Source organism: Pecten maximus, chromosome 8 (genome assembly GCF_902652985.1).
Source record: "Pecten maximus chromosome 8, xPecMax1.1, whole genome shotgun sequence".
Classification (NCBI taxonomy): Eukaryota; Metazoa; Mollusca; class Bivalvia; order Pectinida; family Pectinidae; genus Pecten; species Pecten maximus.
In genome coordinates this window covers 394339-466427 of record NC_047022.1, presented here as the reverse complement: position 1 = coordinate 466427, position 72089 = coordinate 394339, and the positions used below count along the sequence as shown (strand labels likewise).

At 36.1% G+C, this 72089-nt stretch overlaps 2 protein-coding genes across 2 annotated transcripts; one reads left to right on the top strand and one right to left on the bottom strand.

The window, feature by feature from the left end:
- Positions 1-22716: 22716 nt before the first annotated feature.
- LOC117332083 (BTB/POZ domain-containing protein KCTD7-like) lies at positions 22717-30782 on the bottom strand. Its single transcript, XM_033890969.1, has 2 exons — positions 30463-30782; positions 22717-23533 (listed from the first exon to the last, which is right to left on the bottom strand). The coding sequence occupies exons 1-2, from the start codon at positions 30658-30660 to the stop codon at positions 22805-22807; spliced, it is 927 nt and encodes a 308-aa protein (XP_033746860.1). The 5' UTR covers positions 30661-30782; the 3' UTR covers positions 22717-22804.
- Positions 30783-30908: 126 nt separating this feature from the next.
- On the top strand, positions 30909-41434 carry LOC117332382. The gene is made up of 4 exons (XM_033891269.1): positions 30909-31527; positions 34871-35019; positions 37376-37500; positions 40857-41434. The coding sequence occupies exons 1-4, from the start codon at positions 30909-30911 to the stop codon at positions 40969-40971; spliced, it is 1008 nt and encodes a 335-aa protein (XP_033747160.1). The 3' UTR covers positions 40972-41434.
- The last annotated feature ends 30655 nt before the right edge of the window (positions 41435-72089 follow it).

The window sequence follows — 72089 nt, the reverse complement described above, 5'->3', positions numbered from 1 at the left end:
AACATCTCTGACAAGGCTTGGATAAGTGAAGACATAAAGTTTTTACCTCGATCTGATATTAAGGTCCGTGGTGCACCATAGCGTGTAAAAATCTCTTTGAACAAAACATTTGCAATTTCAGTTGCAGCCTGTGTTTTCAATGGAAATGCCTCGCACCATTTTGAAGCGCTATCTACTACCAGGAGTATGTATTTGTACTTTTCTGTAGTTGTAGGTAGTCCTCCTAGTATGTCCATATGCCATCTACTGAAGACTTCTTCTACTGGCATTGGATTGAGTGGTGTAGGACGACCAGCTGAGTGTCGTTTAGTTTGTTGGCATATTTCACAACCCTGAACATAGTCTTTAATTTTTTGGTACATTCGAGGCCAATAATACTTGCTTCTGACTGCCTCATATGTCCGCTCATGTCCCTGGTGACCAGCTACTTTACTGTCATGATAAGCCAGGAGAACTTCATGTCGAAGACATTGTGGTACCGCTACTTGAAAAACCAGCCTTTCTGTTGCTTCTTTATTCTTGAATCTTCTTTGGTAAATGTGACATAAAATTCCATCCCTGATTTCATAATTGAAAGCTTCAGCTACCACCTTCCTTGCAGTAATGTGGTTGTCAGGTACCAGTCCATCTTTCTTGTAACTAAAGATGCTGGCAAAATCTGGACATTGTTGCTGTAGCTGTGAAAGAACTGGATTTGTTTGGAATTCCTCATGAAAGTCTTTCAATTGGTCGTCATCTATGCTTGCTTCATCTTCTTCTTCTAGATCCTGTACATTGTCCAGGGTATTGGTTTGACATACACGAACAGCCTTTTCTGAATCAGCGAAATATTCAAAGGTTGCCGTTATGTAATCTTTCTGGTCCATCTCTTGCACATGTATTTCATCTACATGAATTGAATCTGATTTGATTTCATAGCCTGGAACATCAGGTGTCTGTTCTGTGGGTACTTTGGTCTGTAAATCTTTGTCTTGTTTATACTCCCTCCTTGAAAGTCCATCAGCATTTAGATTCCTCTGTCCTGCTTTGTGTTTTACCTCAAAGTTGTATCCCTGCAGCTGTAGTGCCCATCGTGCCACTTTGCTGTTTAACTTCTTGTTGTTCTGTATCCATTTGACTGTAGCACTATCGGTGTAAACTGTAAATTTTCCTCGTTCGAGATATGGTCTAAATGTATTGATAGCCTCTACTAAAGCAAGTCCCTCTTTTTCATTGATGTTCCATCGTCTCTCTCCTGCATGCAGTGATCTACCGCCATACGCTACAGCATGTTCTCGTTTTCCTTCGTCGTCTACTTGTCCTAGTACATACCCTATGGCAAAGTCTGACGCATCTGTGGAAACAACAAATGGTTTCCTGAAGTCTGGAAATGCTAGAATTGGAGCTGTTGTCAAACATGTCTTCAGAGCTTGAAATGCATTGTCACAGTGCTTTGTCCAAACAAACTTGAGGTCCTTTTTCATGAGTTCATTGAGAGGCTGAGCAATCTTTGCATAATCTTTTACAAATTTTCTGTAATAATTACACATGCCAAGAAAGCTTCTCAGTTGTTTGGAAGATTTTGGTAACGGAAATTCTGCAACTGCACTGGTTTTCTCTGGATCCACACTGACCCCATCCTTTGAGAGGATGTGGCCTAGGTACTTCACTTGCTTTGTAGCAAACTTGCATTTTGTAGGTTTTAGGGTGAGATTGGCTTGAGCTAATGTTGTGAATATCATATCTAAATGTTCTAAATGTTCTGGGAATGTTTTGCTGTATACCAAAATATTATCAATATAAACTAATGCTGATTTGAAGTTGAGGTTTCTTAACACTCTGTTCATCAAAGCCTGAAATGACATTGGTGCATTTTTGAGTCCAAATGGAAGTCTGTTGAAATGAAAAACACCCTGATGTGTCACAAAAGCAGACTTGTGTTTTGTTTCTGGGTCCAATGGTATTTGCCAGAATCCGCTTGCAAGATCCAGCGTGGAGAACATCCTAGCTTTTGAGTCCCCTATTGTGTCAAGGATGTCATCTAATCTTGGTAATGGGAAGTGCATATCTTCTGTGACAGCATTCAACTTCCTAAAGTCTACAGCGAATCTATATTCCTGTGGTTGGTCCGGTGAAAGTTTCTTTTTCTTTACTAAAACTACTGGTGAATGCCATAGACTTGTTGATTCCTCTATTATTCCCTTGTTTCATCATATCATCTGTCAGTTTTTCAGTTATCTCCCTTTGCTTTGGTGTTTTTCTATAGCAAGGTGATGACACTGGTCTGGAATGTCCTGTCTCTATACGGTGTTGTACAAGATTTGTTCTCCCTATTTCAGATAAGTCTTTAACAAAAGCTTTCCTATGTCTCCCAATAAGTGCTAGTAGATCTTGTTTCTGTTGTTCTGTTAGGTCAGCATCATCTTATGATATCCCAAGGTCCTGTGCATTATGTACATGTATTTCCTGATTTCTTTGATGGCTGTCCCTATTTCTCTGGGCATTTGTATTTGATACTGTTGTGATGGATTCGTCATCTATCTGAGATGCAACCAGGGCTACTGTTGTAAATTTTGGTAAATGCACCCCAGCATTGGTTGGATTTAAAAATTGATAGAACCCTTCCCTTTGATTAACAGTTGTCAAACACTTACTCCCAGCTAAATTATGATGCATTTGTAGTGTCTGACTTGGTTCTAACAAAACTGAAGATTTCTCTGGGACATTAAAAATATTTGCTTTCACAGTTGCCTCACAAAATGGTGGTATAGTGACACTATCTGTAAGTTTTACTAAATTTTCTGCTACTTTAGAAATTAGAGATATTTGAGCAAACCATTTTTCAGTACTAATATATTATTGTTGAAATCTAAGTTAGCTTGGTGGGTTTTCAGAAAGTCTACACCTAAAATGATAGTGGAATGTAACCTTTCCAGAACAAAACAATCTTGGTATAAAATCAACCCATCAATTTTTATTGGGATTTCCGCTTGACCAAGAACTGTGTGACGTTCGCCACAAACACCGGTAACCATTTTTAAATAGCAAGGCCTAATCTCTGTCCCTGGACATGACTGTTTTACAAATGAGTTTGTAACACAGGATATGTCAGCTCCTGTATCAACTAAAGCTTTAACCTTTTGGCTTCCTACTTTAATAAAAATTTTGTTTCCTACTATGGGCGTACTATGAATTTTGACGTCATTGTCCACTGAAATGTTTGAAATTGTACGGCTCATTTGTTTACACATATTTTTCCTACAAAGACTTTCTCTATACCTATTAGCCATACTGTTATTCTAGCCTAATTTGAAAAACAAATTATTATTACAAAAATTTTAATTTGTCACATGTGTCTATAAGGAAAGCACAAAGTGGCTGTACTCACTTTTGTTTCTTTTTGGCTTCTGTCCTCAAGGTTTATAGCTGCTGTTATCCTAGTTCCTTTGGTCTGGCTTGGCTTCTATTGAGAGGTCCGGTCTTTTAGATTCTGCACCATCTGTCACCACGAGGATTGTGGGGCGTGTGTGTTTCTTGTGTGGGGTGTGTCCGTCAGGATGTGGCTACAGCTATTGGTTTGGGGAATTAGCATTGGTAGAATAAGCCACACCCTGATGAAATATGGTTTTAAATACTTCACCCTTAAATTCAAATACTTTGGACATAACAAAATAAAATGGACTTCATCCTCAACTTCATGATTATCACACAAAGTACACAGTCTTTGGGGTCTAGGGATACCACTGTATCTACCAGTTTCAACATTCAACGAATGAGCATTTAATCTGTATTTGGATATAATTCGTTTTATTTTGAAAGTTAACGGTTTACTGAGATAGTCCTGTATGATAAACGTATCAACGATGTGTTTATATATATATGATGCACTTAGAAGAACTTTCTAAACTAGCTCTCATTTCTTGGATAAAAATATCTTGTAAACGTTGTTTATACAATAACAAAAATATGTTTTTATTTGGTACGTTCTGTGCATACCATACATCGCCAAAACCAAGTGAACATAAGTCATTTTTCAAATGATGAACCCAATTTGCTTTGCTATTAGGCTTTTTAATGTTAAGTTCAAATAATTCATTATAGCAAGCCCTCAATATACAGTTTTCAGTCTTCAATAGTTGCAGCCAATATTTAACAATAACAATCTTTCTCGTTATATAAAAAGGAAAACGTCCTAGTTCAAAATAAACCATAGAATTGTTAACAGATCTTTTAACGCCCGAAATCGACTTTAAAACCATCAAGTGTAGTTTTTCAACCTGTGGCGCAGTGTTATAGCCCCACACCTCACAAGCGTAATTCAAAATACATGATACGTATGTATCAAACAATGACAGTTTTGTATTTTCATTTAATATAAACTTTTTCATTTTACGATTAAGAAGATAATATGATTTTCTGCCTTGTATAGCAATATTATTTTGTGCTATTGTAAACTTACCATTGTAATTAAAAACTAAACCCAAATAACAAAACTGGTCTACTACTTCAATAACTTTACCATCATATTTCCATTGTTCATTCAGAAACAAACGCTTATTTTTTCTAAATACCACAATCTTTGTTTTATCTACATTGACGGACAAATTCCATCGATCAGAATATCGTTTCAAGAAGTCAAGCATATTTTGAAGGTCATCAATATCTTCAGAGAACAAAATAGTATCGTCTGCGTACATGATCTAGAAAAGCTTTAGCCATAAATTATCATGTGATATACTATCAAACGCTTTTCTGTAATCAACGAATACACAATACAATCTTTTATTGCTCTGTAAGGTTTTAGTAATTAAACTATTAAGGACAAAAATGGCGTCTCTGGTACCACTTCCTGGCTTAAACCCGAATTGAGCATCAGATATGACGCCCTCACTCTTACTCCACTCTAACAGACGCTTATTCAAAAGTGATGTAAATGGCTTTGCTATATGACTAATCAAAGTGATGCCCCTATAATTATTAACGTCATTTTTATCTCCTTTCTTGTACAAAGGGATGATAACTCCTTCAGACCAAGCTTTAGGAAAATAGCCAACATGTAAAATCGTATTAAATAGTTTCAATAAAACTGGTGCAAAAACATCACTGTACTCAATGAAATATTCATTAAGGATCCCGTCTAGCCATGGAGACTTACCTCTAGACAACCCCTTAATTGCAGCTAATAATTCTTCAAGGATAAAATAATTGTCAAGTTCAGGATATAGACACTCATAATCTCTTATTTGATCGAAATTTACTTCAGAATCCTCAACCGTATTATTAGCGATACTTTTAAAATAATCATAAAACTGGTCCAGGCATAAATTTCCTGCATTTCGACTCTTCCCTTTTGAAAAATGCTTATAAAACGATTTGGGGTCATTTGTCTTTAATATGTATAACATATCTCCTTCCATTTGGAGATAATTACGTTTTACCTTTGATTCGTAAACCTTATACTTTTTCTTTTGACGAACTAATATTTCTCTGTTGCCAGGGGATCTACAATTATTAAACGAATGCAATGAATTTTTATACTCATTATACAATCTTTTGCATTTCCTATCAAACCACGGCTTATTTGGCTCTTGAACCTTACGTTTAGTCATCTGGTGGCATGAACAATCACATTTACACACAAATTTGTCATTGACACAAAATTCATCAAAAACAGAATGTATATTGTTCGTCAACAATTCTAAGCATAAATCAATACTTTCTGCAGTATTCTCTAATTCATCTAATGAGGCGGTTATTAAAGATTTATTCTCATCAATTTTTCCAGCAGATTTATATTTTGCCTCTTCTGTCCATAATACTGAACTGACTTTACACCGTTCACTAGTGCCACAACAATTACAAGTATTACTTAAAGATGCCGACAAGTTGAAAAACAACGGGGCATGGTCAGAAAAGTCTCTGAAGTTTCCAACTTTAAAATCCCTCACATCATCCATATGATCACTATGAGAAAGTAAATAATCTATGGTCCTTTACCTAAAGCGTTATAGAATGTTATTTTACCCTTGCTGTCACCCGGTGTTCGACCATTCATTATTCTAAAATCAGTTGATCTGCACATCTCTAGTAAGCGACGCCCAAATTGATTGACAACTGCATCTTCAGAATTACGAATAAGACTGTAATGTCCATCGTCATATAACATAAAGCTCTCTAAATGTTATATATAGTATTCGGCAATACATCAAAGGAAATAAAATCTTTATCCCTACCAGTTCTACTGTTAAAATCCCCTGTAACCTAAACGTTACCTAACCCAGTAAACGTTGCAATGTCTGATTCCAATATTTCAAAAATATCAACGTCATAATTATCGTAAAAGGTCGCTCTTTCTGGCGGAATATAAACAAAACATATGTATGTGTCAATGTTATAACCCAATAATTTACCATCCAATTTAATCCACACGACACTATCAGCTTCAACGGAAACTAGTGAAATGTACTCTTTAATCCATGGTTTGAATAAGCAAATCATATCCCCTCCCTTACATCTACTTCTCTTGAACGGCGGGAAAAATTCAAACCCATTTACTGAGAAATCATCCTTTACCCAACACTCACTAAGGAAAACTATATCACATCCCTCAAAATTTCCCAAAAAATCCTTGTTTACGATTTTATTGCAAAAATCTCTGTTTTTATTCCAGGAGCATATCTTAACAGTGGATATGTTCTCCTGTATATCCTATCTGGTGACGACCTTTTCTAACGTCTCATCCTCATCTACACTTCTGCCACGCGATCTTGTGACGTTGTCATATTTGGCGCATTGAGATGGCGGCTGCCTTGAGGACACTCTCCCATAAGGCGTAGAAGGCTCACGTTGTCTTCTCCTACTGTATGATGCGCGATCCCTAGTTGCAGAAGATTGAAAAGATGTGTTATCATGGTCCTGCACTCCTGCAGTAACACTGCCGTCATAGAGTTTGCCATCGACAAACATTTTGTCCCTGACAAACTTCACACTATGTCTGCGCTGTCGCAATTCCTTTGCGATGGGATATAGTGTTTTACGTACCTCCTCGACGACTTTGGGGAATTGTTCATTAATACCATAATGCTTGCCCTTTAACCGAAACGCCTTACTCAATACCATGTCATGTTGATGTTGGTATAGGAAACGCGCTACAATAGGTCGAGGTTTGTTGACACGTTGCCTACCGAACCGATGGACGTTGCCGAATTCGAGGACATCGTCAATCCACAGCTCATTCTGTATAAATTGTCGTACCAATGATTCAGTATGCTCCCCACTAGATTCCTTCAGACCAGAAAACACCAGGTTACATTTCATAGATCTACATTGTAGGTCAGTGACAGCTTCCCTAAGTTCGTCTGCCTGTGCGCTCAAATCCTTTGAAACATCGTCGACTTTAACTACACAGTCCTTACACTTAGCATCGACCTTGACAATGTCATCCTTGTTTTTTTCTACAGCTACTTTTATGTCATCATACATGTCACTGATGAATTTAGTACTGTCTTTTAATTCCTGTGTAACCTCAGTAACATCATTGACCTTGACCAAACATTTGAGCTCTAACGGAGAGCAAATTTAATGCCGATTGAATATCATCTATTTTTTTTTCACCTGGACTTCAATAGCTTTCAATCGAATGTCATCTATCTTTTTGACTTGCGTTTCGATAGCATTCAATCTAGCGTCTATCTTCTTCATGAATTCACAAATTTGATCGGATGAAGACATATTGTCAATATAGGTATCATCAAAAATGACCTTCCTCACGTGACCTAATACCGACGATACTGACGTGCTCGCGTCGACTTCTACTGGGAAGTTCTTTGAAGTTATGTTATAGTTATGTTATAGTCTGTTTCAATATGGAATACTAACTCAGGTAAAAAATAGTGTCAACTCAGGTATATGAATCAGATATAGTTTCTTAAATTCAGATCATCCATGGTCCCAACCCTTGCAGCTGTCTATACATGTATGGATGCTCTGGGAATAAAATTATTAATATTTAAAAAAAATCAATCATTAAGATCATTTTTCTAGTAATAATGAAATGATAATATTTTATCAATGAATAAATATAAACTTTTAAATAAATAAAATGTTCAAAGCACTATATCTAACTATATATTTGACTATTGATAATGACAATATTAGATTAAAATAAATAGATAAAAAATAATTGAAATTAGAAATTGTTTTCTTAATTGAAAATAATATTACAATTGTTCTACAAGAACCGATCTATAGAGTAATTATATGATAATCTAAACAAATCTGGAAAAAAGGAATATATGTATAGCTATTCAAAGGAAACCAGTACTAGTTTAACCTGAAATGGATACAACTTTACAAGAATGTTACAATAGTTCTGCAGTAACTGATCTATATAGTGTTATATATAACAAATATGAAAAAATTCAATATATATATATATATAACTATTCTAAGTAATATTAAATAAAACAAAAACCGTTCCTACTGATTAAACCTTTAAATGTTGATAATCAGATATATATTTACACTATCAATGAAAATGATACAAGACTGAATTTGCTGAAATAATTTAAAGGAATGTAAATTAAACAATCATATTAAAATAATTTTTTAAGTATTTACACTAAATCTGAAAACAAGCAGAAATTAAATCAATCGGACATAAACAGAATGTTAAAGTTTGATCAAACATTTTACAGAAAATATGATTCAAAGGTATTCAACGATACAATTGTTTTACAAGTCAAGATGGCAAAATTCAAATATCAAAGCAAAATATGATGATTTTCCAAAGTGTGCTTCAGTTTTATACACTATTTCTGAAACAGTTCGGCAATCATTAACAGCTAAACAGGTGAGTTGATTTACCTGTGTTCTGATTTACCTGTGTTCTTACACTGAGGATATTTCTGTAACAGACTATGACTCCCTATCAACACACCTTAACCCCTATGTAAACACCCCACCCTAACCAGAGTTGGTGTTCGGGGAAGACCCCATTTTATGGTACATGTAGGTGAGCTACAAAAGGAGTTTCCATATAACTTGATTACAAATTTCCCAAATAAACACAAAAATAATTATATATAAATAACCTTTTATTGATCTTTTAAGCATTTCATATATATACGTACATGTATATGGTATAATATCAGAAACGACAAAAACTGTCTTCAGTTTTGCACTCATTTCTTGACAATCACATCCGTGGAAAGTTAAATGAAAATTGGATAAAACATGTAAATTCTGCTGAAGTTTACCTTAGCCAGTAAGATATTTCTGTATAACTGGGATAAAACATTAAACATCGGAAACAAGAACCGAGAGGGAATTATTAGTCAAGTGAAACTATTGATTTTATGCAAGTTTGTGATTTTTAGTATGAATGAAATAATTGAAATCTAAATATATAGTGAGCTATCTTTTACGAATTCTTGCCCTTTTCAAACCTACTCCTTTTATTTCAAATCAAAACACAACAACTGATTGAAAAGGTTTCAAGGTGAGTGAAAATCAAACAAAGGATACAACTTCAAAATCCAAGGGTTCCACTCTAAGCATACATCTATCATCACAGCCAGCCACAGTCTCTCAATAACTGTTTCATATCATTATTATGTCTAAGATCTTCATCATAGTTGGTGAAAGAGAGAAAATTAGTTACCATGGTGATCAGCATACTGATAACTGATAAATATAGAAATATTCTAGAAATGGTAAAGTCTGTTGCCACTGCCATTATCCTGATTGTCATAGACAAGGAAATGTATATTTGTAAATATTAATGGGAAAGCAGAATCTTTCTTATGTCGTTAATAGATACATACCAGATGTACATGTTCCTACAACCTAACTATATACCATCTCTGAGTAGCAGTATATTTATTTCATTCTTTTTGTAAATTTAACTGGATAGGCTAACCTTAGAATTTTGATATCAAGCAAATATGTTAACCGTTTACATCTTTTTTCTGTAAACTATTATTTAAGGTTTTGAGGGTTGATCTACATGTTAAAAAAAACCAATAAAATATTTGATAAACTGTTGGACAGGATCAATAATGAACAATTGCAGTTGGTAGAACTCATCAGTTGTTCATAAACAATTATCATATATCAATATTCAGTTTGGCTGAGAAAATCCCTCACTAACCAGTACTTGTACATATAACAGTCCTTAGACAGATTTCAAATTAAAATCTGGAGACGGTTTGGTACAGAATTAAAATTAAAATCTCGAGACAGTTTGGTACAGAATTAAAATTAAAATCTGGAGACAGTTTGGTACAGAATTAAAATTAAAATCTGGAGACAGTTTGGTACAGAATTAAAATTAAAATCTGGAGACAGTTTGGTACAGAATTAAAATTAAAATCTGGAGACAGTGAGGTACAGAATTAAAATTAAAATCTGGAGACAGTTTGGTACAGAATTAAAATTAAAATCTGGAGACAGTTTGGTACAGAATTAAAATTAAAATCTGGAGACAGTGAGGTACAGAATTAAAATTAAAATCTGGAGACAGTTTGGTACAGAATTAAAATTAAAATCTGGAGACAGTTTGGTACAGAATTAAAATTAAAATCTGGAGACAGTGAGGTACAGAATTAAAATTAAAATCTGGAGACAGTTTGGTACAGAATTAAAATTAAAATCTGGAGACAGTTTGGTACAGAATTAAAATTAAAATCTGGAGACAGTGAGGTACAGAATTAAAATTAAAATCTGGAGACAGTTTGGTACAGAATTAAAATTAAAATCTGGAGACAGTGAGGTACAGAATTAAAATTAAAATCTGGAGACAGTGAGGTACAGAATTAAAATTGAAATCTGGAGACAGTTTGGTACAGAATTAAAATTGAAATCTCGAGACAGTGAGGTACAGAATCAAAATTAAAATCTCGAGACATTGAGGTACAGAATCAAAATTAAAATCGCATGACAGTGAGTTATACATTGTTTTATGCATCATGCCTGTTAATATATGGCCTCTAATGCCCAAATACAGTGAAATCTGACTTCACTGACACACATTGACTTGGTCCCAAAGTATAGTTCTGGTTCCACGGCACATTCATCTGTTCATTGCACAATAGATTTGCTTCAATCCTTCAACCCGAGGCTTTGATACCGAGCGGTGACAGATATTAAAGAATCTTTAGTTTTTCATTAACAGTATAATAGTCAATTTATCAACCAAATGGTGTCAAAAACATAAAAATAAGAGGCCCAGAGGGCATTGCATGGCTCACCTGGATATTTCAGTAATTTTGGCAAAATAATCTCATTCAAGTTATATCGGTAATTTAAATGTTTTCCAATTTTGAACTGCCTCTCCCAACCATGGTTCAAACTACAGGTGGTCCAAATCCTGTCATTCTTGAAAAATAAAAAGTTTTCTTTAGTTATATTTCCCCTAATGGACCCCTTTGTCCACACCAAGAGTGTCACATCTTTTAAACTTGATTGTTTAAACATTAAATCTCATTTGGCCAATAATACTCCAGACCAAATTTCATCAAAATCAATTAAATTGTTCAGAATTAGTAAAAATTTAAAAAAATATACATCAGACTTTTCCCCCATTGGGCCCAGCCCCTCTTGCCCCAAGGGAACCATATCCTCCATTTATACTGTACATTAGATATTCTTTACCGAATAATGCTCCAGACCAAATTTCATCAAAATCCATTCAGGCATTCAAGACTAGTAGGGATTTAAAGGCAGTGTTGATGGACGGTGGACGATGGATGCTGCGCCATGGCTTAAGTTCACAGGTCCTTCAGGTGAGCTTATACAAGTTAACATTATAATCTGTCATATTGCAAGAGGTTGACAATCTATTTACATTCAATGTATTGCAGTGAAAAATATAACTTGTATAACGGCAGTATGGAAAGATCAACAAAATTTGATATTTTCTAGTAAAAGAACACATTCTGCACATATATTTCTGAGAAATAAAAAAATTAAATTTGTTACATACCCAATAATTGATATGGTTTGAAATAATTAATTTGAAATGTTAATGAAATACACAAATGGTTCAGGATTTTGAAAAAATATTTTTGTCTAATAAATGATGGTGATAAAAACACTAAATGCAAAACTGTGTTAAAATACTGAACTGTAACTACATATGTACAAATACAATGTTATGTTGAAGGGCTGTCTTTTCAGCAAATTAACTTTTGTTTCACAAAGGTAATTATCACAGAAAATTGCTTACTGCTTACTTCAAAAATTTTTCTGATAATTCTTGAACATATGAACAATTATACAACCTTTGTATTACTACAGGATATTTCAGAGTGTCAAATAGTCTATACAACTATTATATACAACATATCTGGAATGTAAAGGAAGGAACCAGTCCCCGGGTCACATCAACTCGTTTTAACATATATATATATATACATTATGTAAGTAGTTAAATAATAAATATATATACATATGTATATATATAGTGGTAAAAACAAATCCAATATCAACATTAACTCTCAATAACAAGTATTGATCTGGCAAAATTTGCTCTATCAAGCTTAAACACTTTGCAAATATATCTCATAACAAGAGGTCCATGGGCCTTAACGGTCACCTGAGATTTGATATATTTCAGCATATTTGGCCCCTGTGACCTTGAATGAAAGTCAAGGTCATTCATTTGAACAAACTTGGTAGTCCTTTATCCCAGCATCCTACAGAACTAATATTGGGTCTCTGGGCCTTTTGGTTATCAAAAAGAAGTCATTTAAAGATTTTAGCTATTTGACCCCTGTGACCTTGAATGAAGTTCAAGGTCATCCATTTGAACAAACTCTGTAGCCCTTCATCCCAGCATGCTACAGACCTAATATCAGGTATCTGGGCCTGTTGGGTATTGAGAAGAAGTTGAAAATGTAAATCGTTTATGACGGACACCTCTGGACAAGGGCTATCGCAATAAAACAACACATGTATATGGGTAATAATATAAGCAAAATGCTTAGCATTGCTCACCTGGATATTACAGTAATTATGGCAAAATACTCAAATTTAACTTATATTTTAAATATTTTCCTACTTTTGAACTGTCTCTCCAAACATTGGGTCATTTTAAACTGCAGGTGGACCAAACCCTGTCATTCTTGAAAAAGAAAATGGTTTCTAATTAAAGGTTGTTTTTTTTTGTTTTTGTTTTCCTTTTGTTATATTTCCCCTATTTGGTCCCCTTTTCCTCATCCCAAGAGAGTCACATCCTATGTTTATGTAACATATTAGATCTCGTTTGGCCAATAATGCTAACAACAGACAACTGATGAAAGATGACGGACACTGTACCATGGCAGAAGATGATTAAACTTAGTAGCAAAGAAGCATGTTACAGGCCAAATATCAAGTCCCTTCGTCTTTGCGCAAATGACTATTGAGAAGAAGTCATTTTAATGTTTTAGCTTATTAGACCCCTCTGACATTGAATGTAGGTCAAGACCCTCTGACCTTGAATGTAGGTCAAGGTCATTCATTTGAACAAACTTAGTAGCTCTTCTACCAAGCATGCTACAGATTCAATATCAACTCCCTGGGCCTCTTGGTTATTGAGAAGAAGCTGTTTAAAGATTTTAGATTTTTACCCCTGTGACCTTAAAATGTAAAATTATGTCAAGGTCATTCATTTTCACAAACTTAGTAGCTCTTCTATCAAGCATGCTAAAGATTCAATATCAACTCCCTGGGCCTCTTGGTTATTGAGAAGTAGCTATTTAAAGATTTTAGATTTTGACCCCTGTGACTTTAAATGTAAAATCATGTCAAGGTCATTCATTTTAACAAACTTATCCATCCACCTCAGCATGCTTCAGGCCTAATATCAAATCCCCGGGCCTTTTGGTTATTGAGAAGAGGATGATTAAAAGAAAAAGTTTATGCCAGACGATCGGACAGCCTGACAGATGACAGGCTGGACAATGCACTAGGGCATAAGCTCACTTGCCCTTCAGGCAGGTGAGCTAAAAACAAGGCATAATATACATATGTACAAAAAACAAAACCCAGGTAATTCTAGAAGTGAGGGTGGGGATAATTACAATGTATATATAATGTATAAACACCAATGTGAATGTATTGATAACAAAGGGGATAATTACAATGTATATACAAGGGCCCAATGGGCCCGAATCGCTCACCTGCAATGCAGTGATCTTTTCATATATGGATCCTGCAGTTATTTGAAAGCATGCTACAGGACCAATATAATGTCTCTCGGCACTTAAGCTATTCACTAAAAGTCATTTAAAGATTTAAGCATACTTGATCGATGTGACCTTGAATGAAGGTCAAGGTCATTCATTTGAACAAACTTGGGAGCCCTTCACCCCAGCATGCTAAAGACCCAATATCAACTCCATGGGACTCTTGGTTATTGAGAAGAAGTCGTTTAAATATTTCAGCCTTTTTGACCCCTTTGACCTTGAATAAAGATCAAGGTCATTCATTTGAACAAAGTTGGTAGCACTTCACCCCAGCATGCTACAGACCTAATATCAACTCCATTGGACGCTTGGTTATTGAGAGGAAGTCGTTTAAAGATTTTAGCCTTTTTGACTCCTGTGACCTTCAATGAAGGACAAGGTCATTCATTTGAACAAACTTGGTAGCCCTTCACCGCAGCATGCTACAGACCCAATATCAACTCCCTGGGACTCTTGGTTATTGAGAAGAAGTCGTTTAAAGATTTTAGCCTTTTTGACTCTGTGACCTTGAATGAAGGTCAAGGTCATTCATTTGAACAAACTTGGTAGCCATTCATCCCAGCATGCTACAGACCCAATATCAACTCCCTGGGACTCTTGGTTATTGAGAAGAAGTCGTTTAAAGATTTTAGCCTTTTTGAATCCTGTGACCTTGAATGAAGGTCAAGGTCATTCATTTGAACAAACTTGGGAGCCCTTCACCCCAGCATGCAACAGGCCAAATATTAGGTCTCTGGAACTCTTGGTTATTGAGAAGAAGTTGTTTAAAGATTTTAGCCTTTTTGAATCCTGTGACCTTGAATGAAGGTCAAGGTCATTCATTTGAACAAACTAGGTAGCCCTTCACCCCAGCATGCTACAGACCCAATATCAACTCCCTGAGACTCTTGGTTATTGAGAAGAAGTCGTTTAAATATTTTAGCCTTTTTGACTCCTGTGACCTTGAATGAAGGTCAAGGTCATTCATTTGAACAAACTTGGGAGCCCTTCACCCCAGCATGCAACAGGCCAAATATTAGGTCTCTGGGACTCTAGAAGTCGTTTAAAGATTTTAGCCTTTTTGACCCCTGTGACCTTGAATGAAGATTCAAGGTCATTCATTTGAACAAACTTGGTAGCCCTTCACCCCAGCATGCTACAGACCCAATATCAACTCCCTGGGATTCTTGGTTATTTAGAAGAAGTCGTTTAAATATTTTAGCCTTTTTGACTCCTGTGACCTTGAATGAAGGTCAAGGTTATTCATTTGAACAAACTTGGTAGCCCTTCACCCCAGCATGCTACAGACCCAATATCAAGTCCCTGGGTCTTTTGGCTATTTAGAAGAAGTCGTTTAATTTTTTTTAAGCATATTTGACCCCTGTGACCTTGAATGAAGGTCAACTTTATTCATTTGAACAAACTTGGTAGCCCTTCACCCCAGCATGCTACAGGCCCAATATTAGGTCTCTGGGCCTTTTGGTTATTGAGAAGAAGTTGCTTGAATGGAAAAGTTGACGCCGGACGGACGGACGGACGGACGGACGGACGACGGGCCACGGCATAAGCTCACTTGCCCTTCGGGCAGGTGAGCTAATAATGTATAAACAGTAATGTGAATGCATTGATAACAAAGAGACTAAGATGTAAATACATAAATTATATAGGATTTGTCAAAAGTGTTTAACTTGTTGTTGTTGTTCATTAAAACCCTTTCTATAGTAGTCTCCATAAGTAAATGCTATAATTCCAAGTATAGAGACCCGAGACAAAATGAGAAATGACGCAAAATACAGAACAGCGTCAAACAAGCAACAATACAGCATTAAAACATGGAACAGCAAACATAATCATGAAAAACCATTAATGTAACAGAGCATTATACAAAATAAACATGAATGAAGCTGTGAATTAATATTAGAATATAAATTACAAAAAAAAGTATATATTGACAAAAACAACATCGAATAAAGTCTAACAAAAGAATTCATAAATCTTAAGATTACATAAAAAACATTTCAAATAAAGTCTTATAAAACTAAGAGATAACATAAACAATAACACACAAAATGTAACAAAACAAGTAAATTAGTGAAATCTATATTGGAATATAAATACCCTACTTTCCTTACATATTGCAGATAAACATTCGTGGACTTTATTGGAATTTATATTCCTCACTTTCCTGACATTTTAAAGGATTAAACAAGTTATTACAGCTCCTTAGAATGATACACTCTGTTGAGTCATAACGTATTCAGCTTAAAATTTGAAGAAAAAGTACAGAGGCCTTATTGAACATTTATTACAGGATATTTACATTTACGCTGCAGCCCCACTATATAACTTTACAAAGCTCACTTGAAGGTTACGAGTCCACAACTTCCAAATCTTTATTATGACGTCATTATTATAGTTATGTCATAATTGTCACGTCTGCGATTATGAAAGATGGCTTTTGAAAAGGCTGTTCCGTCTTTGACGATAATAATTTGTTCATTCATCGTATGAGTGAAATTCCTGGATACAGTCTTTAAAATGTAAATATAAGCATTGAACTACATTCAGTTGGAAGTTATGGGCTGATGAATGTCCTCTGGACAAAGGCAAATTCAACATTAAGCGGTAGTGCGCTTCATTAAATTTGCCTTTGTCCAGTTGGCATTCATCAGCCCATAACTTCCAACTGAAAGCTGTTCAATGCTTAATTAAAGTAAATTGATTTTGCAAGACTTCTCCTCCTATCTGCCATTGTCAAACCATATCACAAATTTGGCTTAGTCCTTAGTGCAATGAATCATCTTCCAAAATTTGAAGACTTTCAGAAAATGTTTGAAAGATTTATTCAATGGCAAATAACAAGTAACTATGACTCTCTTACTAAGTTTGATGAAAAACAGTTATTATTTGTGGAGTTATTGTATGGAAACAGCAGAATTGTTTTCTGTCGATAATCAAGGGGCTATAACTCTTCAAAATAACATCCACTACTACAGCCCTTCAGTCACTACCGGGGTCGACATTCAGGCTAAATGCCTGACTTGTCTGTACAAATCTTTGTCAGACAAATACCATTCACTTGTTCGACTGGACAAGTGAGTTTTAGCTGAAAGATGTTTTTGAAAATAAAAGAATAAATAAAAAAATTCCTTCCTAATACTTTTTATAATGCTGGCTGTTTCAAAGAGGTTGAACTACGACACACAAATATTCAATATTAATTTCCCCTAAGCAAGTTACTAATTGACTTTTGTTAATTATATAAAACCATGAGTGTTTCAAATAAAATCTTTATCAGAGTTGTATTTGTATTAAAGGTTTTTCATCAGTAAAACTTCTATGTTAGTAAAAAGGAATACTGTTGACAGCTTAAAGTGTTTTTTTATTCGCTCTAAAAGATAAACTTAACAAGTTTGGATATGGTCCAAATACAATGTTAATTAATGATATATTTACTTGTGATAGACAATCATGTAAAAAATGGTAATTTTATTTTTAACCTGTTCACTCTATATAGTGTAACCATTTAACATGAAGGAGTAATGAAAAATATACATTGTATACCCTGTCTGCACTAGGGCTCAAACAAACGATCTCATGCTCTCCGAGAAAGCTTATATTCTCGAGCTCTCCTCTCTCACACCTACATATACACCTACAAGGATTTCCCTGTAATTTTGTTGATGTGAAAATTAAGAGTCCCATTCTGAAATGCAGGAGTCACATGACATTCAAAAATTTACAAATTCATGGTAAAGCAGTTCCAGCATCCTAGTTATTTATCAGATATTATAATGTTGTCTTAAGTAATAATATACAAACACAGTAAAACACTGGTGTCAGTTGAAAATAACAGTTATTTCTTCATTGTATGGCAGATTTTTTAGTTACCATGCAAGGATGCACAGCCACTAATAAAGTTGGGTTGTCCTTTATGTCCAGCTAAGATGCAGGAAACCTGTGTCAGCTAGGGAAAACCTTGTGACTACATGTCTTAAGATACACTGGTAGCTAGAATACAAAATATTCACTGATATCGTCTACCATACATGTCACTTATATAATTTTCTCTGCAGGAGTTACAAGGTAATATACCATGATGGGGAATATCTTCTAAATACCTATACAATAAAAACAAGTTTGTGCTGTACACATAGATTGTTGTGAACACTAAATGAAAACATTTGAGGAGTGGAAGTTAATATCTGTTAATTAATTAAATCAACCCAATTCACATATTTAAATTCAACTCTGTGAAATCCAACAAAAAAGACAGAAAAAGGGAATCTATACAGACAGGAATCTAAAGAACAGCCACAAACAAGTTAGAAGGGGGATAAAATCAGACTCATGATTGGTGATCAAAATGAAGATAAAAATTCTTTAGAGAATGAGTGGATTAGGTAACAAAGTAATTAAATAATTGAAGACATTTTGTATGGTGTATTAGCTAGAAATTAATAATGATATATACATTCCTTTATGGTGTATTAGCTAGAAATTAATAATGATATATACATTCCTTTAAGTTGTTGTCAATTAACTCTTTCATGGCAAAATCTGGCTAAACGGGGCTTTAATCTCATAATAAAATAATTCTGTCATTCATCACAAGTATTTTCTATTTTTTTAATGAAAATTGAAACAATAAAAAAATCTTCATTTTCATTAATTTGGCTTTCATGGAGAAACATCTATTAAAGACTAAATTACCAGTTTTCTTGATAATGAGTAAAAGATAGTTTTTATAGTCTCGTTATAAAACTGATTTATCTTATCAATACCAGGACCTGGTCTCACTCTTGTATATATAAGAAAAAGGAATTGTATAAAAAACTAACAAAAACCTAAGACTTTGTCGCTAGGCCTTTCTGCCCTCTCGGAAGGCTTCTTCAGGAAGACTGAAAAACAGTACATACAACAATTATATACATGTATACTGTAAGTGTTGGAGAACTTACATAAATTTTGACTATATATATAGCTAATGAAGCTAATATTAACTTCTGAGCGCGATAGGACAAAATCAATGATGCATATGATAGATTACTCCGGAACTTACTGAATACATGTACATGTACTTGTATATCATCTTGTATGTACTGTTTTTATGTACAAATATGAAATTTATGTTTGATCGTGTTTACTAAAGCAATTTATTATTGAAAGTTTGCAATATTTCAATTTGCCACATCCATTTTTACATGTAGTACAATTTGTATATGGCAAAATCTGTATACTATGAACAGCTTTAATTTTAATACAGAACAAGGAGCAATAGGTTCGTTGTGTGGTGAATCAAGATTGTAATGGATTGGTTTGTTTAAACTGTGTCATGTAGTTTGTTTCAACATTTTTAAACTCGACAAATAAATGTTTTATAAATTATGTACCCTACTATCATGAGGTCATATAGTGAGGTACCAGTGATGGATACAGAAAATTGTGTAACTGAGTCCAGAGCCCCCATTTTTTTCAATTTGATGGGGGCCCATCAAATTGAAAAAAATGGGGGCTCTGGACTAACCTTATGGTAAAAGTTAAAATTTTGAAATTGGATCTGTTTTTAAGTTACTTCTTTACATGAATGACATAAAGTACTATTACATTTTAAGAATTGACTTATTGCATCATTTCCATTTAATAATTGCTATACATAGCTGCTGAAAACAAATTATTTGGTACAATAAAACTTGGCAATAACAGTTTCTTTAAATGCAGAACATTTAAGACAAAGACTGAATATCATATGCTAACAGATTTTTTCATTCTGAAAATGATCAAACAAAAAGCAATGTTATTAAATGTATAATGAACATCAAACTAGATTTAGATTTTTTTCTATATCAATATGGAAATCGTGTTTTCGTTTTTTTTGTTTTTTTTGCAGAATATATTATCGGTGTTTTCATCAGGCCTACTCTCTACATCATGATGATGATGACGAGTCCTAAAGAAACGCGATATTTTTTTCTGTGTGGAGTTGGCTTCCGCCATGTTTGTTTGAGTCGTTAAAGGTCACACAAGCGCTTGGATTTTCGTCAAATGTTAAAGCGTTCTTGCGACTCAAGGGGAGTAACTCTAATTACGATTTCCGCCTAAATCATGTTTGTTGTAAAGACGACACCAATACGGTATTGTACTTGCTATAATTTCGTTTGATTGATAAAAACATGTTTAAAAATAGTATTAAACACATCTTGTACCCGCGTTATGTTGATACATATGCGGGTCACACAAATATTTGTGCGTGAATTGGCCCCCCACATATTTTCTGCAAGTGGGGGCAAAACGTAAATTTTGGGGGATTTTAACGATCCCGCGCCCTGGATCTTTCACTGAGGTACTGATAAATAAAATTCATATTCCCCAGAAGAGCGGCATGATGTAGCCACCAGAGTGCTGGTGAGACAGCAGGTCTGTGTTTGACTTTTTATTCTATTATATATATAGTTCTACCACAATAGATGAGTGTTATTCAACTTCCAAGGCCTGAAATAATCATTACAACTGTTGAATAACATCCAGTTTATACCACATGTGGAATAAACTCTGAATTCATTCTAATTAACCTTTGACAGGGACTATTTTCTTATCACATGGTTCAATGAGATTTGATTGGCTAACACTTGAATGCCGTTTCACAATGTCCCGGAAATGATAGCGCACAAGAAGTAGTTCAAAGTTGTTTATGTTATTTTCCTTAAAAATATATAAAGACTTCTGTCAATTTATTGCTTTGAAAAGAGTAAACTAACTGATTATTTATTATGATTTGTAATAATTGTAATATTTCTTAATCCATACATTTTCCATATTGTATTAATTTTGCATATTTATTAGTGGCATTTCAATTTAGGTCAATTCTCTTACACCACATCTGATAGAACACACATTGACACAAAACAGGTAAATTCATCCTCAGAATAGCTTCTATTGTGGTAGGAACAGGTCACACAAATTCGTTGTTGATATGGTATTTCTTTCACTCTCGTAAGTTATTTTTCCAAAGCTACAAAAAAGCACTCACTATTTAATCTCAATTTTTGTAACTTTTGAAAAATAACAAACTCGAGTGAAAGAAATATACATGTTTGACATAATGACCTTTTTTAATTAATCGTTTGCCATGGAATGACCTGAATTAAAGAGAACAAGAGGCCCAGGGGCCTTAACGGTCATCTGACTCTAAATTAAAGACCCTTATAATATTGTAGTATGCATTCTCTGCAGGTTTAGTGGCACTGTTGGCCATGGCGGCCATCTTGGATTTCTGACCTACCTTAAAAATAATAACACTTGGCCATGACCATCTCAGGATCATTTCTGGTAAGTTAGAGCTGAATCCCACTGGTGGAATTTGAGAAGAAGTTTGAAATAGGTGTAATTGTTCAAGAAAACAATGATTGCGCAATCATTTTACAAAATAGCCACCATGGCTGCCATGTCAAAGTTTTTACGAGGCCGAAAAATAACAAAACTTTGTTGGCTCCCCGTCCTTAACATCCTCACCAATTTCTAGCTCAATCGCACCAGTGGAACTGGAGAAGAAGTTTAAAATGTGTTTTTCAAGATGGCTGCCATGGCGGCCATCTTGGATTTCTGACTGACCCGATAAATAACAAAACTTGGCCAGGAACATCTCAGGATCATTTCTGGTAAGTTAGAGCTGAATTCCACTGGTGGAATTTGAGAAGAAGTTTGAAATAGGTGTTGTTCAAGAAAACAATGATTGCGCAATCATTTTACAAAATAGCCACCATGGCTGCCATGTCAAAGTTTTTACGAGGCCGAAAAATAACAAAACTTTATTGGCTTTCCTTCCTTAACATCCTCACCAATTTCCAGCTCAATCGCACCAGTGGAACTGGAGAAGAAGTTTAAAATGTGTTTTTCAAGATGGCTGCCATGACGGCCATCTTGGATTTCTGACTGACCTGATAAATAACAACACTTGGCCAGGAACATCTCAGGATCATTTCTGGTAAGTTAGAGCTGAATTCCACTTGATGGAATTTGAGAAGAAGTTTGAAATAGGTGTTGTTCAAGAAAACAATGATTGCGCAATCATTTTACAAAATAGCCACCATGGCTGCCATGTCAAAGTTTTTACGAGGCCGAAAAATAACAACACTTTATTGGCTTTCCTTCCTTAACATCCTCACCAATTTCTAGCTAAATCGCACCAGTGGAACTGGAGAAGAAGTTTAAAATGTATTTTTCAAGATGGTTGCCATGGCGGCCATCTTGGATTTCTGACCGACCTGAAAAATAACAACACTTCCTCAGGACCATCCCAGGATCATTTCAGGCAAGTTTCAGCTCAATCCCACTAGTGGAACTTAAGAAGAAGTTTCAAATGTGTTTTCAAAATGGTGGTCATGGCGGCCATCTTGGATTTCAGACTGATCCCGAAAAATAACAACACTTGGTCAGGACCATCAAAGCATCATTTCAGGCAAGTTTCAGCTCAATCCCACTAGTGGAACTTGAGAAGAAGTTTGAATTGTGAAAAGTTTACGCACGGCGGACGGCGCACGACGACAGACGAAACATGATGACTATAGGTCATCCTGACCCTTCGGGTCAAATGACCTAAAAATATGTAAAATCAATTTTCAAAACATTATTTGCAAACGGTAAACAAACTTTTGACATGTTTGTCCATGAAAATATCGACATTTCTTTTTTGATTCGTGTGGTTTGAGATTGAATCCTTCTTCTATCAAATCAGTTTCCAAGCATTTCATGAATAGTTCTTCATCAACTGCAGCGGACCAAGGCCCCACAGTCAAATGAGCATTTTCGATAACACATCCATGGTTGGGATTAAAATTTGGCACCTTAGGAACAAATTCTGTTCGGAATACATAAAGAATTACCTCCCCTAATCTGTTGAGGATGGCGTTGTCAATAGCAAGATGGATGACCTGGTTCTTGACCTGGTAGTAGTTTGGAAACTGTTGTCTATGCGCTTCCCGAACATGAAGCCGAGCAACTTCTGGCTTAAGCTGAAGTTTCTCCATGAGATGAGACAGACCATAATAGTTAGCATCTTGATACACTGCTACGGAAACATGATTTGGAGGCGTTGAACCGTTACGGAGAAATTCTAAAATGTATCCAAACATTGAGCCGTTGCTATCCAGAAAGTAGCAGCCACTTTGATCCTTGTCAACTGCATGGCGACCACTAAACAGGGCGGCAAGCATGGAATCTGGATATTTACAGAGAGTCGACAGACGAGTGACATATTTGACACCTCCGACGTTGAGTGGAATCACTGACGGAAACTGCTGTGAAGAATCACTGTATAGTCGAGGAGTGGTATTTGGAAATTCTTGCGTCTGTAAAAACAAAATATATGAAGAATATGATCAAGAACATTGTACATTTAACAGGGGTTGAAACTAATCACCTTAATAAACCACTGGGCTGCCACTGTGTTTTGACTTTTGAAATGAGGCAGCCCCACTAGGCTATCTTATGTATCCAGCCAAAAGTGTAGCCCCATTGTAAGGTGATCTGGGTGAACGGCCCTAGACCTCTCAGCTCTGGGCGAAAATATTCAATTCTAGATGCATGCAGTTTCAATTGTCAAAATCGAAGCTCACAGGCTGCCTGTTGGCCATGTTGTTGTTACGTTGATCCCATACAGGAATACATGCATAACTTGGAATCAGGGGAAACATACAGTACATGTGAAATTTGTAGACTACAGCGGTAACAAACTTCAATTGTCAAGATACAAGATGGCCGTCTGTCGGCCATGTTGTTTTTTGATTGGTACAGAAATGACAAATGCACAACTAGGAACCAAAGGAACCTTCTTAAGAAATTTGAGAAAAATCCCTTTAGTACTTTCTGAAAAAAGAACTAATACAAGTCTCAAGAGGAAATCTACCCACATAGAACTAATACAAGTCACAGAAGGAAATCTACCCACACAGAACCAATACAAGTCACAGAAGGAAATCTACCCACACAGAACTAATACAAGTCACAGGAGGAAATCTACCCACACAGAACTAATACAAGTCATCAGAAGGAAATCTACCCACACAGAACTAATACAAGTCACAGGAGGAAATCTACCCACACAGAACTAATACAAGTCACAGAAGGAAATCTACCCACACAGAACTAATACAAGTCACAGAAGGAAATCTACCCACACAGAACTAATACAAGTCACAGAAGGAAATCTACCCACACAGAACCAATACAAGTCACAGGAGGAAATCTACACACACACAACCAATACAAGTCACAGAAGGAAATCTACACACACAGAACCAATACAAGTCACAGAAGGAAATCTACACACACAGAACCAATACAAGTCACAGAAGGAAATCTACCCACACAGAACTAATACAAGTCACAGAAGGAAATCTACACACACAGAACCAATACAAGTCACAGAAGGAAATCTACACACACAGAACTAATACAAGTCACAGAAGGAAATCTACCCACACAGAACCAATACAAGTCACAGAAAGAAATCTACCCACACAGAACTAATACAAGTCTCAAGAGGAAATCTACCCACACAGAACCAATACAAGTCACAGAAGGAAATCTACCCACACAGAACTAATACAAGTCACAGGAGGAACTCTACCCACACAGAACTAATACAAGTCACAGAAGGAAATCTACCCACACAGAACTAAAACAAGTCACAGAAGGCAATCTACCCACACAGAACCAATACAAGTCACAGAAGGAAATCTACACACACAGAACCAATACAAGTCACAGAAGGAAATCTACCCACACAGAACTAATACAAGTCACAGGAGGAAATCTACCCACACAGAACTAAAACAAGTCACAGAAGGCAATCTACCCACACAGAACCAATACAAGTCACAGAAAGAAATCTACACACACAGAACCAATACAAGTCACAGAAAGAAATCTACCCACACAGAACCAATACAAGTCACAGAAAGAAATCTACCCACACAGAACTAATACAAGTCACAGAAGGAAATCTATACCCACACAGAACCAATACAAGTCACAGAAGGAAATCTACCCACACAGAACCAATACAAGTCACAGAAGGAAATCTACACACACAGAACCAATACAAGTCACAGAAAGAAATCTACACACACAGAACCAATACAAGTCACAGAAGGAAATCTACCCACACAGAACCAATACAAGTCACAGAAGGAAATCTACCCACACACAACCAATACAAGTCACAGGAGGAACTCTACCCACACAGAAATCTACCCACACAGAACTAATACAAGTCACAGAAGGAAATCTACCCACACAGAACTAATACAAGTCACAGAAGGAAATCTACCCACAGAGAAATCTACCCACACAGAACTAATACAAGTCACAGGAGGAACTCTACCCACACAGACATCTACCCACACAGACATCTACCCACACAGAACTAATACAAGTCACAGAAGGAAATCTACCCACACAGAACTAATACAAGTCACAGGAGGAACTCTACCCACACAGAAATCTACCCACACACAACCAATACAAGTCACAGAAGGAAATCTACCCACACAGAACCAATACAAGTCACAGAAGGAAATCTACCCACACAGAACTAATACAAGTCACAGGAGGAAATCTACCCACACAGAACCAATACAAGTCACAGAAGGAAATCTACCCACACAGAACTAAAACAAGTCACAGAAGGCAATCTACCCACACAGAACCAATACAAGTCACAGAAGGAAATCTACACACACAGAACCAATACAAGTCACAGAAGGAAATCTACCCACACAGAACTAATACAAGTCACAGGAGGAAATCTACCCACACAGAACTAAAACAAGTCACAGAAGGCAATCTACCCACACAGAACCAATACAAGTCACAGAAAGAAATCTACACACACAGAACCAATACAAGTCACAGAAAGAAATCTACACACACAGAACCAATACAAGTCACAGAAAGAAATCTACCCACACAGAACTAATACAAGTCACAGAAGGAAATCTATACCCACACAGAACTAATACACGTCACAGAAGGAAATCTACCCACACAGAACCAATACAAGTCACAGAAGGAAATCTACACACACAGAACCAATACAAGTCACAGAAAGAAATCTACACACACAGAACCAATACAAGTCACAGAAGGAAATCTACCCACACAGAACCAATACAAGTCACAGAAGGAAATCTACCCACACACAACCAATACAAGTCACAGGAGGAACTCTACCCACACAGAAATCTACCCACACAGAACTAATACAAGTCACAGAAGGAAATCTACCCACACAGAACTAATACAAGTCACAGAAGGAAATCTACCCACAGAGAAATCTACCCACACAGAACTAATACAAGTCACAGGAGGAACTCTACCCACACAGAAATCTACCCACACAGAACTAATACAAGTCACAGAAGGAAATCTACCCACACAGAACTAATACAAGTCACAGGAGGAAATCTACCCACACAGAACTAATACAAGTCACAGAAGGAAATCTACCCACACAGAACTAATACAAGTCACAGGAGGAAATCTACCCACACAGAACTAATACAAGTCACAGAAGGAAATCTACCCACACAGAACCAATACAAGTCACAGAAGGAAATCTACCCACACAGAACTAATACAAGTCACAGAAGGAAATCTACCCACACAGAACTAAAACAAGTCACAGAAGGAAATCTACCCACACAGAACTAAAACAAGTCACAGAAGGAAATCTACCCACACAGAACCAATACAAGTCACAGAAGGAAATCTACCCACACAGAACTAATACAAGTCACAGAAGGAAATCTACCCACACAGAACCAATACAAGTCACAGAAAGAAATCTACACACACAGAACCAATACAAGTCACAGAAAGAAATCTACACACACAGAACCAATACAAGTCACAGAAAGAAATCTACCCACACAGAACTAATACAAGTCACAGAAGGAAATCTACCCACACAAGTCACACATTTTCTATAACCAATCAGAATGCTTGTTCAAATTTACCGCGGCTGACACAACATGGCTACTCAAGTGGAAAATCTGCTATCAGTATGCATAAAAAGTCCCGGGGCCGTCGATAGGGTGCTCGTATACATAAAGTAAGTGTATGTAATAGTTGTATTCGGTGATCTGATGAAGCGTACCTCGTGATTAACCCGTGGACTTCGTATTTAAAGCTATGTCCAATAGAGTCAAAGTGTGGTGACCCCGTTACGTCAACTTGTCCGACTAAACAAAATCGAGGGGATTTTGAAGTTTCACGCCCGATTTCGTAAACTAATATCGAGAAATCGACAACATGTTATGGCTTATTTTAAAGATTGACCATTTCTCTTCAATTTAAGTCCTACTTCGAAAAAATCCACCCAGTACAACCGAAGCTACGGTACTTAGAAATAAATACATCAGATTTCAAGCCTGGGGGAGTTCAGAACCTTTCTCATTTATATGTACTCTATATGTTATTATTTTATAAAAACGAGTCAGGCACCTGTGACACAGGTAATGCAATCAAGCATGGTCATACGATATATATATATCATTCGACTGTTGCTAATTAATGAACGCTCCTGATGCGAAGTATTTTGTTTTTAGCACGCGGACACATACATCTAGACTTTACGGCATTGTAATGTTTTAACACACGTGGACTGTTCACATTACGATAATGATTACGTAACGTGTTGATAGTTGTTTAATCTGATCGGACGGGTTTGTATTATACTATATGTCAATTAAATGAGTTAAATCAGTTGCAGATATTTTTTTTGATATTTTTATTTCCACTGTTTTGTAATTTTATTTTTTATTTATTATTTATTTTTTTGCTGTAAATTTACGTGAAAAAAACACTTGACTTTTGTCAGATGCATTAGTTCTGTTATTAACGGTATATAACAGAAAGGAGTTTTATACAATTGATCACATCGAACATGATGCAGTTTTCTTACAGGAGGTCTGAAATTGATTTTGGTACCAATTTTTTAAATGATCTATTGAAAACTTTTTTAGTGAATTTGAATGAGCTGACATCCATGATACATGTATAAGCTTATATATACTTGAGTATATTGTAACTTGCACATCTTTTCAGTTACATGAATTAAACAAATGTTGAATAAATTTAACAGTTAATCTTATTCTAAGTAGTAGTTTTTATTTGGCAATTTGCTGCCTCTTTCAAAAGTGTTATAATTACAAAAGAGGAATTGAAAGATGGTTTAATAGTTTACCTTTCTAGAGATGTTTATTTTACAGACAGAATATTAGAAGGAAGTTTTAGGCATGCTCATGTTGAATATATATAATTGGTAAACTATACATCCAAGTTTTGTAAGTATGAAAACCTTCAAATTTAGTGATAACAAATTAGCTTGTTGCGAGCATAACAGAAAATGACTAGCTATTTGTGAATAAACAGAAAAGTGACTAGCTTGCAACTAGCTCGCGCAAGCTCGTGACTAGCTCATTGCAGAATGAGACAAGCTCGCAAAATGATCGCTGAAATCTTTGCGAGCTAGTACTACCATACCATGCACATATTTCGAGCTAATTGCGAGCTTGATAGCTTCAAACTAGCTAGTCTCTAGCTTGTTTCTAGCTAGTGACCAGCATGTATTTTTGTAAGGGAAGTGAGCGCTCATTAAGGTCTGGAGCGGTCAGCAGTGCAGTGGGCAGTGTGTATTGGTGTTAATACACACAGGACACGGCGCTGGCTACAGTGCATATACATGTTATCACTGTAGGGTTTAGCAGTGTGGTAAAGCACTGTGCAAGGAGCGGATACTACTGAGTATATATGTAGTCCGTGGTGGGTGTGGTCAAGCACCGGGTATCTTGCGGGGCAATGCAAGGTGGTCTAAACAGTTAGCTCTGTAGCTGTTTGAGCGCTCAGTTAGGAGTACAGTGGTTTAGCGCGGGGAGGCTGAGCAAGGGACGTTTCTGTCAAACCCAGTATATATCGTAATTATCATTGTTTGCATTTGTTATGTTGTAAATAGGAAGAGTGGTCTTGTACTATTTGGTAGTCTGTAGTGGGAAATAGTTGTATAAGTTCCATCTACTGTATTTTCATGTTTAGTATGTTCTGTAAATATACATAGCGGCCCTATCTGTATATATTGGCGTAACGGGCTATTGTTGGGATCTATAGTGTGACAGGCTAAGATTGGACCCCCGATACGTTACACAGTCTGTCCTGAACGTGTAGATGAGGACATCTTCCATCTAAGGAGGGGAGTATGTAGTAGTGTCATTATTTTACAATACTGCTTTTTAATTGTTTATATCTATTTTATCTCTAGGTGTGCGTGTATACTGGATGTCAGCCGTCCGCGAAATACGTATACCGTACGTATACGTATCAAACGCAATGCGACATGGCGTTAGCGCGCGCGGGAAAGTAGCACGTGTGGATGAATGTGAGCCACGGGACGGATGTGACGTATCGTTATGTAATTTGTCTATCTATTATGTATATTGTCCATATATGGTGTTGTCTACATGAATGTTTCGAATGAATGTTGGGTAATTTAGCGGGGTTCTGGTCACTTTTGGACAGAGCGGCCGATGCGACAGCACCTATATCTATGCTACAGAAGTATACAACTATTTGAATCTATATATTGACGATTAATTAGGCCATTCTGAGATTAATGTAAGTACTTGTCTAAATTATATAAGCGTAATATAATATAGTATTTATTTAATATATTTGATAAGCGTTATAAGTTTATTATTTTTTGAAAGTTTGTATTTGATTTAAATATCGGGCGTGGTCAATTTAGAGAACGAGTTGTTTCAATGAAGCGTTAATATTATTTTAATATGTGTATTGTTTTATTTAAATAGTACGACTAAATATTGTACGAGTCGGGAAGCAATGACTCGGCGGACTTGGTCCAGGAAAAGCCCTCTTCGCATTGAAGAGGTGGGTATTTTTATAATGTAATGTATTTTGTTATTATTCATGTAATTGGTAATAGATGTACATGCAGCTATCTTCTATATAATTTATGGAATGAATAATTAGCTGTAAAGTATATATATGTTTAACAATTCCAACTGATTACGATCAGTTATTAGATGCTACATCTTGAATAATTGTTTGAATGTATGATGCTGTATTGTGTATTATTGGTAATATGATTTATTCATGTTACAGGGTTTTTTGTATTGGATACAATAAACTTCGAATGAAAGAACCCTAGGAGTTGTGTTATCATGGGGAAAACATAGCTACTACACCCTTATTTGTTCATTACCTTCCCGTGTATCCTTCCCGTCCTCCGGAACCCACCAGTGCCTTGCATTAGGTCCGGTGCATTGGATTCACGGAATGTCGGCTGATCGCTTTCGGACTCGATATCTTGTAATTCCAGAATATTTCGCCTTGGTAATGGCCGAATCTCAATAACGTCCTCGACCGATTCGGACGAATCTGAATCCGTTCTGTCTGTCATATTCTTTGTTTGATAACGTCCCGCAGTCACCTGCTGAGGGCGTTAATGTAGTTAGTATTATCAAACTGTTAAATGTGATAAATGGTCGATCATTGACAGTCACACATTATGGCTATCCCACCTGCTCGGTCACCACGCTTTTACCGGAAGTATACAATACACCGTTCGGAATACTCTAGGTAGATAGAATAAGTCAAAGGAATTCTGAAAGTTTTCTACTTTCATTTTGGCCGGAAATGTACTATAAAATGGCTGCTATAACATTATCTAACGGTGGCACGCCTTCTAAATTTCAGAGGCATTATGACTTCCCAGGAATCCCTTCATTGTACAATTTTCGTCCAGTTGAAACCAAGCATGCGATTGATTCTAAAAGATTATTATTTCGATCGTCTCGTCCGGATGTGCTTCACGTTGACGAAGTAGAGGAGTTCATGGGTTTAGGAATCAAGTGCATTATTGACCTTCGGTCTCATCAGGAGTTTTCCTTTGTAGACGGTAATAAGTACTTGCAGACGAAAGGTTTTTATAGGACTTGTGTTGTTGACTTGCCTAAGAAACGAAATTACAAACCTGCAGAAGAAGTTTCGTGTACTGCAAAAAATAAATTGAACAAAGAGGAAGAGTCAAGCACACGTACCCATTTTTTGATAAATTTCTTTCAGAATGAATATATAACCAACATAATCAGCAGAGCACCTTGGTATGTGAAAATCTTGTCAATCTTTGTTTTGCTATTTGACGTGATATTTCAGACACACTACTATTACTTGGTGCGGTTGTATGGATATTTTGTGTTGAACCCGGCAGGACTAGCCAGCACATACATCGACATTTTGGAGCTAAGCCAGGCCAGTATATGTGCAGGTAATTGTAAGGAGAGTAGTTCTTTAGTAGTATATGGTATAAGTAATAAGATATGCATAGCAATACAAAATTCCGATTTCATTTGTCTGAGCCTATTGAGTATATGACTCCCTGCTATAAGATTATCCTTTCGTTATAACAGAGGTGAATGTGTTCATCATTTTTTTTTTTACGTCTGTTGTGTTCAGACCATAAAAAAAAACAACATTGGTACCATACCAGAACTGATCTGATCAGTTAGTTTCAATTACATTGTCAAGCTAGATTTTTCTTCTAGATTTATAAATATAAGTTTACATATGTATTTTTATTTGTTCATCACTATAAACTTCTTTTTTTCATATTTAGGCAGAGTTGCATGTATATATTTACATTCTGTGTTGCATTTGCCTATATGTCGTTAGTAAACCAAATTGTATTCATGAGACTGTATACTACAATTAATTTACAGTGATTCGGTCAGTGTAGAAATACAGCTTCAGGTGTTGTAGGTTAAAACAATGGCCGCCAGTTACATTCGGCCTAGAGAGCTTTCGAATGCTGGCATTTATCTACATAAACCACCACAAAAAAGTAAAGAAACACAAGTTATGAGAGTAAAATTTAGTATTAAAAAAAATCAAGTCGACACAAAATTATTATAAGCGATATTCTTGATCTATACGAAGTAATCAAATTGTCAATGTCGTCACACACACAGGGGTTCGTTGCCGAATTTTCAGAAATGCTAAACACGACAACATTATAAGTCTGACGTCAGTGATAGGGGAAGTGGCAAATTTAAACGCGTTTTAAGCTACAGTAAATAAAAAAAAAGTATGAATGTAAATATAAGCATTGAACTGTTACCAAATGGTAGTATACAGTGGATATGAATACAATTTGGATGACAGATAAATATTTCATGTCGCCCTAATGGGCAACATTCTATTCATCTGTCACCCAAATTGTATTCATATCCACTGTATACTACCATTTGGTAACAGTTCAATGCTTAAGTGTTAACAGTATTGCTTTGTAACCCTATTATATATAATTTATATATTTAGTTAAACCCTGTTATATATAATTTATATATTTTAGTTAAACCCTGTTATATATAATTTATATATTTAGTTAAACCCTGTTATATATAATTTATATATTTAGTTAAACCCTGTTATATATAATTTATATATTTAGTTAAACCCTGTTATATATAATTTATATATTTAGTTAAACCCTGTTATATATAATTTATATATTTAGTTAAACCCTGTTATATATAATTTATATATTTAGTTAAACCCTGTTATATATAATTTATATATTTAGTTTAAAAAAAATGTGACCCTTGGAGTTACAACAGGATAAACATTAACTTTAGGGAGATAATTATATAATCAGCAGTGTGTCATCAATATTATATCTTATTTGGACTTTGTTAGAAAATATGTACCTTGACACCAGTATATGTACTCTACATTGATTATATAATCCGTGTTATTTGTACCTTAATCTAATCTATATATTCATGTACTCGAGTGTACACTGTATATGGTATTATCTTGCTCTTTTCTAAATGTTACATGATTCAGCTTTCTTTAATACTATTGGAGAGAAATTCAATGATATTTTTACCTAAGATGTTAGAGGTGTTAAAGCGACGTCATGATAAAACGTTTTTTTCATAGTCTTGTACTTGTTTTATTCCATATATATCAAGCATATCACCTTATTTTATGAGCATGCAGTGACAACTAGATTTTACTGAAATATGTACATAAAATTGTGAATTAATGTAGTATAATTACTTAACTGCTGTTGATCAACAGTCTGGATGTGTACATATAATTGATAATGCATTCATAAAACACACAATACACATGTGAACAAAATGGCTTCCCAAGTGAATTAGGCTTTATGGTTGGAAAATCTTCCTTACATACATAGAAAGTGTTTGCAAACATGCAAGTAATTGATTTGAGTTAGTAAGCATATATTACTTTGCATAATTTTTTGCTCACATGGCTCAATTCAAGTGCTAGCTTAAAACAAGTGATTATGAGCTTACAGTATGGTGCATGAGTCCATCCATCAACTTTCAACTTCTTCTGGAAAACAATAAGAAACTGAAAACTGATATATTTGGCTGGGTGGTACATTAGGAAGAGCACATTAACATTTTCTCATATAAATGATCTGGACCTATTTTCAAGGTCACAATTAAGTTTCAAATATGTTAAAAACTTGAAGAATCTTCTTCTCCCTGAAGCTCCAGAAGGACACTCCTAGAGCAGAGTGGTACATATTAGTTTCCTCCTCATATAAAGGACCTTTACCTATTTTCAAGGTCAAACTTGAAGTATTTTCAAGGAGACAAGGGCCAAATAGATTATAGGTAAAAAATATTTTTGCAAGTCTTATTCTCAAGTTCTAAAAGACGATGGGTACAGTACTCATCTTAGGCCCTTAGGTTCCTGCTGTGGAATGATTTGAAGTTTCTTCATATCAATTACCCTGACCTGCTTTGAAGTCACAGTTGTTACATATGGTGAAAATTTTGATGATCTTTTCAAAATCCAGAAGACTCAGACATGTATTATATTTTGCCAGCAGGTTAAGTATCAAGAATTGAATGCTATAACGATTCAGCATACTTTGTACAAATGACCTTGCCCTATTTTCAAGGTCACCATGGAGAAATATGTGACCTATTATATTTATGTTCACTATCTGCATGTATACTCCACAGGTTGATCATCATGCTTTACACATGATGCATCTCATTGCTATGGTGGCTCATTAGGGCCAAGTATCAAATCTCGCATTCTCCCACTCTCGACCTTAGGTTGAAAACGTGAGAATGCGAAATCGCGATGGTGAGAGAGCGAGATTAATCTCGCGTTTTCGCCGTCACGTTTTCACATTCTTGCCATCGAGTTTTCGCATTCTTGCGTTTTCGCATTCTTGCGTTTTCGCTCCCTCGCCTTCGCATTCTAGCTTTTTCGACCTAAGGTCGAGAGTGCAAGAATGCGAGATTTGATACTTGGCCCTAAAGAGCCACCATACATTGCTACATGTAGACAATGTCATATTGGGTGTTTGATTTAACATAACACCAACAGAGGTAACTTTTTGTATTTCAGTACCATTATAACTGTCATGGACAATATATAATGCACCTATACAGAATCATATCCCCTTTGTTTGATATATTCCCGCTGACATCACTGACATATATTATGGTCAACATGTATATATTAAAAATGATAATTTTGCCATAATTCCTATCTGGCTATATATAAGCGAGTTATTCAGGGGTTCTTGGCCTCTTGTTAAGAATTGTATTCATATTTGCAAGCTCTCAAACTACTGACGAAGAAGGATAACCTTCCTGCTCTCCTAAACTGTGCTCACGGAAAAGATCGTACTGGAATCATGTCGGCATTAATCCTGCTGTTACTCGGAGAGACGACAGAAAACGTCATCCAAGATTACACTGCATCAGAGGTACATAAATAGCTTTATACACACTCTCTAGGAAACAGGTGTAAAACTATCAGTTGAAATAATCAGTGTGTAACTTATGGTGTGGGTGGAATACATGTACTTGGGTATTTTTTGTAGAATCACACAATATGAGGGGGGGTCACCCATGTACAGAATTCACACTGTGTGTGTGTGGGGGGGGGGGGGGGGGGTCACCTATGTACAGAATTCACACTGTGTGTGTGTGTGGGGGGGGGGGGGGTCACCTATGTACAGAATTTCACTTATTTAGTTGGGGTTCCCATGTATAATTTCAATATATCTGTAACTTTTCCGTTTCTTCCCAGAAGCTCATGACGTTAATGTTGGCCAGAATGTATTAGCTTCAAAGAGAGATGTTCATTTACATAGTATTTGTCTTTGTCGAAATGGAAGTGTACGATTGTAACACATTGACGGGTATGGGTAACATATTGGATGTTACGCTAGTGAAATTTTATATTTCTTGAGTCAAATGATTTCATTGAATTCAAATAAGTTGATTGACAGTTTGAGGTCCCAATGTTGATTGACAGTTTGGGGTCCCAGTTGGTTAAAGTTACATGTAATTGACAGTCTGGGGTCCAAATTGGTTAAAGTTAATTGACAGTCTGGGGTCCTAGTTGGTTAAAGTTAATTGACAGTTTGGGGTCCCAGTTGGTTAAGGTTAATTGACTGTTTGAGGTCCCAGTTGGTTAATGTTAATTGACAGTTTGAGGTTCCAGTTGGTTAAAGTTGATTGACTGTTTGAGGTCCCAATGTTGATTGACAGTTTGGGAACCCAGTTGGTTAACATTGATTGACCGTTTGGGAACCCAGTTGGTTAACGTTGATTGACAGTTTGAGGTCATAGTTGTTTAACATTGATTGACAGTTAGGGGTCCCAGTTGGTTAAAGTTAATTGACTGTTTGGGGTCATAGTTGGTTAAAGTTGATTGACAGTTTGAGGTCATAGTTGGTTAACATTGATTGACAGTTAGGGGTCCCGGTTTGTTAAAGTTAATTGACAGTTTGAGGTCCTAGTTGGTTAAAGTTAATTGACAGTTTGAGGTCCCAGTTGGTTAAAGTTAATTGACAGTTTGGGGTCCAAGTTGGTTAAAGTTGATTGACAGTTTGGGGTCCAAATTGGTTAAAGTTAATTGACAGTTTGAGGTCCCAGTTGGTTAAAGTTGATTGACAGTTTGGGGTCCAAGTTGGTTAAAGTTAATTGACAGTTTGAGGTCCCAGTTGGTTAAAGTTAATTGACAGTTTGGGGTCCAAGTTGGTTAAATGAATTGACTGTTTGAGGTCCCAGTTGGTTAAAGTTAATTGACAGTTTGTGGATCCAAGTTGGTTAAAGTTGATTAACAGTTTGAGGTACCAGTTGGTTTAATTTGATTGACAGTTTTGGGTTATTTTGCTGATCATGTCATTAGAATGTCATGATGGTTACATTGAAGCTCTCTTTTGAATTTCAGTGATTTGTTAGTTTCAATTTCCTTTGTTTTCATATACACTAGAATAGGCTTTGAAAGTTTTCCTTTTCCATTTGTCGTCTGCCACTTTACCAGGTATAGTTCCATTACTCTAGCTGATCACCTATGGTCTGGCATTATCAATAGGAATTGTACGCAATATACATTTTCAACTTCTTCTCAATAACCAACTGGCCCAGGGACCTGATATTGGGTCTACATCACGCTGAGATGAAAGGCTATCAAGTTTGTTCAAATGGATGACCTTGATGTTCATTCAAGGTCAAAGTGGTAAAATATGCTAAAATCTTTAAACAACTTCTTCTTGATAACCAAGAAGCCCAGAGACTTGATATTGGGTTTGTAGCATACTGGGTTGAAGGGCTACCAAGACTGTTCAAATGGATGACCTCGACCTTCAGTCTAGGTCACAGGGTTAAATATGCTAAAATACTTTTACCATTATTCTTGATAACCAGGTGACCCAGAGACCTTATATTAGGTCTGTAGGGTGCTTGGATGACGGGCTACCAAGTCTGTTCAAATGGATGACCATGCACATTCAAGGTCACAGGGGCTTAATATGCTTAATTATTTGTAAGACTTCTTTTCAATACCAAAGAGGCTTAAAGACCTTATATTGAGTTCTGGGATAAAGGGTATAAAGTTTGTTTAAATTGATGACTTTGAAGTGTCACATGATAAACACTTCGTGATTTGACATCAGGAGCAATATTTGTGAAAATTAGATATCTTCTTATAACCAGATCCAGAACCTTGAAAATACTGGCTATAGTATCATCACACTGTTAAACAAGATTTCCAGATGGCTACTTCTTATTTTACTTGTATATTACTTTTTCTTTGTTGTATAAATTTCACAGAAAGCACTTGAGCCGATAAAGCCAAGACTTCACGATGAAATAGTCAAAAGATTCAACTGGGATGAGTCGTTCATGTATGCGAAACCAGAAACGTTACAAACTGCCCTCAACCATATCCACGACAAGTGAGTTGACTTGAGTCTCTAACTTGTACACCAAACGGAAAGCAGAGTGTTTCATTTTATACTCTGCCTAAACTTGCTCCCTTAGAAATGACAATATTGAAGTGTCTACACATGTTAATGTTATGCTGAAATCACAAGGAAATTTGTCTGTTATACAATCATGTACCTGTATATTTACTTTGATTGAGATCCTTAGATAAAAGAGAGCCATGGTTCAACACAAGGGCTTACAATTACTTGTCTTCAAATCACAGATATATAGGTAATCTACACAACACAAGTCACAGATATATCGGTAATCTACACAACACAAATCACAGATATATCGGTAATCTACACAACACAAATCACAGATATATCGGTAATCTACACAACACAAATCACAGATATATCGGTAATCTACACAACACAAATCACAGATATATCGGTAATCTACAACACAAGTCACAGATATATCGGTAATCTACAATACAAATCACAGATATATCGGTAATCTATACAACACAAATCACAGATATATCGGTAATCTACACAACACAAGTCACAGATATATCGGTAATCTACAACACAAATCACAGATATATCGGTAATCTACACAACACAAATCACAGATATATCGGTAATCTACAATACAAATCACAGATATATCGGTAATATACACAACACAAGTCACAGATATATCGGTAATCTACACAACACAAGTCACAGATATATCGGTAATCTACAACACAAATCACAGATATATCGGTAATCTACACAACACAAATCACAGATATATCGGTAATCTACAACACAAGTCACAGATATATCGGTAATCTACACAATACAAATCACAGATATATCGGTAATCTACACAACACAGGTCACAGATATATCGGTAATCTACACAACACAAGTCACAGATATATCGGTAATCTACAATACAAATCACAGATATATCGGTAATCTACACAACACAAATCACAGATATATCGGTAATCTACAACACAAGTCACAGATATATCGGTAATCTACAATACAAATCACAGATATATCGGTAATCTACACAACACAAGTCACAGATATATCGGTAATCTACAACACAAGTCACAGATATATCGGTAATCTACACAATACAAATCACAGATATATCGGTAATCTACAATACAAATCACAGATATATCGGTAATCTACAATACAAATCACAGATATATCGGTAATCTACAATACAAATCACAGATATATCGGTAATCTACACAACACAAGTCACAGATATATCGGTAATCTACACAACACAAATCACAGATATATCGGTAATCTACACAACACAGGTCACAGATATATCAGTAATCTACACAACACAAGTCACAGATATATCGGTAATCTACAATACAAATCACAGATATATCGGTAATCAACACAACACAAGTCACAGATATGTCGGTAATCTACACAACACAAATCACAGATATATCGGTAATCTACAATACAAATCACAGATATATCGGTAATCTACACAACACAAATCACAGATATATCGGTAATCTACACAACACAAGTCACAGATATATCGGTAATCTACACAACACAAGTCACAGATATATCGGTAATCTACACAACACAAGTCACAGATATATCGGTAATCTACACAACACAAATCACAGATATATCGGTAATCTACACAACACAAGTCACAGATATATCGGTAATCTACAATACAAATCACAGATATATCGGTAATCTACACAACACAAGTCACAGATATATCGGTAATCTACACAACACAAGTCACAGATATATCGGTAATCTACACAACACAAGTCACAGATATATCGGTAATCTACACAACACAAGTCACAGATATATCGGTAATCTACACAACACAAATCACAGATATATCGGTAATCTACAATACAAATCACAGATATATCGGTAATCTACACAACACAAGTCACAGATATATCGGTAATCTACACAACACAAGTCACAGATATATCGGTAATCTACAATACAAATCACAGATATATCGGTAATCTACACAACACAAGTCACAGATATATCAGTAATCTACACAACACAAGTCACAGATATATCGGTAATCTACACAATACAAATCACAGATATATCGGTAATCTACACAATACAAATCACAGATATATCGGTAATCTACACAACACAAGTCACAGATATATCGGTAATCTACAATACAAATCACAGATATACCAGTAATCTACACAACACAAGTCACAGATATATCGGTAATCTACACAACACAAGTCACAGATATATCGGTAATCTACAATACAAATCACAGATATATCAGTAATCTACACAATACAAATCACAGATATATCGGTAATCTACACAACACAAGTCACAGATATATCGGTAATCTACACAATACAAATCACAGATATATCGGTAATCTACAATACAAATCACAGATATATCGGTAATCTACACAACACAAATCACAGATATATCGGTAATCTACACAATACAAATCACAGATATTTCGGTAATCTACAATACAAATCACAGATATATCGGTAATCTACACAACACAAGTCACAGATATATCGGTAATCTACAATACAAATCACAGATATATCAGTAATCTACACAATACAAATCACAGATATATCGGTAATCTACACAACACAAGTCACAGATATATCGGTAATCTACACAACACAAGTCACAGATATATCGGTAATCTACAATACAAATCAAAGATATATCGGTAATCTACACAACACAGGTCACAGATATATCGGTAATCTACACAACACAAATCACATATATATCGGTAATCTACACAACACAGGTCACAGATATATCGGTAATCTACACAACACAAATCACAGATATATTGGTAATCTACACAACACAGGTCACAGATATATCAGTAATCTACACAACACAGGTCACAGATATATCGGTAATCTACACAACACAGGTCACAGATATATCGGTAATCTACACAACACAAATCACAGATATATCAGTAATCTACACAACACAAGTCACAGATATATCGGTAATCTACAATACAAATCACAGATATATCGGTAATCTACAATACAAATCACAGATATATCGGTAATCTACAATACAAATCACAGATATATCGGTAATCTACACAACACAAATCACAGATATATCGGTAATCTACAACACAAATCACAGATATATCGGTAATCTACACAACACAAATCACAGATATATCGGTAATCTACACAACACAAGTCATTCAAGAAAAAGCAATAAACAAGAAAGAATTAAAACAAACGAAAATAGAAGAAAAAAATTGTATTTTGGTCATTAGATTTTAAATTAGGATTCAGAAAATGCATTTATAAGACTTGTGTTTACAGGTACGGATCAGTGGAAAACTACCTGGAATCCATTGGGTTCAGTCGGCAGGAGCAACAATGTCTTAAAGAAAATTTTGGGTACAGTTTGGACAATGGGGACCAGCGCTTGATATAGTGAGATATTGATGTTACCTCTTCAAACTGCTTTATTCCTCGTATCTTAAAGAAATTACTTACTACATGTATATCTACTTAAGTCATGAAACTGTGTTTCTGATTTGCTTGAAACCTGCTTCAGTCAAACAAAAAGTTATTCTGCCTTAGGGCAGTTAATAATTGTATTCTCCTGAGGGAAATTTACAACAAATATGAAGTTGATTCTTTATAACAGCACAGTAATGTTTTGATTTTATCAACAAATTGATAACTAGAATGTTTAAATGTAAATTAAGATGTGTAAATTTTAAGTGTTGTGTTTATGACATGTCGATACTATAAAAGCTGAATGTGTATGTATGTAAGTATGTAAAGAGAGTGCACATGTAAGTTTTCTTTTCTTTGTATGTACTCACATATAGATATATTTACATTTGCTCCGCATTTCCCCATTGACACAATGCTAAGAGGCAGTTGCCACCATACGCCTATAACACCCAGTGCCTCAGGCTATAACACCCAGTGGGTCATGTGACATTGAAAAAGGCGGGATTTTTTTGTGCTGGTTTAGTTTTTTTCAAAGTTGACGGAAATGGTAAAACAATGTAAATATAAGTATTGAACAGTGGTTTTAATGTTGTTATAGTCGATATGGCAGCAAGATGTATGGTGGGCAAATGGCATGGGAACCCGTTCATTGTTCATTGCTTAAATGTATGCATGCTTGTGTTAGAATGAGATGTCTTTACAAGGGTGAGTGAGTGTATGTATGGTGGTTTTTGAATGTTTGTAAATGTGAGTGGGGGTTAACAATGTATGTGTATGTACAATGTACATATTATCCTCAAATTTTATACATGTGTATGTAATGTTGTTGATGCTACAATGGGCACTGATATTGTTTGAGGGGGTAAATATTAAACTATTAAGAGCATACATCTGAGCACTTTCCAGAAAAAAATTAAAAACACAACAAATATCAGAACCCTGATTACAGAAAGTTATGTGATAGAGATTGCCAGGGCTCTGTTAATTTTGTTATAAATTTGTTATGACATTTCTTATTACAGAAACATTGACTTCACATTTTCAGTCTATGCGGTTATGAGTTTGTCCTTGAACAAGACAGTCTATTCTGATGTGGGTGTGTCCTGGAACAAGACAGTTTATTCTGATGTGGGTGTGTCCTGGAACAAGACAGTCTATTCTGTTGTGGGTGAGTCCTGGAATAAGACAGTCTATTCTGATGTGGGTGTGTCCTGGAATGAGACGGTCTATTCTGTTGTGGGTGTGTCCTGGAATGAGACAGTCTATTCTGTTGTGGGTGTGTCCTGGAACAAGACAGTCTATTCTGTTGTGGGTGTGTCCTGGAACAAGACAGTCTATTCTGTTGTGGGTGTGTCCTGGAACAAGACAGTCTATTCTGTTGTGGGTGTGTCCTTGAACAAGACAGTCTATTCTGTTGTGGGTGTGTCCTGGAACAAGACAGTCTATTCTGTTGTGGGTGAGTCCTTGAACAAGACAGTCTATTCTGTTGTGGGTGTGTCCTAGGACATGACAGTCTATTCTGTTGTGGGTGAGTCCTGTAATGAGACAGTCTATTCTGTTGTGGGTGTGTCCTGTAATGAGAAAGTCTATTCTGTTGTGGGTGTGTCCTGGAATAAGACAGTCTATTCTGTTGTGGGTGTGTCCTGGAACAAGACAGTCTATTCTGTTGTGGGTGTGTCCTGGAACAAGACAGTCTATTCTGTTGTGGGTGTGTCCTGGAATAAGACAGTCTATTCTGTTGTGGGTGTGTCCTTGAACAAGACAGTCTATTCTGTTGTGGGTGTGTCCTGGAATGAGACAGTCTATTCTGTTGTGGGTTTGTCCTGGAACAAGACAGTCTATTCTGTTGTCGTGTGTCCTGGAACAAGACAGTCTATTCTGTTGTCGTTGTGTCCTGGAATAAGACAGTCTATTCTGTTGTGGGTGTGTCCTGGAACAAGACAGTCTATTCTGTTGTGGGTGTGTCCTTGAACAAGACAGTCTATTCTGTTGTGGGTGTGTCCTTGAACAAGACAGTCTATTCTGTTGTGAGTGTGTCCTTCAATAAGACAGTCTATTCTGTTGTGGGTGTGTCCTTGAACAAGACAGTCTATTCTGTTGTGGGTGTGTCCTGGAATAAGACAGTCTATTCTGTTGTGGGTGTGTCCTGGAACAAGACAGTCTATTCTGTTGTGGGTGTGTCCTGTAATGAGACGGTCTATTCTGTTGTGGGTGTGTCCTGGAATGAGACAGTCTATTCTGTTGTGGGTGTGTCCTGTAACAAGAAAGTCTATTCTGTTGTGGGTGTGTCCTTGAACAAGACAGTCTATTCTGTTGTGGGTGTGTCCTGGAACAAGAAGGTCTATTCTGTTGTCGTGTGTCCTGGAATAAGACAGTCTATTCTGTTATGAGTTTGTCCTTGAACAAGACAGTCTATTCTGTTGTGGGTGTGTCCTGGAACAAGAAAGTCTATTCTGTTATGAGTTTGTCCTTGAACAAGACGGTCTATTCTGTTGTGGGTGTGTCCTGAAACCAGACAGTCTACTCTGTTTTGGGTGAAGCCACCAGCTACTACTAAGAGACCTGACCTGGGAGTTCACAGGATGATATACATAGCACAAACTTATTTTTTCTTGTTTCATGTTTGTGTCTGGGATGAATTGTTATTGTTTATTTTGTTTTTGCTTGTTGACTTAACTAGTCAGGATTATAATTGTGTGCTGTTATACAAGTCAGGCTTTCTTAAATTGATCAATCACATTGCATTGATGTACTAAATTGTTTTTTTTTTCTAAATGAAGCTACCCGATTTTTAGCTCATCTGGTCAGGAGGATCAAGGTTAGCACATGCCATACCGTGGCGTCCGGTGTCCGTCGTCCATCAACATTTGCTTCGAATCTCTACGAGTAAAAATTTATGAATAGATTTGAATCCAATTTGGTCAGAAGCATCTATGGGGAAAGGGGAACAGATTTTGCATAAATGTTTGCTGTGACCCTCCATCCCATAACCATGTATAGCATCGCTGGAGGTTAAGGGATAAACATGAGTCTGATGTAAAAATAAACCAAGGGTCTTTCCCCACCCTAAGGCACTTAATTTCTTTAAACATATCAACAATCATGTTGTAAAAACATTCCCTGCAGCCTTTTTACACCCTTAGAGAGTCTGGACTTCATTATTTCTTTAAAGCAGTTGGGATCCCCATACTTTAGCCATATATAGCATTGTTCAAGATTGTCAAATAAAGCTACATATTAACGGGTCAAATTGAACGTGAACATTGTTTTGATGTTTGATCAAATCCAACTAGGTGAGCGATACAGGCCCCATAAGCCTCTTTTTTTACTCTTTGGAGGATTTTAGCATAGATTTATTTTTAACTGACAAACACATAAAATTATATCCCTAACAGTCATACTATCAATATTGATATTCTGGTTTTTAATGGTAATCTTTTTTCTATTGTTTACTTTGTTTTGTTTTTGTTTTTAGCTCACCTGGTCCAAAGGACCAAGGTAAGCTAATGCCATACCGTGGCGTCCTGCGTCAGGTGTCCATCCATCCGTCCGTCAACAATTGACTTCTTCTTCACAACCGCTGATCGGAATTGAACAAAATTTGGCTGGTTACATAGGATCATTATGAGGTGGGGACTATAAATTGTACAATTGGTCGGGCTGATCCCACTGGGGGCTGAGGGGCGGGGCCAAAAAGGGTCAATTTGGCCTTAATTGATATAAATGACTTCTTCCATGGAGCTAAGCATTGGATATCGCTGATATTTGTCTGGTAGTATTCTTATGGGGTGGGGATTCAAAATTGTACCAATGATGGGGCTGATCCCCCGGGGGCCAGAGGGTGGGGCCAAAAGGGTTCAATTTGGCTGAATTGATATGAACAACTTCTCTGAAACTAAGCAAGGGATATCGCTCATATTTGACTGGTAGCATCCTTACAGAGTAGGGATACAAAATTGTACAAAAGGTAGGGCTGAACTCCTAGGAGCCTGAGGGGCGGGGCAAAAAGGGGTCAATTTTGCTAAATTGATATAAACAATTAATTGTCTGGAAGAGAGCTATGAATATCTATCATATTTGACTTGTAGCATCCCTAGGGTGGGGATTCAAAAAACTATAAATGGCCCAGCTGACCCCAGGGGGCTGAGGGCAGGGTCTAAATGGTTCAATTCGGCTAAAGATATATAAACGACTTCTCTGAAACCAATTTTGTACATTCCTCATATTTGATTGGTAGCATCCTTATGGGGTAGGGATTGTACATGCGGCTGACATACCCCACCCCCCCCCCCCCCTAATATCTAACTATGCAATGTATCACCTTGATATTTCAGTGGTAATATCCCCAGGAGGCTGGGATTCAAATTAAATTTATACAAATAATGGGGCCAACACCTCTCCCTTGGGGTTTGGGGTCTTTCCTCACCCTTGAAGACTTATTAGTGTTGTTTTATCGGTGAGACCGTTGAGATCCCACCCCATAATCAAATATAGCCTTGCTGGGCATGAGAGGTGGACACAATCCTGATGTTAAAATAGGCTCAGCGTTGAACCGTTCTTTCCCCACGCCAAGGGACTTACAGTTTCTTTAAATACAATCACGTTATCATGTGAATCTTGACTTTGTTTCTCGGTTATATGTTTGTAGCAGTTTCAGAGATCCCCACAACATACAGAAATTATATATGATCATACATCAAAGCTATAAGCAAATGAAACATAAGCATTATTTTGTTCAAATAAACCAGGTGAGCGATACAGGCCCTCTGGGCCTCTTGTTTGGCCATATGGTGATGGAGCTGGTCAAACATTTGTAATCATGAATACATCTTCAAAAAAAAAAGAATGTCGCTCCCTTGACCCCAGTAAAGCCACATCAGGATGGGTTATTTTCATGGAATTTGCCATTGTCACTGATAAATGAATAATCTTAAAGGAAAGTGATAGTTTCTGATTCATTGAAATTATTATCTCTACAAGTGTAATGAGTGTGTATAGCTGTGTATGGATGAGAGTATATTTACAGGTAATCTTATTTACTTTATGTTTCATGATTTATATCCTATACATATCGTTATTGTTACATCTTATTTTTTATACACTGATTATTTATAATTTAATATACAATTGATAGTATCTATATACATTTATAAAAATATTTTAATTTACATGTATTTTGATAATTATGATTTTTTCACCATAGTTAATTAAGAATGATTATAAGTTATGAGTACAATAATAAACTGAAATATATTGTCTAAGTCTGTTATCCCCGATCTTAGTCATTAATGATGAATTTTACCAATGTGGCTGTGTACATGTATCTGATATCAAAATAATGAAGTTTGTCAGTGACTGGTGCAGACAGTATATAGAATAATATTAAAATAGGAAACACTGATTAGTCATGTTCAATTTTCAGATGTGATAGATAATCATGTCACTATTGTTGACAACGGCCACCTGTCACAGACAATGGTCACCTGTCACAGACAATGGTCACCTGTCGCAGACAATGGTCACCTGTCACAGACAATGGTCACCTGTCACAGACAACGGCCACCTATCACAGACAACGGCCACCTATCACAGACAATGGCCACCTGTCACAGACAATGGTCACCTGTCTATCACAGACAATGGCCACCTGTCACAGACAATGGTCACCTGTCACAGACAATGGTCACCTGTCACAGACAATGACCACCCTACAGTTGATTGCCACTTGTCACTGTCGGTAAAATAATGTAATGAAAAAAACAACCAAGGGCCCGTTATATTTTATAGGTGTCATAGCTTGAAAGAAATTTTCCCTTCAGCTCACTGGATACTTATTTAGATTATCTGTCCGTCTGTCTGAGTCAAAATCATTCTCACTATCTTAAAGATTCTTCAGTCCATCTGTCTGAAGAGTGCACTTACCAAATTTTTCTGAAAATGTATTGGACCTATCTGATGATCAATAGTCACTTGTACGTGAAGTTGTTGTCAATTGATTTATGTGAATCTTTTATTTAGAAAATGTACCTGACACCTGAGTTACATGTATATGTTATATATATGTTGTATGTACATTTAGAAACTTTGTTCAAAATTTTGTTGCTTATCTTCTTGACCAAATTTATGATACAAATATGGTGCATCACATGACCATTATCTCTTGTTTATACTGAGATTGTCTGTGCAGATGCAATTGATACAAGTATCATTATAGCTGGTCTTAGTGTTCAGTGTGTGCCTCTAGAGTTCTTAGTGACAGTTTTAGTGTTCAGTGTGTGCCTCTAGAGTTCTTAGTGACAGTATTGGTGTTCAGTGTGTGCCTCTCGAGTTCTTAGTGACAGTCTTAGTGTTCAGTGTATGCCTCTAGAGTTCTTAGTGACAAAATAACAAGTTTCCATAGTAAATGAGGCCTAAAGAGATTTGCCTTGATACATTTTGTGTGAGATAGTACTTGCTTTAAATCTAGATGGAAGTCAATTTAAAATTTATTACACTCTGACATGTAGCTAGCACTTAAATTGTTGTGGTTGTTTCTTTATTGTGAACCAAAATACTGATCATTAAATATTTATATAACAGCACAAAAAGTATACCTTTTGTACATTTTATTCAGTAAAATCTTAATTGCTTATGTAATTGAAAAGAAAGCTGGTGTTATATGTTTTAATGATTTGTATTTTAGATTATTAATTAGGATTTAATTTCTAATTCAATATGGCATCATGTTAAGTGTTACCTTTTGTAATTTTTATAACTTGATTGATGTTATTTCCTTAATATGTGTTAATGCTATTTTGTTTGATATTTAATGTTACCTAATAACTACAAGTTTGATACTTAAGGAGACAATGCTTCCTTCAGACAAATGAGTTCTATTCTGTGACCTTTTATTGGTTGGCTTTATTGCAGATGCCATGTCTGAAAAGTATACACGACTATATTAAAGGTGCACAAGAATTGATGACATCTTTGAATGAAAGGTGCACAAGTATTGATGACACTTTGATTATGTTGTGCACTTATTGACTTTGTCAATAATATATAGTGTAGCAGAAGCTTAAAATAACTTCCAGATCTTTATTTCATCAGCATATACTACACTGTGCCATTTACATCTGTCTCAATCTGTCTCTAATTCGTTGACTATTTGTCTTGTTGTCTTTCCCTAGGTATGACTCTGTCCCTGATCAGGCTAGGGTATTTAATACGAGGTATGACTCCGTCCCTGATCAGGCTAGGGTATTTAATACTAGGTATGACTCCGTCCCTGATCAGGCTAGGGTATTTAATACGAGGTATGACTCCGTCCCTGATCAGGCTAGGGTATTTAATACTAGGTATGACTCCGTCCCTGATCAGGCTAGGGTATTTAATACTAGGTATGACTCCGTCCCTGATCAGGCTAGGGTATTTAATACGAGGTATGACTCCGTCCCTGATCAGGCTAGGGTATTTAATACTAGGTATGACTCCGTCCCTGATCAGGCTAGGGTATTTAATACGAGGTATGACTCCGTCCCTGATCAGGCTAGGGTATTTAATACGAGGTATGACTCCGTCCCTGATCAGGCTAGGGTATTTAATACGAGGTATGACTCCGTCCCTGATCAGGCTAGGGTATACTACAATTGTATACTAGCTGCTGTGAAGACTATTTTTTTTATAGGAAAATATTTACTTTGATGAGCTACAGCAGTTCTACAGTGTACCAGTTACCAGGATACAGCAATGAAATTTTACATTACTTGTCGATCCTTACTTCTAAATGTCCCTTTGTCTATTCTTATAACAATATGAATCATAGTGTCATCAGTTCTTGTTCACATTCATAAAGAAAAGTACACAGGAATCCATGACATATCTGTTAGGTTTACAATAATGAATGACATATATCCTGGTATCTGGAATTTGAAAAAAATCAAATGGATCGTCTTTAATGATCTTTGATGAGAATTCTGATAATGTTAAACAAATGATTTAAAAGGGTTAAAACTCAAATCAGAGATAAGATTTAATAAGCTCAGTTATATATATTAATAAGGGAACTGAAGGTATTGTTATGTCTATATACTTGTAATTATATATTCAAGAAAAATATATGTTTATATAATCAGAAAAAATCTGATTACTTTGAGATCCTTTGTTTGAATGATTTTAATGTTGATTGAGTGTTGTTGTAAAAAGAAAACAAAATGATATTGTTAAAGGTATATACTATATAAGTTAGAGTGATTACAAAACTCTTACTATATAAGTTAGAGTACAAAACTCATAAATGATGCTGAATCTTTGACGATGATTTTATATCAGATATGAATGTTTCTTCTTTGAAGTATTAATTAATATATTGTTTGTTTTGTAAAACAGAACAGAAACATTCATATTCAGGGATATCAATTCATTTATTGTATTGTTCTTCACATGAAATATACATCCTTCAATGACTTATATTAGCTTTATTTAACAGGTACCTGGTATAATGTTAGGTATAAAGTCTGCACACTTAAAGCGTTTGTGTTTGTGGTCTGTCCTATTAATTCAATTAAACATGTAAGAAGCTGTACACCAAAATTAACAGCAAGGTCTCATTATACCAGAGAAAGAGGAGATATGACAAGCTTCACTCATTTTTAATTGTCTATTAATTATGTCTACACACAGACGTTTTGTTGTTGTTTTTTTGCTTTTGACATTTTTATCAAGATTTTCCACATAAAGTTACATGATACAGAAAGAAACAAAGACAACTTACACACATACTTACATACACATACTATATATAACTTGAATACAGAGTATGTAGCTTAGCTACAATAGGTACAGACTTACTGGATATGTTTGTAAGTAAAATATGATTTTTCAAATAAATATCAACATATGATGCCATGTTTAGTATTATGATTTAGATGCACATTGTACTTGTAATCATGGCATACATTGTATAGTAAATGATTTAGATGTACATTGTACTTGTAATCATGGCATACATTGTATAGTAAATGATTTAGATGTACATTGTACTTGTAATCATGGCATACATTGTATAGTAAATGAAAAAAGGCACTTGGAGATAAAATTCATTGCTTTTTGACCACATGTTATCAGGAAAACATGATTTCATGAAAATAAAATAAAAATGTTCAGCTTGCCAATTTGAGGAATTGAGCATTGGGGTTGGCCCAAAAGTTGGTAAGGATGAAATGGTCACTATTGCTGTTAAATGTTTTGAAATCCAAATCACTTGTAATGGTTAAAACTCGAGAAACCAATAATTAGTAGCTGGGTATATATACACTGGACATTCTCAGCTGGGTATATATACACTGGACATTCTCAGCTGGGTATATATACACTGGACATTCTCAGCTGGGTATATATACACTGGACATTCTCAGCTGGGTATATATACACTGGACATTCTCAGCTGGGTATATATACACTGGACATTCTCAGCTGGGTATATATACACTGGACATTCTCAGCATTTCATGGAAAGGGATTGAAATGTGAAATTCAGGTAATGTTTTTGAAGGGCAAAAGTAAATCAACACATCACACTTCAATCTCATCACTATGTACAGTATTGATATTTAGATTTGTACTGATCAACACCAGAACTTTTACAAAATACATGCTACCATATGTTAACTTTTGTCAAATGTAGTGTCTGTTAGAGATCCTGAGAGCAGGGATTTAGGTTAGTCTAAACTTTGTGTTTTCAGACGGCTAAAACAAAAGATTAAAATTCCATCTTTACATTAATTCATACAAGTATAAATACAAGTATAAATTAGCGGTTATCTGTCACTGACAAAAGATTTTAACCCAGTTTTTATATTTGAAGTGTGTTGTATGGAAATTTTTTATTTGGAAACAGGGTTCCAACTGCACATTGTACAGCGAATTACATGTTTACATCACTCAATTGAGCCTATCATGACATCACAATGTTGAAGCCAAATAATTGTTCTTGCCATTGATGTAAAGGTGATATCAGTGTATTGTTATGATGTCACCGTGCTGTAATTTTGTTTTTGTTTTATACAATAAACTATAGAGAAGAACACTTAATACAGGTTTTTGTTATATTATTAAACATGGTGTTGGTGAATATTGGGAGGATTGAGAGCTGGATTACCTCATTTATATGGGCTGCCATTTTGCTTTTTAGCTCACCTGGCTCAAAGGACCAGTGAGCTTATGTGATGGTGCAGCTTCCAACCATCCATCTGTCCATCCATCCGCCCGTCCGTCCGTCCATCCATCCACTGTCTGTCGTCCGTCAATATTTGCTTTAAATCGCTACTTAGAAGTCATAAAGTTATGAATGGATTTTGACCCAATTTGGTCATTCATGGGGGAAGGGGAACAGATTTTGCATAAATGCTAACATTGACCCCAATGGGGACAGAGAGGGCCCAATAGTGGAAAAAGAGAGAAATTCATTTAAATCGCTACTAGTCGTAAAGTTACAAATGGATTTTAACCCAATTTGGTCAGAAAAACATCCTTGGGAAAAAGGAACAGGTTTTGCATAAATGGTGACCCCCAAGGAGACAGAGGGGAGGCCAAATAGGGGAAATAAATGTCAGGTCTAAATCAATATTAGTCATAAAATACTGAATTGATTTTAACGAAATATAGTCAGAAATATCCTTGATGGAACGGGAACAGATTTTGCATAAATGATGACTGACCCTCAGAGGGGGCAGGGCCCAATAGGAGAAATTGAAGCTAATGCTTTAAATCCCTACTACTCCTAAATGACTGAATGGATTTTGGTGAAATTTAGTCTGAAGCATTATTGGGCTAAGGGGATCTGATGTAAAAGTGGAGGGTATTGATCCCTTGGGGCTGGAGAGAAGGGGCCTTATAGGGGAAATGTTGCAAAATAGAATGATGTCACATAATGACTAAATGATGTCACATAATGACTAAATTATATCACACAATGACTAAATGGTGTCACACAATGACTAAATGATATCACATGACTAAATGATATCCCATGATGACTAAATGATATCACAAAGTGACTTAATGATGTCACATAGTGACTAAATGATGTCACGTGATGACTAAATGATATCACATAGTGACTTAATGATGTCACGTGATGACTAAATGATATCCCATGATGACTAAATGATATCACATAGTGAATTAATGATGTCACGTGATGACTAAATGATATCACATGACTAAATGATATCGCATGATGACTAAATGATATCACAAAGTGACTTAATGATGTCACATAGTGACTAAATGATGTCACGTGATGACTAAATGATATCACATAGTGACTAAATGATGTCACGTGATGACTAAATGATATCACATAGTGACTTAATGATGTCACGTGATGACTAAATGATATCCCATGATGACTAAATGATATCACATAGTGACTTAATGATGTCACACAATGACTAAATGATATCACATATTAGTAGTATTTCGTATATGCGATATTGTCAACGAATTGTGATAACCTTTTTATAATTATTAATTGATGTTTTTTTATATACATATATCATCAAATTCGAATGGTTATTGTTCATAAGGATATTTTTTTTAAAGATATACCCAATACTTAATGTCCCTTTAAGGGTTGTTCATTACATCAAGGGTCGTTCACAGTGAGACATTCCAGCAATGGAAAAGTCGGTTCCGACAATCAAATAGTTGAGTAATCTTCAATGTGAATAATACATTTCCCCTGTGTATACCCGTCCTCGGAACAGGAAAAGCATTTTAAGAACAGCAAACCATACCTAGCTGGTTAGGTCTCTGGCGGTTAGAGGCCTTACCAATAGTATAGGTAAAGAAAGAGGTATCTTACACGCCGGAAGTGCGTAAAATCTAGAAGAGTCCAGTTGTTGGTGGTAAATGTCATATTTAAGAGAACACCGATACAATTTGATGATCGTAGATTTGATCTGTTTTGGAGATATTGACAAATCTATTCGCTGTCCCTATACAATCATTCGCTGTCATATATAACCATAGATGTGTCATTTTCGCTGCGAACCTCCACAGCAAGCGCTATGGGAAAGTTAGATAAGAAAACAGTAACTTAGATATCAGTTTTGTATGTATTGTCAGCTTAACTTAATGAACTAGATATCGTGTGTGTTGTATAATGACATTACAAATGATGGTCTGTAGATAGAAAGCCAACAGCCAGAGACGTACAATGTGTTGTGTATGTAGGTTTTATGGGTGTTACGAGGTCACATAATTGTACAGTCTAGGGGAGATAATCTAACTCCAGATGTATATGAGTTATTCCCCTTTGTTGTAATTCTTTTCGTTTGTGAGATACATTTTGTGGATTCATATAAAGACTTGGAACAGGAAAGACGTGTCTGGTTTTGCTTGCGATATGTAGCGTAAAGCGATGAGTTCCCCATACATCACAGTTCATTACATGGTGGAGAATCCAAAGCGGTTAGTTATGTGACACTGTGCCATTATGTAACTTTTTATTGAATTTTCGCCCGTGTGGCCGGCGAGTTTTACTCGTCGACGGTCACGACTCGCCGGTCAGACCAGAGACATATAGCTGCCATCTGCTTTTTGGCGGGAAATATTTGAAACTTAACTATACTCATCATTTATTACTGATAACTCTTATATGTTGATACTGATATATTAATGGAACGACTACATGTGAATCTAGAAAACATTGGATGTGTTAAATTCACGTCACCAACATTTGTCGGCGATTCGAAGTTCGTCACTGGAGTTTTGGGCCAAGATATCCCTCTAATATGAGATGAGAAGGACGACACTTGTGCTTGCCCGTGCCTTACAATACTAGTTTTATTTTCCAAGGAAAAGAATTCCTTTTTGAATTATAATTACAATGCAATGTATGTATCATCATTGAACACAGGATGTCATCTGGTGAAGATGTGTAATAACATGCATGTCATAATTTGTGCAGCGGATGCCAACTTATTCAGTATGCAGTGGCTATATATGGACCAGATGTGTTTTGAAGTTTTTGTTCCCTGTTGTCTTTTTCACAAGGATAGTTGATGAGATCCTTGTTTATCACCGTTTTCAGAAGAACAGTTCCAGTCTCTAAAGCTTACACAATACAGAACTTTCAAGCAGATGTTTAAAGTGATGAGTGCCTGCAGCCTCAATAAAGCAAGATCATAATAAACTTACTTACTCGTAAATTTACAAATATATTGAGAATGGCTAACGTGAGCTATGGTTTAGATTATCAAAAAAAAAAGAGTTGTGTTCCTTTTATCTAGCCCTTGATTCACCTTTGTTTAAAAATCAATATTGCCTAGATCTAGCCATATCCATGTAGCCCTTGGGCGCTCGGGACATGCATGTGTCAACTACATGTATGTCCCGTGCGTGCAAGGACTCTTCTCAAACGTCATCGTATGAGAGAGGTTCGATTGGATGAGAGTGTTGCACGGACGTTTCGTCCTATTCCCTGCACATATCATTCCTGTTCCCCGCTCCCTGTTCATTCTCCATCATGCCATTGGACAGAGCAGACAACATTGTAGCTAGCCCTGGTAAGTCTGTCTTCATGTATATTTTATATAAATGTAAATTTCTATTGCATAATTGTAACCGTGGTCGCGTTGTGTACTATTGTCGCTTAAATATATTGTAATTGTTCCGGTCAATGTACTACGTCCATGTTATATGTTTTGTAGGTCTTTATGCATAATAAAGAACCAATATACTGAACCTGGTGTTTCCTTGAATTCCTCACCAACGGTTACAAATGGCGCCCAACGTTTGAAGACCAGGGCAAACAAGCTAAAAGGCTAGACTCTAACGGAGCTGGCGGTACGAGTCCGGTCCAGGAGAAACCAGAAATCCTGACAATAGGATGTTCCACTTCCGTTCCACGTTAGAAGGTCAAGGCCGTGGTTGTGTACTTCCGGTGGAGCAGAATAACCACAGAATCAACCCTGTGGGAATCCGAAAATAGGAGGTAAATTCAGCTTTGCGCATTACTGTCTGAGACAGAAACTGCCAAATTTGGTACGTAAACATGCACAGGTCGTGTTGTATATCTGGTTGGGTACCTGTGATTTGACCACAAAATCAGGAAACTTCATATGTTTGTCACACTCATCTGATGAGGAATGTACTAAGTATGTACAGACAAATGTAGACCTGGTCAGGAACTTGGCAAGTTTGTATCCCCAAGTTACCTTGATTTTTTTCGAAATTCCACCATATAGTATAGTGCAATGGAATAAATCCAGGGGTCATCCTGATCCAAACCAGTTCGTAGGACAGGACAAGATTTTGGAGGGACGGATAGGTATTTTAAATACTTACCTTAATCAGGTTAATACGGCTGTTGGCGTCACTTCTATAAGATTTCACCTTGACGTCATTAGGTATACATGCCGTGGGCGCAAGCGTTCCGTCGCCTTTGAATTGTTCAAGGACGGTGTCCATCCAACCGAGCTTTTGGCTAGGTATTGGATGAAGCGTCTAACCTTAAAGATCTTTGAGGATTGCCAGTGAGCTTTAGTAGTTATAACATTAATTATATATTTTCCCATTTATTGTAAACAATAGCAGAGAAGCCAGATTTGCCAGACAAGGGATTGAACTTACCTCCACCTTTGAAAGATGATCAAGCTGTAAGGGCTAAGGGTGGTGAGCATGTGAAGTTTGAAGAGTCTGCTGAGATTAATCTCTCAGAGGAGCAGATGATAGTACTGCTTCAGAGGATGGGCAACTATGTGGTCGTCCCTGTTGCAGATAAACCTGACGACGTGAATCCACACCTACCTATAAAACAGTCCAGGTCAAGGACAAGTTCCCTTGCTCCTGGTGACCACACCTTCAATGAGGCTAGTTTTTATACTCGTCCTCATCAGGTACCCAAATTACCCTCTTTCTCAGGGGAGGATCCTCCCATGAAGGGGGATGTTTTATATATGGACTGGAGGTACGAGATTCGCTGCTTAATGAGCGATTCTGAGGTTACATCCAGTTCCTTAGTTCAAGCCCTAAGGCGGTCACTCAGAGGTGTAGCCCACCGAGTATTGGTGACCATGGGGGATAAGGCTTCTCCTAGGGAAATTTTAGCCAGATTAGATGCACTGTTCGGTGATGTGTCGACGCATGGCATGATCATGCAAGAGTTTTTTAATTCTAAGCAAAAGCCAGACGAGTCGGTCACCAACTTTGGGTGCAGACTTGAAAGTCTACTACAGACTGCTATAGATAACGGGTCATTACACAAGGCTGCAAAAAATGACTTACTGAGGCATAAGTTCTGGACCTCACTGCACTCAGATAAACTTAAGAGCCAAACGCGTCATAAGTATGACATAGTTACCAGCTATGAGGAGCTCTTAAGAGAGATTAGGACTGTAGAAAAAGAACTAAATTTGGTTTCAAATGCTGGTAGTTCGGATAATAGTACTTCACAGCATAAAGATAAGAGAAAAGGTCAAAGTCATGCTGTCTCTGTAGAGGTCGATCAACAGCAGACAAGTACAGCTGATTTATCCAAAGAGTTTGAAAAGAAATTGAAACTTCTTGAGGATAAAATGGATACCAAATTTGATGAGATCCTAAAATAACTTGATAGCCATAGACCGCATAACAGTCAAAAGTCAGGTCAAGGTCCTAATCAAGGTCAAGGTCAAGGTCAGGGTCAAGGTCGGAAAAAAAAGTTTTTTAAGAATTCTGGTCAAAAGTCAGGTGAGAAGAAGAACCCAAACTAGTTACAGTCTCTGCTGTAGGCCAATCAGAGGCTGAATGTAGCATAAATGGCCAAACAGAGATATTGGATAGACTGTTAGGTGTATCCAATACGGGTTCTATAGTTTTAGAAGGTAAGAAGATCAAATGTCTGATTGATAGTGGTTCCCAAGTGTCCACAATATCACAAACCTTCTATAACAGTTTGAAGATTAAGCCTGAACTTAGAGATTTAAGTACCCTAGGTCTAGATATTACTGTTGCAAATGGTTCTGCCCTGAATTATTTAGGGTATATTGAGTGCGAGGTCCAGATACCGTTGATGCGGAATGCAAAATTTAACATTTTGGCTTTGGTAGTACCCGATACTGATTACAACATGCAGTGCCCTGTATTGTTAGGTACTAATGTTATTAGGGTTATTAAAGATTCTGTAGCGGATGATTTCTTTACAATCCCTACTGAATGGAAAACCGCCGTAGACAGTATTTCATGTTCATATGGTGTTAGGTCCCTTAACAAGAAACCTCTAAGGGTAGCCCCATACGAGTCTACGGTGGTAAACGGTATGGTAAGGGATTTAGATCCGGGAGTAGACAACATAGTCACTGAAACCAACCTTGACATTTCCAATCTTAAATATACTGTGTGCCCACGAGTTCTCAAACTTAAACATCAAATGTCGAGTACCAAGATCCCAGTAAAAATTTGTAATGTTACGGCTAAGCCTATCATTATCCAACCAAAATCATTGATTTGTTCTGCTAATCAGGTACAGGTTGTAGATAATTTAGCATCTAATCTGTCACCTGCTGAGTCTACAAAATCAGTGCCGGAGGAGCTTGGTATTCAGTTAAATACAGAGAACCTTAGTGCAGAGCAGCTAGAAAGGGCACATCAGGTACTTGGGAATTGGAAACACGCATTTTCAACCAATGCTTTTGATATTGGTTGTACTGACCTCGTAAAGCACAAAATTGAGCTTTTAGATGAACGGCCTTTCAAACAGCCGTATCGTAAGATACCACCTGGTATGTACGAGGAGGTCAGACAGCACGTTAAGGAAATGCTAGAAGCGGGGGTAATCAGGGAGTCTACCAGTCCCTATTCTTCTAACGTTGTTCTGGTACGTAAGAAGGATGGTTCATTAAGATTCTGTATTGATTACCGTATGCTCAATTCGCGTACCCGCAAAGATGCATACATGCTACCACGTTTCGATGACACAGTAGATACTTTGATTGGTTCAGAATACTTCTCAAAGTTAGACTTAAGGTCTGGCTACTGGCAGATCGAGATGGACGAGCGTGATAAAGAGAAAACTGCCTTTTCTGTTGGTAATCTTGGTTTTTGGGAGACCAACAGAATGGGGTTTGGTCTCTGTTGTGCTGGTGCTACGTTCCAAAGAATGATGGAAAAATGCATGGGGGATATGCATCTAAGAGAATGTCTTATTTTTCTCGATGATATCCTCATATTCTCTCGTACCTTTGATGAACATCTAACAAGGTTGGAATCTGTTTTCGCCAGACTTGTACAACATGGCCTCAAACTAAAACCTTCCAAGTGTGAGTTTTTTAAGACATCTGTGGCATATTTAGGACACGTAGTGTCTAAGGAGGGCATAGCTACAGACCCTGAAAAGGTGTCTGCAGTCAAAAATTGGCCTCGACCTCAGAACGTAAAGGAGCTTCGTCAGTTTTTAGGGTTTGGTGGGTACTACAGGCGGTTTATTAAAGATTTTGCTGCCATAGTACAGCCACTGAATTTACTTTTACAGGGTCATGACCTACATAAGAAGTCAAAGGTCAAACCCAAGGTCAAACCAAAGGTCAAATCAAAGGCAAAGCCTAAGAAAAAGGCAGAATGGGTCTGGGGAGAATCCCAGCAGGTCGCCTTTGATACCCTTAAAGAAAAACTGATGAATCCCCCAGTTCTGGCTTACGCAGATTTCTCTAAGCCATTCATCCTCCACACTGATGCTAGAATCCTAGGTTTAGGTGCTGTGCTATATCAGAAACATGAGGATGGCGAAAGGGTTATTGCGTACGCAAGTCGTGGTTTACGGCCTAGTGAGCGGAATTACCCGGCACACAAGCTTGAGTTTTTGGCACTGAAGTGGGCGGTCACAGATAAGTTTCATGATTATCTCTATGGTAATTCATTGGAAGTTGTGACGGACAATAACCCGCTTACTTATGTGTTGGGAAAAGCTAAGCTTGATGCCACCGGTCATAGGTGGGTTGCCGCTCTAGCCAATTACAATTTCACTCTGTCATATCGGGCTGGGAAGAATAACGCCGATGCGGACGGTCTCTCTCGCATATCTCAGGTTGGAGCTGATGTTGTTAAGGCTATATGCCAATCAGCCGTCACTGTAGCTCCATTAATGGAAAGTATAACTGACATTTCTGTGCCACATTTGGCCAATGAGGGTACAGCATTGCCAGATAAACTTGCTACAGTTGACTGGAAGAAACAACAAAAGTTAGACTCAGATATTGCTAGGGTTTTGGCCCTTAAGAGAACTGGTTTTCATCCCAGGGGGAAACGGCTGAGTGAAGAAACTCCATATGTCCAGAAATTACTCGGAACTTGGAACAAATTGAGTTTACAGAACGGTGTTCTATTTCGCACCATTTCTCTTGACGGTCAGGATTCCAAACAGTTGGTGCTGCCAAAACAGTATCATTCCCTCGCCCTTAAAGGTGTTCATGATGATGTAGGTCATCAGGGGAAAGAAAAAACACTTTGGTTAGCAAGACAACGCTTTTACTGGCCAGGGATGGAGAAAGATGTAAACAAGAAAGTAGAGACCTGTGGTCGCTGCATTAGAAGGAAAACTCCAACTAAACCTACAGCTGAACTGGTGCCTATACAGACGTCGAGACCGATGGAGTTAGTCTGTATTGACTTCCTGAATCTTGAACGGTCATCGGATGGGTCAGAAAGTGTTCTAGTAATCACTGATCACTTTACTAGGTATGCTCTAGCCATACCCTGTAAAAACCAGAAAGCCTACACCACAGCTAAAGCACTCTATGAGAAGTTCATAGTGTACTATAGTTTCCCAGAAAGGCTCCATAGTGATCAGGGCCGTAACTTTGAAAGCGAGGTTATCAAGCAGCTTTGCAAAGTGGCCGGGGTTAAGAAAACTAGAACAACTCCATACCATCCCATGGGAAATGGTTCAGCTGAGAGATTCAATAAAACACTCATAGGGATGCTAGCTACCCTAGATGAGTCCCAGAAAAAGGATTGGAGATCCTATGTAGCACCAATAGTCCAGGCCTATAATGCAACCCGAAACGATGCCACGGGGTATTCTCCACACTTTCTTATGTTTGGGTGGCACCCCAGGTTATCGGTGGACGCTTTCTTAGGAACTGACCCTGGTCAGCAGGGTGCAGTTAATCCGAGCTCCTATATCGGAAAACTCCGGAATAGGATGGATGTAGCTTATAAAGCTGCTCGGAATGAGGCTAACAAGAATGCTCAACAGAATAAAGTACGGTATGACCGGAAGGTTCGAGATTCTAAGTTAGAGGTCGGAGACCGAGTCCTTGTCAGGAAGGTAGGTCTGAAAGGGGAAAACAAACTAGCTGACAGGTGGGAGCAGGAACCCTGTGTGGTGATTAATATCCCCAACAGTGATATCCCTGTGTATAAGGTGACATATGAAGGGTCAAGAGGTAAGAGTCGTACCTTGCACCGTAACATGTTGCTACCTTTTAACTCCATTCCATTGGAAGTTCCCCCTAAGGTGCCTGTTCGAAAGATCGGGCCAACCAAACAGCTAGTTAGCCCTGACCTAACATCCTCATCAGACTCCGATACGGAGACCGAGTTGCTTCCCCTTAAGCCCCAAAGACGTTCCACTAGGAGGAGAACGAACCGAGAGGATCTGACATCAGACTCTAATCAAAACCGTTCTGAGCCCAGTAGAGAAATCGAACAGGGTTCAGACACGTTTGAGCCTGAGGGCAGTATCATCACACCAGATCCGGAGTCGGATATACAAGTAAGTGTTGATGTGCCCTTGTCAGAATGTGGTTCTTTCGTGAACTCGGAGAGCTCGGAACAGGTAGATCAATGGAGCCCTGAAGCGGTTCAGCCCCGCCGTTCTACACGAACAACTAAGCCTCCTGATCTATACGGGCAATGGGTTTACCTCCTACAGAGTCATTCATGTCTGTCGTAAACTAACCAGTGTACTTGTCTACAACAACCCATGTCTTTCGATTGCAAGTAACAATTATATACCATCACTGTTATTTGTATTAGTCTATAACTTGTATTTTAATAATTAATATCTTTTAAGTTTGTGACAGTCTAGGTTGTGACAGTCTATAGACTGGCTGGTAGGGATTGGCCCAACCGTCAGGGCGGCTGTACAAAAGTTAGTATTGTTATTTGTTAAACTTTTTATTATTGTATATTAACCAATTTTAAAATATCATTTTCATATATCTCTGCTTTGATTGATGGTTGGGGTTGGTATGGATTGTCCAAACCGCTCTCCCCATTTGATCAATAGGGAGACCAATACTTGAAAAAGTGTAAAAATTGGTTAAACCAGCTTATTTTGTTTGCTGTCTGCCGACCTCCAGGATCTTGTCCAGCAGTTATGGTAACATGTAAGTGGTGCCATTATTGTGGGTATAGGATTATACCTACGTATTTATAGATACTGCAGGAGAGGAAGAATATATTGGGTCATATATATAGGCGTATATACCATACACCATTACTACACGTTATTAACTTAACATAGGATATAGTTTTACCTGAGAAGGTTAACTTGCGGATATCCTGTGTAGTGTACCCATGAAACTTCTGGTCATGTTTTCCTAGTTATGTATCCCTGTGGTCAATACAGTATCAGGGTGAGTATTAGGACAATATGTTATTGTTACTAGTGCAATAATTTATCTGTTTACCTGTTAACCAATTTAATATATGTTAAGCAGGTATTTATGTAATGCCAGGAGTCATTTCATCAGGGAGGGGGAGTATGTAGCCCTTGGGCGCTCGGGACATGCATGTGTCAACTACATGTATGTCCCGTGCGTGCAAGGACTCTTCTCAAACGTCATCGTATGAGAGAGGTTCGATTGGATGAGAGTGTTGCACGGACTTTTCGTCCTATTCCCTGCACATATCATTCCTGTTCCCCGCTCCCTGTTCATTCTCCATCATGCCATTGGGCAGAGCAGACAACATTGTAGCTAGCCCTGGTAAGTCTGTCTTCATGTATATTTTATATAAATGTAAATTTCTATTGCATAATTGTAACCGTGGTCGCGTTGTGTACTATTGTCGCTTAAATATATTGTAATTGTTCCGGTCAATGTACTACGTCCATGTTATATGTTTTGTAGGTCTTTATGCATAATAAAGAACCAATATACTGAACCTGGTGTTTCCTTGAATTCCTCACCAACGGTTACATCCAGACAGTTTTATATTGCAAAACATCATTGTTTCCAAATACTATGAATGGTTTCTCAGATTAATTATATCAGAAATACACTATTAATTAAGAGCGAAATCTCTGCTGATATTACTGTGATAACATGTCATATTGGTTTACAGTTTATACTAGTATGAGCATATGTCATTGGATAGATTTAGGATGGTATCATGTTGTATGTCATGTAGTTTGCCATGGAATTCTGTGCTTTGGTATGTATTTAGTAATATTTAGATATTATATTTGTGTTTTGATTGAAGAACCATAAGGCCATGCCGAGATATTTTTCAGGGCGTATATGAAGCTACGGCAAGGCTGGCAGGTTAATGTTATATATTGTTTGATTAGTTGAAAGTTTTATTACGGTTCATTACTCTATAACTTTTAATCACATGGTCTTAAGACGCAACATGATGATGCTGCAATGATATAAGCAGTTAGTTGAGTAATGCCAGAACAAACTATTTGGATATCTCTTAAACATGTATCGATATTGTCTTATAATTTTATTGAATCTTGAGCTTGATAGAATGTTACAGAAGTTTAACTTGATATGCTTAGCTGAATATCTAAAGTCATCTGTATGTAAAATCTCTTTCATCTTTGCTATTGTTGTCTGGATGTTGTATGTGTGATCCGTATTGAGCTCAATGGAAAGTACAAGTGTGAGAGTTAGATATCAGGAATTGCATTGTATGAGAATGATTTTTATACTACCAGGTACATATCATTGATGCAAATTTTGGATATTATCTTCTGGTTACAGTACTTTATTTTCAACAATTTTCTAACATTTTCGTAACAGGTCAAATATAGTATATCTATTTGGTTCGATATTATTTTCACCTTTTCATCATTTATGATAATCTCGTACACCCATGGTAAAATTGTGTATGCCAAATTTTATTTTGTGGGCGGGGATGTTGTGTATGTAGGTTGTATGGGTGTTACGAGATCACATAATTGTACAGTCCAGGGGAGATAATCTAACTCCAGATGTATATGAGTTATTCCCCTTTGTTGTAATTCTTTTCGTTTGTGAGATACATTTTGTGGATTCATATAAAGACTTGGAACAGGAAAGACGTGTCTGGTTTTGCTTGCGATATGTAGCGTAAAGCGAGTTCCCCATACATCACAGTTCATTACAAATGTACGAGGTCATGAGCCTCCAATGTACATGTATCTAGTCAGAATACCCGTTTTTACATCGTCCACTTATACTGTAATACGATAGTGTCGTGGGGAACCATGCGGAGTCTTTCTTACTTAATACAACCGGTTTTTCAAACAAAGAAATGCAACTGACATCCAGAGACTTTTTGTGGATACATTGAAAAAAAAAATCTCGTTCTAGGCGAGCGATTTTCCTCATACATATTTGATAAGTTTCACAACCTTGACTGTCCTATTCACTTCTGTGTACCCACCTTTTTATGTCTCTGGTTATAGTTTTTTGTACACTGGATGTGTTTACGGGAGTTACATTTGGCCGGACTCGCTTCCTATAATTAGCGGATCTGTTGTGTAACAATATAATTCTCGGACATTGGTATTCTCGTTTGCTTTGTAACGCACCAGTCATTTCAAGGATCCATAATTACATTGTAAGTATTAGCATACGTAATAGGTGATCAGTCAATCGGTCTGATTGGCATTTTGTCTAGCCTATTAATAGAACATGTATGATTTGGTCAGTTTTCTGTTGTTTTATCAACACATACGACTGTCCAGTAATCACAGGGGTCGACATTAACTTTTTTCTGCACTTGTCCCTTCGTAAGATAAATTCACTTGTCCGAATGAAATAATCACTTGTCCTACACGTGTTTCTACTTTCCATCTGTTATGTGTAAACAGCGAGATGATTTATTATAAAGTAGAGGTAAGCACTGCAAGCCATAATTTCGACTCATAATAATTACTAACAACAATAAAACAACAAGAAAGTATTATTACAAGTTATTTAAGTTTTACTAAACCATCCTTTTTTTACCTAAAAGCAGATGAATGAAGTACTTTAAAAATACTTAACTTTCATGAAGAACGGTTCAACTAAACTATAAACAAACTTACTACTGTGAAAACATTAAAACATGTCACCGTTTTCTAGCGCACGACAGTCTGCTTCATCTGTAGCCTCCTTAATTATATCAAAACTGATTCATTTTTATTACGATTCCAAGCAGACGGTATCTGTCGTAGTATCAATGCTCTCACATGTACAGCATTCGCGTGCGTTTCAAACATACTAGTGATAAACTAGATGTTTTCGAGAGCCCTCGGAAGTCTACCATCATTTCTATGTAGTTCCGAATGAAGCTTTACTAAGCATGATCAACTCACTTCCGTTCGATGGTTAACACAATTTAAAGGAGTTTTTACTCATTTACAGTGAGTATTGAATCAGTTTTGACTTCAGAATATAACATAAATAAAACACAATGACAGATTTGTTACTTGTCCCGTCGGACAAGTACTTTAATGATTTCACTTGTCCGACATCAATTTCGTCTGGTACCGGACAATCGGACAAGCGTTAATGTCGACCCCTGAATCACCGCTATATATTTAAACCATGCCTCTTGACACATGACTACAACACTGATGTATTGTAATAAGAGGCCACAAGGCCGGAAGAAAGATTCTTGCCATTTATTCTGATATTAGTAAGTCAGGTTATTCAATTATGATACCTCGAAACTTAACATTTAAAGATCTAGACATAGCGAGGATTAATTACTAAGCCGATATGCCGCGGACAATTGCACCAGAACGGGCTATCCGAAGATTTCAATATGCGAGTAATCTGAATGCCAACTAATCTGGTCATTTAAACATACCAATGTTTTTTTAACAGTTTAATTTGGAGCTTAAAAAAAATTGAGCTAAATTTGTTAATTATAGTTTCGATTTATATTGTCAAATTATGGATTGGTCAATTTATTATTTAACTTTTGGTCATAGGAGGTGACAAAACGATATGACGACCAGCGTCTTAGACCCTGGTTGATAAAGCTGATAGTTTATATAACTGATAGTTTATATGACTGGTAGTTTATATAACTGGTAGTTTATATAACTGGTAGTTTATATGACTGGTAGTTTATATAACTGGTAGTTTATATGACTGGTAGTTTATATAACTGGTAGTTTATATGACTGGCCATGGTAGTTTATATAACTGGTAGTTTATATGACTGGTAGTTTATATAACTGGTAGTTTATATAACTGGTAGTTTATATGACTGATAGTTTATATCACTGGTAGTTTATATGTCTGGTAGTTTATATAACTGGTAGTTTATATAACTGTTATTTTATATACCTGGTAGTTTATATAACTGGTAGTTTATATGACTGGTAGTTTATATAGCTGGTAGTTTATATGACTGGTAGTTTATATAACTGGTAGTTTATATAACTGGTAGTTTATATGACTGGTAGTTTATATAACTGGTAGTTTATTTGACTGGTAGTTTATATGTCTGGTAGTTTATATACCTGGTAGTTTATATGACTGGTAGTTTATATAGATGGTAGTTTATATGTCTGGTAGTTTATATACCTGGTAGTTTATATGACTGGTAGTTTATATACCTGGTAGTTTTTATGACTGGTAGTTTATATGTCTGGTAGTTTATATGTCTGGTAGTTTATATACCTGGTAGTTTATATGACTGGTAGTTTATATAGATGGTAGTCTATATAACTGGTAGTTTATATGACTGGTAGTTTATATGACTGGTAGTTTATATACCTGGTAGTTTATATCACTGATAGTTTATATAACTGGTACTTTATATAGATGGTAGTTGATATGACTGGTAGTTTATATAACTGGTAGTTTATATGACTGGTAGTTTATATGACTGGTAGTTTATATGACTGGTAGTTTATATTAATGGTAGTTTATAACTGGTAGTTTATATACTGGTAGTTTATAGACTGGTAGTTTAATATACTGGTAGTTTATATGACTGGTAGTTTATATGACTGGTAGTTTATGATCTACTGGTAGTTTATATCACTGGTAGTTATATAACTGGTACTTTATATAGATGGTAGTTGATATGACTGGTAGTTTATATAACTGGTAGTTTATATGACTGGTAGTTTATATGACTGGTAGTTTATATCACTGGTAGTTTATATAACTGGTAGTTTATATGACTGGTAGTTTATATAACTGGTAGTTTATATGGCTGATAGTTTATATGACTGGTAGTTTTATAACTGATAGTTTATATAACCGGTAGTTTATATAACCGGTAGTTTATATACCCGGTAGTTTATATGACTGGTAGTTTATATGACTGGTAGTTTATATAACTGGTAGTTTATATAACTGGTAGTTTATATGACTGGTAGTTTATATAACTGGTAGTTTAATACTGTAGTTTATAACTGGTAGTTTATACTGAGTAGTTTATATGACGGTAGTTTATATCATGGTAGTTTATATAACTGGAGTTAAGTGATGGTAGTTATATGATGGTAGTTTATATAACTGGTAGTTTATATACTGGTAGTTTATATACTGGTAAGTTATTATTATGACTGGTAGTTTATATGATTGGTAGTTTATATAACTGGTAGTTTATATCACTGGTAGTTTATTTAGATGGTAGTTTATATGACTGGTAGTTTATATAACTGGTAGTTTATATACCTGGTAGTTTATATGACTGGTAGTTTAATACACTGGTTAGTTATATATAACTGGTAGTTTATATGGATGGTAGTTTATATGACTGGTAGTTTATATGACTGTTAGTTATATAACTGGTAGTTTATATGATTGGTAGTTTATATAACTGGTAGTTTATATCACTGGTAGTTTATAATACTGGTAGTTTATATGACTGGTAGTTTATATGACTGGTAGTTTATATAGATGGTAGTTTATATGACTGGTAGTTTATATGACTGGTAGTTTATATGACTGGTAGTTTATATCACTGGTAGTTTATATGACTGGTAGTTTATATAATTGGTAGTTTATATCACTGGTAGTTTATATAGATGGTAGTTTATATGACTGATAGTTTATATAACTCATAGCTTATATAGATGGTAGTTTATATGACTGGTAGTTTATATCACTGGTAGTTTATATAACTGGTAGTTTATATGACTGGTAGTTTATATCACTGGTAGTTTATGTAACTGGTAGTTTGTATGATTGGTAGTTTATATAACTGGCAGTTTATATGTCTGGTAGTTTATATACCTGGTAGTTTGTATGACTGGTAGTTTATATAGATGGTAGTTGATATAGATGGTAGTTTATATCACTGGTAGTTTATATGACTGGTAGTTGATATCACTGGTAGTTTATATAACTGGTAGTTTATATCACTGGTAGTTTATTTAGATGGTAGTTTATATCACTGGTAGTTTATTTAGATGGTAGTTTACATGACTGATAGTTTATATGACTGGTAGTTTATATACCTGGTAGTTGATATAACTGGTAGTTTATATCACTGGTAGTTTATATAACTGGTAGTTTATATACCTGGTAGCTGATATCAGATGGTAGTTTATATGACTGGTAGTTTATATAACTGGTAGTTTATATGATTGGTAGTTTATATAACTGGTAGTTTATATGACTGGTAGTTTATATGACTGGCAGTTTATATGACTGGTAGTTTATATCACTGGTAATTTATATCACTGGTAGTTTATATAGATGGTAGTTGATATGATTGGTAGTTTATATGACTGGTAGTTTATATGACTGGTAGTTTATATAATTGGTAGTTTATATAACTGGTAGTTTATATGACTGGTAGTTTATATGACTGGTAGTTGATATAGATGGTAGTTAATTTGACTGGTAGTTGATATAACTGGTAGTTTATATGGATGGTAGTTTATATGACTGGTAGTTTATATGACTGGTAGTTTATATGACTGGTAGTTTATATAACTGGTAGTTTATATAACTGGTAGTTTATATCACTGGTAGTTTATATGACTGGTAGTTTATATGACTGGTAGTTTATATAACTGGTAGTTTATATGACTGGTAGTTTATATCACTGGTAGTTTATATAACTGGTAGTTTATATGACTGGTAGTTTATATAGATGGTAGTTTATATCACTGGTAGTTTATATGACTGGTAGTTGATATCACTGGTAGTTTATATAACTGGTAGTTTATATCACTGGTAGTTTATTTAGATGGTAGTTTATATCACTGGTAGTTTATTTAGATGGTAGTTTACATGACTGATAGTTTATATGACTGGTAGTTTATATACCTGGTAGTTGATATAACTGGTAGTTTATATCACTGGTAGTTTATATAACTGGTAGTTTATATACCTGGTAGCTGATATCAGATGGTAGTTTATATGACTGGTAGTTTATATAACTGGTAGTTTATATGATTGGTAGTTTATATAACTGGTAGTTTATATGACTGGTAGTTTATATGACTGGCAGTTTATATGACTGGTAGTTTATATCACTGGTAAGTTATATCACTGGTAGTTTATATAGATGGTAGTTGATATGATTGGTAGTTTATATGACTGGTAGTTTATATGACTGGTAGTTTATATGATTGGTAGTTTATATAACTGGTAGTTTATATGACTGGTAGTTTATATGACTGGTAGTTGATATAGATGGTAGTTAATTTGACTGGTAGTTGATATAACTGGTAGTTTATATGGATGGTAGTTTATATGACTGGTAGTTTATATGACTGGTAGTTTATATAACTGGTAGTTTATATAACTGGTAGTTTATATCACTGGTAGTTTATATGACTGGTAGTTTATATGACTGGTAGTTTATATAACTGGTAGTTTATATGACTGGTAGTTTATATCACTGGTAGTTTATATAACTGGTAGTTTATATGACTGGTAGTTTATATAGATGGTAGTTTATATGACTGATAGTTTATATAACTGGTAGTTTATATAACTGGTAGTTGATATAACTGGTAGTTTATATGACTGGTAGTTTATATAACTGGTAGTTTATGTAACTGGTAGTTTATATAACTGGTAGTTTATATAACTGGTAGTTTATATGTCTGGTAGTTTATATAACTGGTAGTTTATATGATTGGTAGTTTATATAAGTGGTAGTTTATATGACTGGTAGTTTATATAACTGGTAGTTTATATAACTGGTAGTTTATATAACTGGTAGTTTATATGACTGATAGTTTATATGACTGGTAGTTTATATAACTGGTAGTTTATATAACTGGTAGTTTATATAACTGGTAGTTTATATGACTGGTAGTTTATATAACTGGTAGTTTATATAACTGGTAGTTTATATAACTGGTAGTTTATATAACTGGTAGTTTATTTAGATGGTAGTTTATATAACTGGTAGTTTATATAACTGGTAGTTTATATGACTGGTAGTTTATATGACTGGTAGTTTATATAACTGGTAGTTTATATAACTGGTAGTTTATATAACTGGTAGTTTATATGATTGGTAGTTTATATCACTGGTAGTTTATATGACTGGTAGTTTATATGACTGGTAGTTTATATGATTGGTAGTTTATATGACTGGTAGTTTATATGACTGGTAGTTTATATGACTGGTAGTTTATATAGATGGTAGTTGATATGATTGGTAGTTTATATAACTGGCAGTTTATATGACTGGTAGTTTATATCACTGGTAGTTTATGTAACTGGTCGTTTATATAACTGGTAGTTTATATGACTGGTAGTTTATATGACTGGTAGTTTATGTAACTGGTAGTTTATATGTCTGGTAGTTTATATAACTGGTAGTTTATATGATTGGTAGTTTATATAAGTGGTAGTTTATATGACTGGTAGTTTATATAACTGGTAGTTTATATAACTGGTAGTTTATATCACTGGTAGTTTATATGACTGATAGTTTATATGACTGGTAGTTTATATCACTGGTAGTTTATTTAGATGGTAGTTTATATAACTGGTAGTTTATATAACTGGTAGTTTATATGATTGGTAGTTTATATCACTGATAGTTGATATAACTGGTAGTTTATATGATTGGTAGTTTATATAACTGGTCGTTTATATGACTGGTAGTTTATATGATTGGTAGTTTATATGACTGGTAGTTTATATAACTGGTAGTTTATATCACTGGTAGTTTATATAAGTGGTAGTTTATATGACTGGTAGTTGATATGACTGGTAGTTTATATAACTGTTATTTTATATATTCCTCGTGTAGTAGTTCAACATCAACTAAATGCCTTGGATAGTGGCTTATTATCAACTAAATTTCTGGAGAAGTGGTTCAATATTAACTAAGTTCCCGGGACAGTGGTTCAAGATAAACTAAATTTCTGGGGTAATGGTTACACATCAAATAATCTACGGGTTAGTGTTCAAGATCAACTAAATCCCAGAGGTAATGATTCATCATCAACTGAATTTCTGGGGTCGTGGTAACTCATTATCTAGGTCTCTGGGGTCGTGGTAACTCATTATCTAGGTCTCTGGGGTCGTGGTAACTCATTATCTAGGTCTCTGGGGTAGTGGTAACTCATTATCTAGGTCTCTGGGGTCGTGGTAACTCATTATCTAGGTCTCTGGGGTCGTGGTAACTCATTATCTAGGTCTCTGGGGTCGTGGTAACTCATTATCTAGGTCTCTGGGGTAGTGGTAACTCATTATCTAGGTCTCTGGGGTCGTGGTAACTCATTATCTAGGTCTCTGGGGTCGTGGTAACTCATTATCTAGGTCTCTGGGGTCGTGGTAACTCATTATCTAGGTCTCTGGGGTAGTGGTCATCATCAACTCAACGCTTGAGTTGGTGGTTCAACATGCAAACATAGCAGTGATAGAAATATGAACCTACTTTTGAATGTCAGCTTGTATCTACAGATATACGTTTTAGAAACATGCATTCGCCAAAGTGGAAAATATATCACAAAAAGTTTTCTGTGTAACATACACTATTGATGATCCCAAGTGGACCCGGAGGTAGCGTGATGTGTTCCCAGGCTATAGCTATGTATATTACGGTCAACCAGACCATCCTTGCATGACGATCGGGTGTAGACGACTACCCTCCACTGGGATCGTATATGTATACCACTCTAAATAACCTGGGAACACCTTTTTTGTTATGTTAATACGATATGACGAAGCAAACTTAGAATTATATCTTATATTACGTGTATGATGACAAGACTGTACTTCTAAAACAAATTCATCGTTACAACTTAGTATGTATATAAAACTTGTATGTACTGGGTATGTATATAAAACTTGTATGTACTGGGTATGTATATAAAACTTGTATGTACTGGGTATGTATAAAGAACTTGTATGTACTGGGTATGTATAAAGAACTTGTATGTACTGGGTATGTATAAAGAACTTGTATGTACTGGGTATGTATAAAGAACTTGTATGTACTGGGTATGTATAAAGAACTTGTATGTACTGGGTATGTATAAAGAACTTGTATGTACTGGGTATGTATAAAGAACTTGTATGTACTGGGTATGTATAAAGAACTTGTATGTACTGGGTATGTATAAAGAACTTGTATGTACTGGGTATGTATAAAGAACTTGTATGTACTGGGTATGTATAAAGAACTTGTATGTACTGATGAAAAACTTGATGAAAATTGTACCCCTATTGCAGTATAGGTCTCTGCCCTATTGTAAATGTGTTATATATCTCATAGAGGTATGATTTCCATCAAATATTAATCTATAGACCTCTCAAACAATTTTAAAAACCCTAGTATTGGTCCAAACAGAGACTTGTATATCAGGGAGACTCGAAACAGTCTATATATCTTACCAAATATCACGCACGCCCGGAAGTATTGGAGTGCCTCGTTCTGAAACACAGGTGACACCGAATTCGCCGCCATATTGGCTGCAGCGCCTCG

What these genes read in the sequence shown, in the direction of transcription:
- LOC117332083 (XM_033890969.1), bottom strand. Translation starts at nt 30,660, where the DNA reads ATGACAGACAGAACGGATTCAGATTCGTCCGAATCGGTCGAGGACGTT. An exon ending in CGGGAAGGATACACGGGAAG is followed by an intron (nt 23,534 to 30,462) that starts GTAATGAACAAA and finishes TTGTTTTTACAG; the next exon opens with ACGCAAGAATTTCCAAATAC.
- LOC117332382 (XM_033891269.1), top strand. Translation starts at nt 30,909, where the DNA reads ATGGCTGCTATAACATTATCTAACGGTGGCACGCCTTCTAAATTTCAG. An exon ending in CCAGGCCAGTATATGTGCAG is followed by an intron (nt 31,528 to 34,870) that starts GTAATTGTAAGG and finishes CATATTTGCAAG; the next exon opens with CTCTCAAACTACTGACGAAG. An exon ending in CTCAACCATATCCACGACAA is followed by an intron (nt 37,501 to 40,856) that starts GTGAGTTGACTT and finishes TTGTGTTTACAG; the next exon opens with GTACGGATCAGTGGAAAACT.